Raw genomic sequence first — 72,089 nt, 5'->3', positions numbered from 1 at the left:
ACACCTACAAATATGCTGCACTTTGGAAAACATCTGGATTTTGGAACATCTGGATTTTGGAATACTGGTCCAAACCTATCTTATCTTTAGGGGGTCTCTCATAGCTGTGAAGAAAAAGACCTATGCTGTGATTTTTATCATTTCCTAATTCAGGAAAAGAGTAGAATTCATTTCCTTAGTCTGACTCAAACCTGGGAATTTGGCTCTACCATGTAGCCCAATTGGTGAACTTGACCTTTTCTAGAGTTTTCGGAAATACAGGTGAGTAGGGAAGCTTGAACTTATGAACCCCTGATTGTCAGTTGTGTCTTCTCTCTCTTTCTCATGTTTAAGAATTTCCTGTGATCAGTTGTGACATTGGCTCCATAAAACTTCTGTTGCAGCACAAATCATTTTCCACTAAGGCCACTGAACATTAAAACACCTGTCAGGGCTTTATGTTCGTAGCAGAGACCTGGTTTTCATGGAATATTGATAAACGTCTCAACATGTGAGAACTTCTGAGGAGGTAGGAAAAACTGCTTGCTGTCCAGGGTGGTCCTGGGCAACTTAGGCCCAGGCAGAGTAAGGACATCGAGCTCAGAGATAGGGGGACTGCCTCAATTCAGTTCAGTTCAGTCCCTCAGTCGTGTCCGACTCTTTGCGACCCCATGAACCGCAGCATGCCAGGCCTCCCTGTCCATTACCAACTCCCAGAGTTCACCCAAACTCATGTCCATTGAGTTGGTGATGCCATCCAACCATCTCATCTTCTGTCGTCCCCTTCTCCTCCGGTCAATCTTTCCCAGCATCAGGGTCTTTTCAGGAGTCAACTCTTCACATCAGGTGGCCAAAGTATTGGAGTTTCAGCTTCAACATCAGTCCTTCCAATGAACACCCAGGACTGATCTCCTTTAGGATGGACTGGTTGGATCTCCTTGCAGTCCAAGGGACTCTCAAGAATCTTCAAAAGCATCAATTCTTCTGTGTTCAGCTTTCTTTATAGTCCAGCTCTCACATCCATACATGACTGCTGGAAAAACCATAGCCTTGACTAGACAGGCGTTTGTTGACGAAGTGATGTCTCTGCTTTTTAATATGCTGTCTAGGTTGGTCATAACTTTCTTGCCAAGGAGTAAGTGTCTTTTAATTTCATGGCTGCAGTCACCATCTGCAGTGATTTTGGAGCCGCCCAAAATAAAGTCTGACACTGTTTCCTTTGTTTCCCCATCTATTTGCCATGAAGTGATGGGACTGGATGCCATGATCTTAGTTTTTGAATGTTGAGTTTTAAGCCAATTTTTTCACTGTCCTTTTTCACTTTTGTCAAGAGGCTCTTTAGTCTTTACTTTCTGCCGTAAGGGTGGTGTCATCCGCATATCTGAAGTTATTGATATTTATCCCAGCAATCTTGATTCCAGCTTGTGCTTCTTCCAGCCCAGCGTTTCTCATGATGTACTCTGCATGTAAGTTAAATAAGCAGGGTGACAATATACAGCATTGATGTACTCCTTTTTCTATTTGGAACCAGTCTGTTGTTCCATGTCCAGTTCTAACTGTTGCTTCCTGGCCTGCATACAGGTTTCTAAAGAGGCAGATTAGGTGGTCTGGTATTCCCATCTCTTTCAGAATTTTCCACAGTTTATTGTGATGAACACAGTCAAAGACTTTGGCATAGTCTCAGATACTGCTTATTTTAGGTTTTCTTAAGGCTGCCCACATGAAGTTTTCTGGCAGTGACTCATCAAATTTCATTTTCCTGAGTTGATGCTACTTTTTCTAACTTAAGAAGTTCAAAAAGCATTTTCTGCCAGAGAATATATTTGTGGTCAGCAGAAGTTCTTAAGCATCTTTGTTCCTTCTTAGGGCACATGGTAAAGCTTTCAGACCTCTTTTTTGAATAATGTCCTTAAAGTTAAAAATAAAATGCCTGAAGTTAAAGAAAGCCTATTATGTTTAAATATAATTCTCAAAAGAGAATAAAAACTAATCTGTGACATAGTAACACATAGGCTTCTTTAGCACACTTAATAGTGAAATTAATTATTATATAAACATTACCATAGTGGCTCCCCTAGTGACTCAGATCGTAAAGCATCTGCCTGCAATGCAGGAGACCTGGGTTCAGTCCCTGGGTCAGGAAGATCCCCTGGAGAAGGAAATGGCAACCCACTCCAGTACTCTTGCCTGGAAAACCCCACGGACAGAGGAGCCTGGTTGGCTACGGTCCATGGGGTCACAAAGAGTCAGATGTGACTGAGCAACTTCCCTTAATCATTACCATAGTTTTGAAGTAGTAGTGAGCATTAATGATATTTTGAACTACTTCAAGCAACTGTGATGTAATATAAAAATATCTTGATTCCTCCTTATGGGGCCATAGATTCTGCTAACAGACCTGTAATTTGTTGCCTGCATTCATAATTGAAGGAAAAGCTAAATCAGATACACATTAATGGGGAACAAAGGATATAATTTTATTCATCGTGGACCTCCTCTAAATTTTACCTGTGGTCTCCTTGATGGCCTGTGTTCTCCAGGTTAGACATTCTTGCTATGTAAATTAAGAAAAGATAAATCAGATGTCCCCTTACATATCAAATAGTTTTGATGCATTTCTCATGAGATGAGTTATAACACTGAAAAATTATTCTTGAAATGATATTTAATAGGGAAATTGGAAGCAGACTTTATTCTTTTTTCTTTTTCATTACTATGAAACAAAGTGCCGCCTTGGCATGCCCATCTCAGTTAAATACATTTAATGAAGTCCCTATGGTATTTGTATATTCTGACATTGTTGGGAAAGGGTGCCTGTTTGTAAAAAATAATGTTGTTAGGGTAAAAGCCTAAATAACAGTATCTGATGAGTCAGAAATAAATTTCTATGAGAATAGAAATAGAATTTTTAAAAAGTAGATTTTGATCAATAGCATTTTACCCTAAGATGTTATTAATCTCTCTCAGTCAGGACCAAAACAGCAAGCCATTTCAAATTGATCACAGGACAAAAATTGGCACCAAGCTACTTGGATTCTGCTTGAGCATGCTACATGGCTCATTTCATGAGTAATGAAAATAATGATGATAATGACAACTGTGAGACTACCATCCAAAATGTAGTAGAGAAACCAAAGGTGGAAAACCATACTTGTTTTTAATACCGTGTTTAAAGTTTTTAGAATTTGAATTTCTATACTTCAATAAAGCAATGTTTAATAGCAAACAAGTTACAACATCCCTAATCTGAGTTGTGTTTTGTTTCTGTTTTCTGAAAATTTACATTTCCAGGGAACACAATGGGAAGAAACCAAAGGAAGTCATAATTCCAGATCAGGGTTATGACTCAGATGTTTACTGAGTTTGGGCAGGAAGCATACAAGCCTATAACAGGCTAGGTGCAAAACAAAGGAAGGGCTAATAGGGTGACCAGAGGTCACAAGGAGTGGGGTGAAGTGGAAAGGAAATTGTGTAGCCAGTGAGAATTTCTCATCTAACTGTGAGAAAGATGGTCATGCCTGTATTCATAAATTTCTGGGTCTTCCATAGGGGCAAACAGAGGCCCTTGGTTCTTTGCTTTCTCAGTGTATGGATTCTTAGAAAGAAGTTTCTAGAGCTAGGTACGCTGGCCACCGTTTGACAGAATGGATGGAGAAAGGAGAATATGCTTTCTCAGAAAAAGCAAAATTCAATTTTTCTATCCCACTGCTTTCTATTTTCTGTTCACTGTCCTCTGGCAACATTTCATTAATTGATCTCTTGTTTTGGTACCCTCTTACCAAATGATAATTCTTACCACTCATAATTCTACCTTGATTTATTATGTAGAATTAGACTGCCACACAATAATTTATCCTTTGGTTTATTAAAAAATATTGTGTATCATATATGTATGACTGTAAGGGGTTTTCCTGATGGCTCACTGGGTAAAAAATCTGCCTGCAATTCAGGAGATGCAGGTTCAGTCCCTGGGTTGGAAAGATCCCCTGGAGAAGGACATGGCAACCCACTCCAGTATTCTTGCCTGGGAAATCCTATGGACAGAGGAACCTGGTGGGCTACAGTCCATGGAGTCACAAAGTCAGATGAGACTAAGCACAGCCCACAGAATGTGATTGCAAAATAAAGCAAAAATAATGATTTGCTAAGCCTCAAGTTTATGAAATTTCTCTGATTTGAACTGGGCTGGGCTGACTTGGCCCTGCTTGATTGATCTCAGCTGGGCTCACTGCATCTCTGTATTCTGAGCAGGTTAGCTAGGGAGCTCTGCTGATCAGGGCTGGGCTCAGTTACATGTTCAGGGACCAACTGTTTATTACCTAATCTAGGATGGCCTTGTCTGGGATGACTGCAGCACCTGAGCTTTGTTCTTCATGTTCCCTCCTCCCAACAGGCAAGCCCGAATGTGTTCTTCTCATGTTCTTGGCGGAGGGCTAGGAGTAAACACCTTGTAAGCCTGTTATCAAGTTGCTGTGCTGATATTTCATTGACCAAAGTTGGTCCCAAATTTAGTAAGATTCAAGAGTAAGGGAATAAATTAAAAGCCACAGTGAAATACCATTTCACACTCATTAGTTTCACTTTAATCAAAAAGACAAAGATAACAAATATTGGCAAGGATGTGCATAGCTGGAAGAGAGGTAAAATGGTGTATCCGCTGGGGAACAGGGTATGGTCATTCCTCAAAAGATTAAATGTAAAATTACACATCTGTGTCTGTATCCAAAAGAATTGATGAAAGGACCTCAAAAATATATTTTTATACCCATGTTCATAAGTGTTATTCACAATGGCTCAAAAGCAGAAGCAAGCCAAGTGTTCACTGATACATGAGTGGATAAACAAAATGTGGAAAACACACACACATAATGAAACATTATTCTATCTTGAAGGAATTCATTTTGACACATGCTATAAAATGGTTGACCTTTGACTATATGAAGCTAAGTGAAATAAGTCATAAAAGGATGAATATTGTAAGATTTCACTTATATGAGTTTCCTAGAATCGTCAAATTTGTTTAAACAGAAAATAGAATGGGTAGTTGCCAGGTGCTGGAGATAGAAAAAAAATGGGGAATTAGTGTTTAATGGGTATAGAATTTCAGTTCGAGAAGATGAAAAAGCTCTAGAGATAGATGATGATGATAATTCCACAACAATGTGATTGTATTTAATGTCTTTGAACTGGGTACTTAAAAATGGCTGTGATGGTAGGTTTTATGCTATGTATATTTTACCACAATAAAAAATGCATAAAAAGAATAAGGGAATAGATTCAATCTCATTAGTTATTATTGCTGCAAAGTCTTGTAGCAAAGTAGGCACAGATGCACAGAAAAACAAATAATGGGACATTCAACCAATTAGTGTATCAACAGAGGGGATTTTAGAGACAGTGACATTTTTTTAAAGCACTATGAATCATTGCAAAATTTAATTTTCTTCAAATGGCTTTGACATTTATAACAGATTTTAAAAATTGTAATGAGGTATTATATCTGTCTTAGCAGAAGACTGTGTATGGAACAGGGACTTGGATTTTGGAGCTGAGTTCAAGAATGTCTGTGACAGGACACCCAGTCAGTCCCTTTATCACACAAAATACTAGCGACACTGATGAGCTTCAGTTGTAGGAAAGGAGTCAAACCCCGTTTATTATATTTTACAACATTGCATATAAGGACTTTCCTTATATGGCTGGCTTATATGGTGGCTCAGGTGTTAAAGAATCTGCCTGCAATGCAGGAGACCTGGGTTCAATCCCTGGGTTGGGAAGAGCCCCTGGAGAAGGAAATGGCAACCCACTCCAGTGTTCTTGCCTGGAGAATCCCATGGACAGTGGTGGGCTACTATCCATGTGGTCACAAAAAGTCAGACACAACTGAGAGACTAACACTTCCACTTTTCACTTTCTTTCATACTGCACATAATAGGGCTTCCCTGCTGACTCAGTGGTAAAGACCTGCCTGCCAATGCAGGAGATGTGGGTTTGATTCCTGGGTCAGGAAGATCCCCTGGAGAAGGAAATGGCAACACACTTCATTATTCTTGCTTGGATAATCCCATGGACAGAGGAGCTTGGTGGGCTCCAGTCCATGAGGTCGCAGAGAGTCAGACATGACTTAGTGACTAAATAACAACAGTGCTGCATATATTTTATATATATATATATATACACACTTATTTATATATATATAAAATAGCTAAGCAATTAAAGTCTTTTGTGTCAAGTGAGTGACATTAAGATTTTTAAAAAGTTAAGTGCCAAACACTATTCAACTTCATATGCCTTTCAGCAGTTGTATAAAGATAGAAATCTAAAGTTGCTGATGGAACATTATTTGCTATGTGTCATTTTTTTATTTGAACTTACAGTACTCCAGTGTTAATTAGAACTCTATGCTGTTTATAATTTCTTTCATAATGTATACTATTTCCAATTTTCCGATAATGAAATGTTACAGTACCCAGCACTAAGACATCTGCCCAGTATTTGCCCATAAGCATCACTGAATATTTCCAATTTATTGAAATTCCTGTGCATGATCTTTTTGAAATATTGGATAATGACTCTATTCATAGGGGACATTTATGTGAGTTCTGATTTCACTCTGAGAAAATTAAACATCACATATTGTATATTTTAAAAACTGTTACAGTATAAATAATAGAGATAATAGTATTAGCTATGGTAACAGTAATCTCTTTGAATGCTTTGTCATTATTATTGATTATTGATTTAGGAAGGATAAAAATCATGAAAGTGAAGTATGATCAAAGTCATTCCTTATAATGTGAAATATATATTGAATTACTTTAAAAGTTATTATTTTATTTTTATAACTTCTCAAGGCAGTTACAGTGGATACTAGGTTCATCTCACAGATGACAAAATGAGAGTTTAAGTGACATTTTCCATGTTACCTAGTTGTGTAGTGATGGAGTCAGAACAAGATTCTAAAACTACTTCCTCCTATAACTGTGATGTACAATACACCAGCTGCCTGCCGTGAGTGACTGTTGAACAGGGCATGTAAAAGCTGAATTTAGATGTGCTATGACAGTAAAATACACACTAGATTTCAGAGACAGTACTAGAGAAGAAATGTAAAATAGTTCATTACTTTTATATTGACAATGTTGGAATGATAAGACTTGGGATATGTTGGGTTAAATAAAACACATTAAAGTAGTTTCACTTTTAAAAAATCCTTTTAATGGGGCCAATATAAAATGTAAAAATTTTATTTGTTACCCTCATTCTATTTCTCATGTCTTAGAACTTTACTTTTTCCACCAATTTGGGCTAAATATCTGAATATGGGATATGAATTACAGGTCTAAGCTCATATAGTGTGATTCACAATTTAAAAGTCAGTTAGGTTTGAGTATTCCTGTGTTGGTGTAAACATCATTACTAGGTATTGTTCAGTGAGTTCCTAATTGTTGTAATGAGAAATGTATTGCCTAGACCTACAAATTCTAATGAATAGGGTTCTTTGGTTTTTATCACAGATTTGTTAAGTTCCTTGAGATTATGCATTTTAACATCTTCATTTTTGGTTGGTCATCATCTTTAATATGCAATCCCTTGTTGTTTAATAGTATTCAGAATTTTTAAAAAATAATTTTTGTGTTTATTTTTGGCTGTGCTGCATCTTCCTTGCTGCACAGACTTTTCTCTAGTTGCGGGAGCAGGGGCTAGTCTCTAGTTGCGGTGCGTGGGCTTCTCTTGGTGGTGGTTTCTCTTGCGGAGCACGGGCTCTGGGGTGCACAGGCTTCGGTAGCTGCATTGCATGGGCTCAGGGGCTGTGGTTCTCAGAGTCTAGAGAGTGGGGTCAGTATTTGTGGCACACAGGCTTAGTTGCTCTGCAGCGTGTGAGATCTTCTGTGCCGGGGATCGAACCTGTGTCTCCTGCATTGGCGGGCAGATTCTTTACCACTGAGTCACCAGGGAAGCCCAGTATACAGAATTTTTTAAAAAACTTAACAGATAAATAAAAAGCATTCTGATTTCTCACCTGTTGGTTTTTCTCCAATGCTTAGCTCAAAACAGTTAGAGCTAAGCTTTGCAGTTCTAGAATAGCACTGTCATGGGAAATATGACAGCCCCATATAAATTTTTAAATCTTCTAGTAGACACATTAAAATAGTAAAATAAAGTAAAATTAATGTTATAATATATTTTATTTGATGCAATATATCCAAAGCAATCAGAGCAGCAATCTTTTAAGCAAACCTACCCATGTCTCCTCACTTCTTATAACCAACTTATGCCTTCCTAAATGTTCTTAGGTTCATTAAAATTCTTACCATGGAAAGGCATTACCAAGATTTATCCAGTCTTATGTGCTCACTCTCTCTGTCTCTTGCTTCATTTTCTTCCCATGACCAGGCCTAAGCTGTTTTCTTTCATGACTTCCAACCCTCCAGCATCCTCTTACTTAGCCCAGGGACCTGTGAGCTGCCTCCAACCTCTGGAACGCTGTTCTCTTTTTACAAGTTAAGTCCTATTAATACTGCAGATCTCAGCACAAGGCTATCATTGCCTTGGGGACCATTTCCTTGACTCCCAAAGGGAGGTCAGTCATTTGTCATTATATGTGCTTTTAACAGTCTGTTTTTTTTAATTCGGATAAATTATTTGAATTTAGAATGATGTAACTATAAACATGATTATTTCATTTATAACTTTGTTCCCTAGTGGACTCTAAGATCCATGAGGACAGGCTCCATGTCTTTTTTTTTTCAGTATTTTATCCTCAGTGCATAGTCCTTGATGCATAGTAGGTACTCAATAAATATTAGTTAAATGAAAGAGCAGTTCAAGTCACTCAGCCATGTCCAACTCTTTGCTGCCCCATGGACTGCAGCACATCAGGCTTCCTTGTTCATTACCAACTCTCAAAGCTTGCTCAAACTCATGTCCATTGAGTCGGTGATGCCTTCCAACCATCTCATCCTCTGTCATCCCCTTCTGTTCTTTCAACTTTCCCAGCATCAGGGTCTTTTCTAATGAGTCAGTTCTTCCCATCAGGTGGCCAAAGTATTCGAGTTTCAGCTTCAGCATCAGTCCTTCCAATGAACATTCAGGACTGATCTGCTTTAGGATGGACTGGTTGGATCTCCTTGCAGTCCAAGGGACTCTCAAGAATCTTCACCAGCACCACAGTTCAAAAGCATCAATTCTTCGGCGCTCAGCTTTCTTTATAGTCCAACACTCACATCCATACATGACTACTGGAAAAACCATAGCTTTGACTAGATGGACCTTTGTTGGCAAAGTATTGTCTCTGCTTTTCAATATGCTATCTAGGTTGGTCATAGCATTTTCTTCTAAGGAGCAAGCATCTTTTAATTTCGTGGCTGCAGTCCATGAAATTCAATCTGCAGTGATTTTGGAGCCCCAAAATAATAAAGTCTGTCACTGTTTCCATTGTTTCCCCGTCTATTTGCCATGAAGTGATGGGACCAGATGCCATGATCTTAGTTTTCTGAATGTTGAGTTTTAAGAAAACTTCTTCACTGTCCTCTTTCACTTTCATCAAGAAGCTCTTTAATTCTTCTTTGTTTTCTGCCATAAGGATAGTGTCATATGTGTTTCTGAGGTTATTGGTATTTCTCCTGGCAATCTTGATTTCAGCTTGTGCTCATCCACCTGGCATATCTCATAATGTATTCTGCATATAAGTTAAATAAGCAGGGTGACAATATACAGCCTTGATATATTCCTTTCCCGATTTGGAACCAATCTATTGTTCCGTGTCCAGTTCTAACTGTTGCTTCTTGACCTGCATACAGGTTTCTCCAGAGGCAGGTAAAGTGGTCTGGTATTCTCATCTCTGTAAGAATTTTCCACAGTTTGTTGTGATCCACACAGTCAAAGGCTTTCGTGTAGTCAATAAAGCAGAAGTAGATGTTTTTCTGGAACTCTCTTGCTTTTTCAACGATCCAGCGGATGTTGGCAATTTGATCTCTGGTTCCTCTGCCTTTTCTAAATCCAGCTTGAACATCTGGAAGTTCATGGTTTACGTACTGTTGAAGTCTGGTTGGAGAATTTTGAGATTAGCTTTGCTACCGTGTGAGAGGAATGCAATTGTGTGGTGGTTTGAACATCTTTGGCATTGCCTTTCTTTGGGATTGGAATGAAAACTCACCTTTTCTCATCCTGTGGCCACTGTTGAGTTTTCCAGATTTGCTGGCATATTGAGTGTAGCACTTTTACAGCATCATCTTTTAGCATTTGAAATAGCTCAACTGGAATTCTTTCACCTCCACTAGCTTTATTCATTGTGATGCTTCCTAAGGCTCACTTGACTTGGCATTCCAGGATGTCTGCCTCTAGGTGAGTGATCACACCATCATGATTATCTGTGTCATGAAGATCTTTTTGTGCAGATCTTCTGTGTATTCTTGCCACCTCTTCTAAATATCTTCTGCTTCTGTTAGGTCCATACCATTTCTGTCTTTTATTGTGCCCATCTTGGCATGAAGTGTTCCCTTGGTATTTCTGACTTTCTTGAAGAGATTTCTAGTCTTTCCCATACAATTGTTTTCCTGTATTTCTTTGCATTGATCACTGAGGAAGGCTTTCTTTGCTCTCCTTGCTATTCTTTGGAACTCTGCATTCAAATGGCTATATCTTTCCTTTTTTCCTTTCCCTTCAGGTTCTCTTCTGTTCTGAGCTATTTGTGAGGCCTTCTCAGACAACCATTTTGCCTTTTTGCATTTCTTTTACTTGGGGATGGTCTTGATCACTGCCTTCTGGCAATGTCACTAACCTTCATCCATAGTTCTTCAGGCACTCTGTCTATCAGATATAATCCCTTGAATCTATTTCTCACTTCCACTGTATAATTAAAAGGGATTTGATCTAGGTCATACCTGGATGGTCTAGTGATTTTCCCTACTTTCTTTAATTTAATTCTGAATTTGGCAATAAGGAGTTCATGATCTGAGCCACAGTCAGCTCCCGGTCTTATTTTTGCTGACTGTGTAGAGCTTCTCCATCTTTTGCTGCAAAGAATATAATCAATCTGATTTCAGTGTTGACCATCTGGTGATGACAGACTGAAAACCACAGTCACAGGAAACTAACCAATCTGATCACATGGACCAACATGTTGTCTTAACTCGGTGAAAGTATGAGCCTTGCCATGTAGGGCCACCCAAGATGGATGGGTCATGATGGAGATTTTTTGACAAAATGTGGTCCACTGGATAAGGGAATGGCAAACCCCTTCAGTATTCTTGCCTTGAGAACCCCATGAAGTATGCAAAGGTAAACAGATAGTACACTGAAAGATGAACTCTCCAGGTTCGTAGGTGCCCAATATGCTACTGGAGAAGAATGGAGAAATAACTGCAGAAAGAATAAAGACATGGAGCCAAAGGAAAAACAGTGCCCAGTTTTGGATGTGATTGGTGATGGAAGTCAAGTCTGATGCTGTAAAGAACAATATTGCGTAGGAACCTGGAATGTCAGGTCCATGAATCAAGGTAAATTGGATGTGATCAAACAGGAGATGGCAAGAGCGAACATCAACATTTTAGAAATCAGTGAACTAAAGTAGACTGGAATGGGCGAATTTAACTCAGATGACCATTATATCTACTGCTGTCAGCAAGAATCCCTTTGAAGAAATGGTGTAGCCCTCATAGTCAACAGAGGAGTCTGAAATGCAGTTCTTGGGTGCAGTCTCAAAAATGACAGAATGATCTGTTTCCAAAGGAAACCATTCAATATCACAGTAATCCAAGTCTGTGCCTCAACCAGTAATGCTGAAGAAGCTAAAGTTGAGTGGTTCTATGAAGATGTACAAGACCTTCTAGAACTAACACCCAAAAATGATGTCCTTTTCATCATAGAGGACTGGAATGCAAAAGTAGGAAGTCAAGAGATAACCTGGAGTTAGAGGCAAGTCTGACCTTGGAGAACAAAGTGTAGCAGGGCAAAGGCTAAAACAGAGTTTTGCAAAGAGAACGCACTGGTCATAGCAAACACCCTCTTCCAACAACACGAGAAGACTCCACACATGGACATCACCAGATGGTCGACACTGAAATCAGATTGATTATATTCTTTGCAGCTGAAGATGGAGAAGCTCTATACAGTCAGCAAAAACAAGACCAGGAGCTGACTGTGGCTCAGATCATGAAATCCTTATTGCAAAATTCAGTGAAGGAATAAGAAAATACATATACCGGTAAATGAATTAATAGATACTCTTTGGTGTATTATGGCTTCCCTGATAGGTCATTTGGTAAAGAATCCGCCTGCAATGCAGGAGACCCCGGTTTGATTCCTGGGTCAGGATGATCCCCTGGAGAAGGGATAGGCCTCCCACTCCAGTATTCTTGGGCTTCCCTTGTGGCTCAGCTGGTAAAGAATCTGCCTGCAATGTGGGAGACCTGGGTTTGATCCCTGGGTTGGGAAGATGCCCTGGAGAAGGGAATGGCTGCCCACTGCAGTATCCTGGCCTGGAGAATTTCATGGACTGTATAGTCCATGGGGTCGCAAAAAGTTGGACATGACTGAGCAACTTTCACTTTCACTTTTGATGTATTCATAATGTTTCATTTAAAATATGATTCTTGATTTAAGAGTTTCTTGACATTTTTTAGCTATTTTATCTTTCTTGTTTTTCAAAGTATTTCATTTCCAACTGAAAATAAGATTCACTTTTATAGTATGTCTTTGGATATTTGAACATTGTCAGTAATATTGCTTGACATTAACCATCTTTAGTTCCTTGGTTCATGAAACATCCTTAAGAAAGAAATACTGATATTTGTACTTTTAGAAGAAAGCTAATTTATAGGAAAGCTAGATGACTGTTCCAACTTAAGGTGACTTTACTTTATATGGAAATAGATTTGGTAATGGTGTTTAGTGTGTGTGTGTGTTTTAGAGAAAGAGACTTTGAGTGATTGACCAAGACTAGATTTTGAAATACTGCCTTTTTTATGTTAACTTTACATGTGTGGGATTTTTATGTTTTTTAAATGCTACTGTTGCCTTTAAAATATAGACAGTATAATCTTTAACTTTCAATTATAGCAGAATGTTTTTACCCCTAAGGAAAAAAGAAAATCACAGGAAAACAGTCTGAAGATAATTTTAACAACAGATTGCTAAGGAAAACTCCCAGAGACACAATATCCCAGGGACACAGTAGCATATATGCTTATCATCTATCTATTTTATCTAAAATTCTGAAGAATGGGAACTGAGGTACAAATGATGACTTAATAACCCTGAGAGATCCTTTTTTTTTTTCTTCCCCATTTATTTTTATTAGTTGGAGGCTAATTACTTTACATCATTACAGTAGTTTTTGTCATACATTGAAATGAATTAGCCATGGATTTACATGTATTCCCCATCCCAGTCCCCCCTCCCACCTCCCTCTCCACCCAATCCCTCTGGGTCTTCCCAGTGCACCAGGCCCGAGCACCTGTATCATGTACCCAACCTGGGCTGGTGATCTGTTTCACCCTAGATAATATACATGTTTCAATGCTATTCTCTTGAAACATCCCACCCTCGCCTTCTCCCAGAGTCCACAAGTCTGTTCTATACATCTGAGTCTCTTTTTCTGTTTTGCATATAGGGTTATCGTTACCATCTTTCTAAAGTCCATATATATGTGTTAGTATACTGTAATGGTCTTTATCTTTCTGGCTTACTTCACTCTGTACAATGGGCTCCAGTTTCATCCATCTCATTAGAACTGATTCAAATGAATTCTTTTTAATGGCTGAGTAATATTCCATGGTGTATATGTACCACAGCTTCCTCATCCATTCGTCTGCTGATGGGCATCTGGGTTGCTTCCATGACCTGGCTATTATAAACAGTGCTGTAATGAACATTGGGGTGCACGTGTCTCTTTCAGATCTGGTTTCCTTGGTGTGTATGCCCAGAAGTGGGATTGCTGGGTCATATGGCAGTTCTATTTCCAGCTTTTTAAGAAATCTCCACACTGTTTTCCATAGTGGCTGTACTAATTATTAAATATTAAATTATGTCTGCTAAGCATTATGAATTAAGAATAAAACCTCTCTCTTTTAGAAAACTTTTCATCAGAAAGTTAAAATGTTTAAAGTTATGGTAATTTTTCTAGTTAGTAACAAAATCTGCTAATAGTTTTCACAATGTTAGGGTTTGTCATTGTTTAGTCATTAAGTTGTGTCTGACTCATTTGTGACCCCGTGGACTGTAACCCCTCCCAAACTCTGTTCATGGGATTTCCGAGGCAAGAATACTGGAGTTGCAGCCATTTCCTTCTGCAGGGAATCTTCTCAACCCAGAGATTGACCTCATGTCTCATGCATTGACAGGCAGCTTCTTTACCACTGAGCCATGATTCAAATAGTTTTACTGACCAGGAAACTGGCATCATTCTGGAACTTGTTAGAAATGTTAATTCTTAAGCTCCAACTCAAATCCACAGAGTCATAAATTTTCAGAGTAATTCTCAAACCAGGAATTTGTGTTTTAATAATTTCTCTGTATGATTTTGATGTGCTTCAGTATTTGAGAACAACTGAACCTAGACCATTATATTTAAGGAAAATACTTGAGTGGAAAAAATGTTACAGATAAATGCCATATAAGGGGAAAATTATAAATATTAGTAAACTTCTGTTCTTTAAGAAAACAAAGTTATACCAAATTTTTCATTTCAAAAATCTCTAAAATTTCTCTTTCAAGTGCCAAGTCCTGAAATATCTTAATAAAAGTAGGGGTTTTTAACTATAGGAAAGAATTGGAACATATATAATTAGGGTTAACAAATTGGCAAATTTGTTGACAAATAAATTCTCTGAAAAAAGATGCCTGCATTTGTAGTATTTTCTGATTTCCATGGTATATATTTCCCCAGAATAGTCAATTTCCAGCCTCTTAACATAATGGTAATATGTTAGAAAATAGATTTTTCTAACTCTACTGAAAATAGAGTTGAGGAGAAAATCTCAGAATAGGTGTTCTACTTCTTTGGACAGCGAGGCAGAATCTTTAGAAAGGTCTATCTTTTCTAGTCCTGTAACTTTTACAATCAGTATATTCTTTTTTGCCTTGTTAAAAAGAAGCAGATTTTTGACATTGGGTTCTTATGTAAGAATGTATTTTTTTAAGAACCTCTTGATGGAAGTGAAAGAGGAGAGTGAAAAAGTTGGCTTAAAGCTCAACATTTAGAAAACTAAGATCATGGCATCTGGTTCCATCATTTCATGGCAAATAGATGGGGAAACAGTGGAAACAGTGGCTGACTTTATTTTTCTGGGCTCCAGAATCACTGCAGGTGGGGATTGCAGCCATGAAATTAAGAGATGCTTACTCCTTGGAAGGAAAGTTATGACCAACCTAGACAGCATGTTAAAAAGCAGAGACATTACTTTGCCAACAAAGGTCCATCTACTCAAGGCTATGGTTTTTCCAGTAGTCATGTATGGATGTGAGAGTTGGACTGTGAAGAAAGCTGAGTGCCGAAGAATTGATGCTTTAGAACTTTGGTGCTGGAGAAGACTCTTGAGAGTCCCTTGGACTGCAAGGAGATCCAACCAGTCCATCCTAAAGGAGATCAGGCCTGGGTGTTCATTGGAAGGACTGATGCCAAAGCTGAAACTACAGTACTTTGGCCACCTGATGCGAAGAGCTGACTCATTGGAAAAGACCCTGATGCTGGGAAAGATTGAGGGCAGGAGGAGAACGGGACGACAGAGGATGAGATGGTTGGATGGCATCACCGACTCAATGGACATGGGTTTGGGTGGACTCCAGGAACTGGTGATGGACAGGGAGGCCTGGCGTTCTGTGGTTCATGGGGTCGCAAAGAGTCAGACACGACTGAGCAACTGAACTGAGCTGAACTGAACCAAGCACTTGATTACAATATCCTTTATCATAAGCAGTGTGCTGAATTCTCAACAACTTATGCATTATGTCCTTTATAATGGAAAACATTTGGAATATTTTAAATTTTAGATACTCCAACTATTCTATTTTTCTTAGGGACTCTTTGGTGACCAGAGTCAGTCCTCAGTAATTTCAGACTATAACAAAGACCAAACCTTTTGAGTAAATGAGAATCAACATTTCAATTTTTCAAAATATTATTGAATATATTTATAACTGAAAATGGTGCCAGTGAGTAAAAACAAACATTGGGAGTGAGGGCATTTTTTTCAGAGCTGGTAAGAAACAAATCTGGTGTGTTATTATTGGTGGTGAAGACTCCTTAAACAATCTGGCTGGTTATTATTTCTAGTGTAGGCTGCTGTTCTGGATTTCAAATATTTCAATTCCTTTTTGGATCTTTCTGCTCTTTTTCTCTTTTTAAATTCCATATTCCTGCCAGATTAATGTTAGTAAGAGTCTGTTTTGTATCTACTACTCCTGTACCCAGACTGTTGTATTATGTCCCACTGCCTACAATAGAAAGCCCAGCACTTTACCTTGGTTTCGATCCCTTCCTAATGTTCCATCTTAATTTTCTAACACTGCTTTACATAGACTCATGCATGCTGCTGTCACTGCAATATGTTTTTCCTGATGCCTACAATATGTTCACTCTTTGTCCGTGATATTCCTTCTCTTTCTAATAACTGGAAATACTTGCACTCTTTATGCCCTAGTGCACCTCTCATATTCTCACCAAAATTTTGTTATCCTTCCCATACTGGGGTACAATAGTTGGAGTCATTGCGTAAGTTTGAACACTTTGCAGCTTTATTATCTTGTGCACATCACTCAAAACTATTGGCATGTTTGCATCTGTAAAGTAGACTTAGTAGTAACTATTTTATAGAGTTCCATTTTAGGATTAAATGAGGGAAGACTGGTAAATCATTTAAGAAAGCACCTGAAGAGAAATACTAACTCTGACTTGTTTTCTGCTTTGAACTAAAAATCTATATCTGACCACTTGTTTGGTTCTTATATGCTCTCTTGTATTATAATTTTTGTGTACATACTATTGTATTGTCAGTACAGTTTAAGAATTTTGACCATGGGGACTGACCTTCTGCCATCTCTATAGGACCCAACAGATGCATTGCACATCATAGATGCTGAAAAAATAGTTGATGAATTAATAAATGGAAGAGGGCAAGAAAGACTCATGAGGGTACTCAGAAAATAGGGTCCTGGTCTTAATTCTGCTTACATCTTATTGTGTTCTATTAACTAACTAATTTTTTTTTTATTTTGTTTTAGTTTCTGTCATCTTCATTTCAAACAGCAGTAGACCTACTAGGTAATCTCCAGGCTCTTTCCAACACCAGTGTGTGATGATCTGAGATATGGTTTAAGCCTACTAATGCAAATATAGACCACGTTTATAGTCATTTATTAATTCCTCTGTTGAAAACATTGTTTTGTTGTATTTGCTTTTAAACCCCAGATGCTCAATATTGAGATCATCATACTCCTCAGTTTATGACACATAGCTATCCTTCATCTGTGGGAAATTTTTTTAGCAATTGTATCACCTGAGTCTCTCCCTTTAGCTTATAAACTCTATGCGAATTAAAGACTTAAATATAAAAATAAAATTGAAAAACCAACAAAAGAAAACATAAGGAACCCTTGTAACCTTGGGTGGAACGTATTTTTTATGCACAAAGGGAAAATTCTATAGGGAAAAAAGATGGGTTTAACTATATCACTACTTTATGTATTACTTTTCTTCTCAGGCTATGTGTAAGTATTTAGAGTTAACATGTCCCAAACTGGAGAATGAAATGGTAACCCACTCCAGTATTCTTGCCTGGAAAACCCACGGACAGAGGAGCCTGGCAGACTACAGTCCATGGGGTCACAGAGTCAGACATGACTAACACACACACAAACTACCCTGAATTCTTCTATCCAGTTATTCATACAAACAAAACAACAAAAGAAAAGCAAGCTTTTCTTGGTATTTCTTTCTCACCTTCAATATGCAATAATTCAAAAGGTTCTGTTGTTTCTGCCATCAGAAATGCTAGTGCCTTTCCATTTCAAACCGTCTCTGCTGACAACAGTTGTCAAGGTTACCATCATTTCTCTCTTTTTTTTTTTCCATTTATTTTTATTAGTTGGAGGCTAATTACTTTACAGCATTGCAGTGGTTTTTGTCATACATTGAATTAGCCATGGATTTACATGTATTCCCCATCCCGGTCCCCCCTCCCACCTCCCTTTCCACCTTGTAATATAATCTCTTAATAATTTTTCTCTCTCAGTTGTTTTTGAGTTTTGAGTTAGATTCACCCCTTATAAGCTTATTTATTTGTTTAGCTTAAGCTAGTCTGAAATCTTTTGCTACTTGCCATCAAAATGTTTGTTATAATAAAAGAATCAAACTTGGAAAAGTAGCATCATTTTTAAGAGCTGAAATGAGTTTCAGAATGTATTTCTTATCCAACCCACTCATTTCATAGAAAATTTCTTATTAGCTCTGATTTCTTTGTAAGTGGCTAAAAAGTAGTCTCATAACATGTAAATTTCTTCAACTAAGTGCTTTATTTTCCTCTCAGCAACAACCTCTTTTTATTTTTTTCCTTTCTCAGCCAGGACCAGCATTATTCAGTGTACTACTTTCTATAGTATCAGTCCAGTTTTTATAATTCTTAAAAGTTTTAGTGGACTGTGTGCCAAAAGTAGGAAAGTCCTTACCACATGCTGTATAGTAAATGAGATAATGATTTAATTTCCTCATTATATTAAATTAAGTAGATTATCAAGTGGGTAATAGCAACTTCCCTTGGGTCTGTTTTCCAGAAAGCCACCTTACTGTATTATTACGCAGGTTAAATGAAATGTAGCGAAGCACCCTTTGTAGAGATGTAAGGTGTGTTTTTGGTGCTTTTGTAACTGCCTCAATGCAGTGTAGAAAATAGAAGAAGAGATCAGATATTTATTAAAGGATTTTTTGAAGGATTTTTTTGAAGATTGATGAAAATTAGAGTTGACTATGTTCTAAAGAATTCATTGAGTTCCTAAAGTACTCAGACATTATTTAAAGTAATTCATTTCCTTTATCAAGTGGTCACAGAGCATGGACAAGAACAGAATGTGGTTAAGTTTGGGGGTGTTAACTTACCTTCAGAGAATTCCAGCCTCTGTTCCCAAACTCTGTCTAGGTTGTTGTGAGAACCTCATTGAAATGTTGAGTAGTTCTCGCTTCTTTCCCTTCATTCAGGAGTGTGATTTTAATGTGACACCTCTGTGGTCTAAATTGAGCTGTAACACAGTATAAACAACAGCCCAAGTTTTATACTAAAAATAAATGGTCTATCTGTTTTGTGAAAGGGAATTACTTAAAAGACAATAGTTTTCCCAGGATATTTACTCAAAGGCACAAGTCATATTCATTTAAATACTTATTTTATCTTCCTGATTTTAGGAACTTAACCAAAATAATTTCCACACAGAACTCAAAAGGACATTTGTTAACTGAATTTAGTACTCTATAATAAGAAAGTAGCTAAGTAACAGCTAAACAAAAAAGAAGCTAACATTATTTTTCTTTTATGGTGAATAATAGTCATGTTAACCATTGGAAGTAATTTAGAAGCCAGCTCTTCTTAAAACCTAGATAGGGCACATGGAAATAATATACTTAGCAAATTTGGCTTCCTATATCTTTCCCATAATACATGTGTAATGTTTGCATCCCATTTGTCAGGTAATGCTGTGATTTTCTTTGAGACTTTATATAGACTAAACCATCTTATCCAAGGGAGACATGCGAAAAGAAATCATCATGTTAATTTTATGTAGAACCAAATTGTTTTAAAAAAAGCACACAGTATGAGTATAGCATATATTTTCTAATACAAAGATGAAATATTTTCTTCTTTAAATCTAAACATATTCAGATTATATAAAACAATCAAAATTGCTTATTAATGTTATATTATGGAAAATCTAAATAGTACAGGTAAAATATAAGCTTCCTTAAAGTATGATTCACTATTGCTTGAGAGATTAGTCAGTCAGAACAGAATTTGATTCTATGCTGGTTTGCGCTCAATGTGATTTCAGAACCTGAAAGTAAATAATTAGAATGTGCCTTATCTCACTAAGCCAGTGGGACAGGTTCATTATGAATCCAGTAACAAACTTATGGTCCTGTGGTCACGCATCAAAAAAGAAGAGCTGGGATTGTGTTTAGACCTTCAGAAAGTTTACTCATCCATCTTTGGAGTTTCAGCACCATGAAGAGTATACTTTTCTATAGTGGTGAGGGGGAAGATGCTGAAAATTCAGTTTGATCTATAATAACCTTAAAGGAACTCCTTTTCTATATTATCAGACTAATATACTGGAGGGCAAGTGAAAATGTATGCATATCTATCAGACTAGTAATTAGATATTCAAGCTTGGTTTAGGATCTTGATGCTAGCGTAGATTTAGTTTGTAAGCAACTTTTCTATACTTAGTAATCAAAGGATTTGTCCTATGCATTGTCCAACTTTTTTCCATTCTTTCAATTTCCAGTAATTTCTGCTAGTTTTCTGCTTGTTAGAATGTATAATGTTGGACAAAAGAAAGGTAAAGCCGTTAACTGACAGTCGTGGGAAAAAAATCTTCTTGTAGATGTTTAAGTTATTAATATAAATGAGTATTCTTCCATGTATTCATCATTTTCTCTATTTATCACATGCCCAGAGATAACATGTCTATTGAAACCATATTTCTGAGATCAATAAAGGTTAGTGTCAGTTCTTACTCAGTTGGTCATTCATTCATTCAACAAATATTTATTGGGCCTAACTTCTGAACTAAGTCCTTTTCTATGAACTGGAGTTTAAAGAAGTAAATAAAACTAATACAATCCTTGCAACTAATGGGGAAGTCTAGTGAAAGACAGGCATTAAAAACTATAGCAGACAAATTGTATATTTAAATTATGGTAAATATGATGAAAAAAAGATGTCATTAAAAAACATAGTAGCTGGGAATAGTCTTTTTCCAGTTTAATATTGGTCAAGGAAGACTCAAATGAGAAGATGCTTTGATTTCTTGTCTAAATCTTAAAAATAACTCCTAAAATGGTTTTCACACACTCATTCTATGCTCCGTCCAAACTATGGCCCACACTGTAGTCAAGTTATCTTGCCATATGTTAATGTGACCATGCTTGTCTCCTAATTGATTCTTGTCAGTTTCTTCATGACTTCCCATTAATCATAAGACTAAAATCCTTCCTAAAATTATCAGAAACTGTAATGACTACATCTCTTTATGTTTGGAATCCTATTTCTTCTATACCCTCTGCATTTCTCAGCTAGTTTATCCATATGGGACAAAGGTCCCCATGAAGTTCATATTTATACTATCCTAATGGTTCTCAATCTCAGTTCCCTAAATTACATGGACTAAGAGAAATCTTCCAAAAGAATGAAATGAACAATGGATAAAATAACACATATCTGTCCAGGCATATAATTAGAATAAAATTATTCTGCATATACTATAATTTTCCAACTGTCAACTAGTGTTTCCTTTATTTAAACTTATATTTAAAGAAGTATGTAAAGTAATTTGCTATAGGAAATTCCCACCTAATGAAATAATTTAAAAGTCTCTTGGAGATATTTGTGTAGACTGAAAGTTTGCGAGGTAAATTATGCTTTTTGTATTCTGGTTATAGAAAGTGAGTGGATTTAAATGTTGATATTTTGAATTCATTTAGTAATATTAAACATAGCTAATATTGTTTATATTCTACTATATCCCAGGCACTTTGTTAGTTGGGATTCTCCCTCATAACTTTCTTATTCCTATTGTTTCTGTTCCTTTACTTTTGATGGGAGCCTCTGGGGAATTTTGTGCTTTTTTTAAATTAAAAATCACTGATTTTTTAAAGTTTTATTTTGTATTGGAATGTGGCTGATTAACAATTTTGTGATAGTTTCAGGGGAACAGCAAACTTTTTAAAGCATATGAGTTTTGGTTTATTCACAATGGAATATTGCAGCATAAAGGTGTATTGAGCAAACTCTATCACAAAGCTGCCTTCTTGTATAGCTTCTAATTCTTTAATTAGTGTACAGGAGGGCCAAAATTCTAGGCTAAAGTCATATGTCTGATACCAAGACTGTGACATGTGTAACAGATTGAGTATAGGAAAGTGTAAATCATTTGAAGGCTGTGGGTTTAGCTACCCACTTGGAACAATAAGCAATAGATTATATATATGTATTGGGTCCCTAGTGCATAACTGGACAAAGTATGAAGTTGGTTTTGATTTGAAAGGGTTATGAATCAAATGCTGTTAATGGTGTAACGTGGATAGGTACCCTGGGGTAGATATTTTGGGATCACTGAGAGACAGTATGTTCTCCACTAGACTAAGTCAGTATGTCCCTAAGAAATTCTCATTGAGAAGCTGAGAATTCAGTTAGTTATTCATCTCTGAATCATATACAGTTAATGTTAAATTGACAGTTATATTAATTTTTGTTTTGTTTTATTATGTTTTAAATGCATAAATTTATAATTTCCAACAAAACTATGTCACTTTTCATATCTTTATTGTCTTTTATATTTATACTTATTTCTTTGGGTGAGATTTTGAATATTTAAGTTGGTCATTCAGCAGTTGAAGTTCTATTATGGTAAAACTATGGAAATCCTTACTGTAATCCATCTATTACTCTATGTGATAAAATTTCCCTTTATGTCAACATTAACAAAATACCCTGACTTAGAATCAGCATGAAGTAATATGTAAGCTTCCCCTTGTCTTTTATTACCTTAGTTGTTTGAATTGATATTTTACTGAAAGTCATAATTTCTAGAAGAAGAGATACTATCCATATAGAAAATCCCCCCAAATTCCCTTCTTTCAATTAAGTATCATTCTGTGATACTCACCTAGGTTAGCTTGGAAAATGTTACTGTTGTCTGTATTTGTTGAGTGTCAAACTGATAATGTCCTAAATATTTTGTTGAGCACTATAGAGTTTTAACTTTCCTCATTACCACCTCAGATAAATACAATCATCATTTTTAGGTGAGGTATGTGGATCTCACGTTCACTGTGGCGCAGTTTGTTAAATTGGAGTTGGGACTCAAAATTTGTTCTGTTTGACCAGACTTAATACTAAATTACAAATCAGAGAGCAACTCATCTTAGGTGGCTCCAAGCTGCATAATACTTTATAACACTGGCTTTTTTTTGAAATTTTGTTTGATGTTTCAGTTTCTTTTGCTAAATTGCCAAGTACACAAAATGCCCCATAATGTACATAGTAAGATTGCTTGTCCATTTATGTATAGATAAGCTATGGTTTTTCCTGCAGTCACATAGAGATGTGAGAGTTGGATTATAAAGAGGCTGAGCACCAAAGAATTGATGCTTTTGAATTGTAGTGCTGGAGAAGACTCTTGAAAGTCCTTGGACAGCAAGGAGACCAAATCAATCAATCTTAAAGGAAAGTGAAAGTCACTCAGTTGTGTCCGTCTCTTTGTGACCCCAAGACTGTACAGCCCATGGAATTCTCCAGGCCAGAAAACTGGAGTGGGTAGCCTTTCCCTTCTCCAGGGTATCTTCCCAACCCAGGGATCAATCTCAGGTCTCCCACATTACAGGTGGATTCTTTACCAGCTGACCCACAAGGGAAGCCTCCTAAAAGAAATCAACCCTGAATATTCATTGGAAGGACTAATGCTGAAGCTGAAGCTCCAATACTTTGGCCACCTGATAAGAAGAGTCAACTCATAAGAAAGGACCCTGATGCTGGCAAAGATTGAGGGTAGGAAGAGAAGGGGGCAACAGAAGATGGGATGGTTGGATGGCATCACAGACTCAATGGACATGAGTTTCAGCAAACTCTGGGAACTAGTGAAGGACAGGGAAACCTGGCGTGCTGCAGTCTGTGGGGTCACAGAGAGTCAGACACAACTCAGCAACTGAACAGCAACAAAATTCTCAAAGTTAGTCTTCAATACTTCCAGAATGTGAGTGTAGATTTAGAATTATACTGGAAAGAATGACTGAAGAGCTTTTCTTCAATATACCCTATGAATATATTATAGGATGAAGAACTTAATCAGGCATCTGAAAATGGAAGGATTTCGAAGTTTTTGTCTCTTGTCAAATTTATTGACTTTTTTTGGGAGTTCGTAGAGAGATCTGAGTGTGTGTGTGTGTGTGTGTGTGTTTTTTTTTCTGTGTGTGACTTTAAGATGATTCTTTCTGATTTATATCAGGTTTTCCCAACCTCAGTTCTACTGATAGGTTGGATAGACAACTCTTTGTAGTGGGAGGCTTTCTCTGCATTGTAGGATGTTTCAACACATCCCTGACCTCTATCCATTAGATACCAGTGTCCGTTGTGAAAAACAGAAATGTCTCTAGGCATTACCAAATGTTCCATGAGAGAGGGTACTATCACCCCTATTTGATAGCCACTAATCTATTTGTATCCACTTTCTTTTAAGGGAAAAGACCCTGATGCTGGGAAAGATTAAAGTCAGGAGAAGGGGGCACAGAGGATGAGATGGCTGAATGGCATCATCGACTCAATGGACACAAGTTTGAGTAAACTAAGGGAGATAGTGAAGGACAGGGAAGCCGGGTGTGCTGCAGTCTAGGTTACTACTCCTTGTAGTAACCACAAGGAGTCAGACACAACTTAGCAACTGAACAACATACACTTCCCAGAGATGCAGAATTTACCATTGTATGGAATGTAAACAAATGCCAGTCTTTCTTACAGTAATGAGTATCCTGATTTCATTGTTGTCAAAGTGGAACACTTACTTGATCACTATTCTCTGCTTTTTACTTACTGTTAGATACATTAATTACATTACTCTCTCAAGCCAATTATCACTTAAAATCCTCAGAAGGGTCTTCTTGCTGTGTGAGTGTCCAAAGATCCCATATGAATGAGATGGTAGATTTTTTTAATCTGAGAACACAATAAAGGAAGTATTTTGGAGGGTTAGTAGCAGCTATGTAAGCTATTTTTTCCCATTAAATCTACCCTTGCTTACAATCTCAGGCCCTTGTGTTGAGATAGTGTTGCTAGTTTGTAGTAACCTCATTTTATTTTATTTCCTTGTCTTATGATTGGGCCTTGGTTGAAGCTATTCTGGATCATTTCTCTAATTTCCTAACTTCAGATCTCCAAGATAAGGATTTCAGGTATGACTTCTTTCCTTCCTTCAGGTTCTAGCCTCCTTAGGCATGCTAGTCTATTTGATCTGAGAAATCAAGATGGAATATGAGGGTATTAAGATTTGCTAAGACACTCAAGCATGTTAGCAACTGGCTCCCAGTTCTTTATGTTGGCATAACCAAGTCATTCAAATGGCCTTTTGCAGAAACAAAATTATCTTCAAGGTGACTTTTCCATCCGTTTCCATATTTTAAAATAGATGGCAACTTCTCTCTCCAAAAGGCAAGTGATCTCTTAAGCTAAATGGTAAGGAGTTTTGGATAGCAGTTTTTATACCGCACAGTGATGCAACGTCCTTGCAAAAAGCAATCTGCTTTTTTGATCAATTGCAAAAGTTCAGTGGCCACAAATGGGGAAAAGGGTAGGAGAGAAAACCCCACAGGCATAGTCCCTCAAACACAGTCCTTGTTTGAGGACGTCACTAAGAAGCCTATTCTGATTCATGGCCAGATACTTCCTGGCTGCCTTTGTGGAGGCCAATCCCCTTGTTTAAGTTTGGTGATGCAAAGAGCTATTTTTGTTGTTGAGTGCAATTACCTCCGTTTAGGAGTACTTAAAATGAGCACACACTCTTTCTACAAAGTTATTCCATTTTCATTTTATTAAATGATTTATTGGATGGCTCCCAAAATGATTACCTAGAAATGTCAGGTAAAGGTTAATTCAATATCATGGGCCAGCGTGGTATAAGACTGGTGTGGCATGAGGTTGATAATACCATTTGCTTTAGGAAAGAAAAGGGAATAATTTAGTGTAACACCACAGGTACCTGACATTATTTTTCAATTTATCTGCAATAAATAAATACATTTTGAATGTATTTCCCATTTCATAAAAAGTAGAATGTTTTTGAAAGAATGACCTCACATTGCTATTTGAAAACAAGTGCTAGAAATAACTTAGGGATATTTTCATTTTTGCTGAAACTCTGTCTCCAAAAGAGGTTATGCTATTGAAGAAAAGTTAAATACAGGAAATCGGGCAAAGTACCCTTTGCAGATATGTTATTACATAGCATTTTTGAGCATATAGCAGCCCTGGATCAGAAAATGGGGGCTTGATTCCTGTATCCAGCATCAATTTATTAAATAAATGATGTTGGAAAAATCACTCAACTTCTTAAACTTTAGTTTTCTCATTTAGAACGTTAACTATGCAGAACACAATTCTTTGCACACAAGGAATTTTTCCTTTATTCTGTCTTTCCTCTTATTTAAGACATATTTATGAGCACCAGATGTGTGCTAGAATATTTGTTCCCCCAACTTTATTGAGATATGATTGACATATAACATTGTCTAAGTTTAAGATGTACAATGTGATGATTTGATACACTTACATATTATAAAAGATATATATTACAAAGGCCAACCAACAGTAGGGTTTGTTAACATCTTCATCATTTACATTAAGTAACATTTCAGTTTTGTGGTGAGAATATTGAGACCTACTTTCTTAGCAAATTTCAAGTATATAATACAGTATTACTAATTATAATCACCATACTGCATATTTAAATTCGAGAATGTATTCATTATGGAACTGGAAATTTGTACTAACATCTTTCATTTCTCCCACCCTTCCTCCATTCCCTGGCAACTATCATTATATTCTATTTTTTTGAGCTTAACTTTTTAAGATTCCACATACAAATGATGTTATACAGAATTTGTCTTTCTCTGTCTGACTTATTTCACTTAGCACAATGCCCTCAAGTTGTATCCAAGTTTTCACAAATAACATGGTCTGTTTCTTTCTTAAGACAGAATTGTATCCCATCAACACACAGCCATATATCTTGGCTATGTAGCAATACTGCAATAAATGTAGGAGTTCAGATATGTCTTTGAGAGAGTGATTTCAAATTCTTTTGGATATATACCCAGAAGTGAAATGGATGGATCATATGGTTTAAATTTTGAAGAACCTTCATAATTTTTTTCTTAGTGGCTGTGCCAATTTACATTTCTACTAGTAGTACATGGGTGTTCCCTTTATCCACATCCAACACTTATTATTACTTGTCTTTTTGATAATAGCCATTCTTACAAAATGTAATACCTTCGCTTAAATTTACATCTAAATATTTTATTATTTTTGATGCTATTATGAATAGAATTGTTTCCTTTATTACTTTTTCAGGTATCTTGCTGTTAATGCATAGTGAAACACAACTCATTTCTGTATATTGAATTTCTATCATCCAACTACACTCAATTACGTATTTAATCTAACAGGTTTTTGGTGGAGTCTTTAGGGCTTCCCTGGGGGCTCAGATGATAAAGAATATGCCTGTATTGTAGGAGACTCAGTTTGACCCCTGGGTCGGGAAGATCCTCTGGAGAAGGGAATGGCAACCCACTCCAGTATTCTTGCCTGGAAAATCCCATGGACAGAGGAACCTGGCAGGCTACAGTCCATAGGGTAGCAAAGAGTTGGACACGACTGAGTGACTAACACTTTCTTAAGAAGATTTTATATGCTATGTCATCAACAACCAGACATTTTTCTTCCTCCTTTCTGATTTGGGTGCCTTTGATTTCTTTATCTTTCTTGATTACTCTGGTGAAGACTTTAGTACTGTGTTGAATAAGAATGGTGAGAGTGGGCATCCTTGTCTTTTTCCTAATCTGAGTAGAAATTTTCAACTAAAATTTTGAGTGTGATATCAGCTGTAAGTTTGTCATGTATACCCTTTATGATGTTGAGGCATAGTTCTTTTCTAAAATTTTTGCTGATTTATTTTTGGCTATGCTTTTTCTTCGTTGCTGTGCATGGGCTTTCTCTAGTTGTGGTGAGCAGGGGCTACTCTAGTTGTGGCGCGCGGGCTTCTCATGGTGGTAGCTTCTCTCCTTGTGGGGCCTGGGCTCTATGTGGGACATAGATGGGTGGGCTTCAGTAGCTGTGGCACATGGGCCCAGTAGCTGCAGTTCTTAGGCTCCAGAGTGCAGGCTCAGTAGCTGTGGCACATAGGCTTAATTGCCCTGTGGCTTGCGGGATCTTCCTGGACCAAGGATCGGAACCTGTGTCTCCTGCATTGGCAGGCAGAATCTTTGCCACTGGACCACCAGAGAAGTCTTTTGAGGTATAGTTCTCTTATACCCACTTTCTTGAGAGTTTTTTTTAACAAGAAAGGATGTTGAATTTTTTCAGATGCTTTTTCATCATCTATTGGGATGACCACATGATTTTTGTTTTTGTTTCTATTAACGTGGTATATCACATTTATTAATCTGCATGTCTTGCATCCCTGGAATCAGTCCCACTTGATCATGGTGTATGATCTCTTTAATGTGGTGTTGAATTCAGTTTGCTGGTATTTTGCTGAGAATGCTTGCTTCTATATTAATCAGGGATATTGACCTGTAGTTTTTTTTTTTTTTCTTCTAGCACTGGCTTGGTATTGAGTAAATGCTAGCTTAATAAGATGACATTGGAAATGTTGCCCTCTCTTTAATGTTTTGGAAGAGCTTGAGAAGAATTGGCTGGCATTATTTCTTATTTAAATGTTGGGTAGAATTTGTTGGGGAAACCATCCTTTGGTTTATTGGGGAAACCATCAGTTTGTTGGGAGATTTTTGATTACCAATTTAATACTTACTAATTATTTACTGTTCATATTTTCTATTTCTTTATGATTCAGTTATGGTAGATTGTACGATTATAGGAATTTACTCATTTTTTCTAGGTTTCCAAATATGTTGGTGTATAATTGTTCACAGTATAGTCTCTTATGATTCTTTGTATCTCTGCGGTATCAGTTGTAATGGACCCTCTTTTATTTCTGATTTTATTTGGTTCTTTTCATTTTTCTTTATTGGTGAATCTAGCTAAAGGTTTTGTTTTTTCAAAAAACCAGCTATTAGTTTCACTGATCTTTTCTGTTGTCATTTTAGTCTATACTTCATTTCTTTCTGCTCTGATCTTTGTTCTTTCTTTCTTCTACTAACTATGGGTTTCATTTGTTCTTTTAGTTCTTTGAGGTATTAAGTTAGTTTATTTGAAATCTATCTTGCTTCTTCTGTACTAAAACCTCTCTCAGCACTGCTTTCGCAGAATTCCATATATTTTGGTATGTTTTGTTTTTATTTTCATTTGTTTCATTATTTTTTTGATTTCCCTTTTGATCTTATTCTTTTATTCATTGGTTCTTAAGTGTGTTAATTTTCACATGGTTGTGAATTTTCCAACTTTCCTCTTTTTATTGATTCTTAACTTTGTATTATTATGGTTGGAAAACATACTTAGTATGATTTCAGTCTTCTTTTTTTTTTTTCCATTTATTTTTATTAGTTGGAGGCTAATTACTGTACATCATTGCAGTGGTTTTTGTCTTACATTGAAATGAATTAGCCATGGATTTACATGTATTCCCCATCCCGGTCCCTCCTCCCACCTCCCTCTCCACCCGATCCCTCTGGGTCTTCCCAGTGCACCAGGCCCGAGCACTTGTCTCATGCACCCAACCTGGGCTGGTGATCTGTTTCACCCTAGATAATATACATGTTTCGATGCTGTTCTCTTGAAACATCCCACCCTCGCCTTCTCCCAGAGTCCACAAGTCTGTTCTATATATTTCAGTCTTCTTAAATATGCTCAGACTTGTTTTGTTACCTATCATATAATGTATCCTGAAGAATGGTCCATGTAAGCTTGGAAAGAATGCACTCTGCTGCTGTTGGGTGCCATGTTTCATATATGCCTGTTAGGTCCACTTGGTCTAAAGTGTAGTTCAAGTTCCCTTTTGATTTTCTGTTCCTATTCATTTTTGGTAGTGGAGTACTGAAGTCCTCTCTTATTATTGTCTGTGTCTCCCTTCAGATATATTAGTATTTGCTAAATATATTTAAGTGTTTGGATGTCAGATACATATATTATTTATGATTGTTACATCTTCTTGATGAATTGACTTTTTTATCATTATATAATGACATTCTTTGTCTCATTATACTTTTTGATTTAAAATATACTTTGCCTGATACATGTATACTGGCTCTTTTGACTTCCACTTTCATGGAATATGTTTTTCTATTCCTTCACTTTGGGCTTAAGTGTGTCCTTAAATCTGAAGTGAACCTTTTTTAGGCAGTATATAGTTGGGTCTTGTTTTTTAAATCAATCAGCCACTCTATGCATTTTGCTTGGTGAATTTAATCTTTTTACATTGATTAATTATTGATAGATAAGCTTCCATGGTGGCTCAGACAGTAAAGAGTCTGGCTACAATGCCCGAGATCCAGGTTCGATCCCTGGGTTTGGTAGATAAAGAGTTACTAATGTCATCTTATTCATTGTTTTCTGGCTTTTTTATTGTTCCATTCTTCCTTTCTCCCTGTAGCTGCTTTGTTTTTGAATTGATTTATAATAGATTTTGAAGATAACAAGTTAACTTTTTGCATCAAAACTCAGCCTTTTTGATTCTTTTCGTTAATGTCTTTGATGCCATCATTCTCCTCTTTTTATATTGTATGTTCAGTAACAAATTATTGTAGCTGTAGTTATTTTGCATATTATTGTCCTTTAAGCTTTGTGCTAGAATTAAGTGGTTAACACCACAATATCACAGTGCTGTAGTATTCTGAATTTGACTCTCTACTTACCTTTACTGGTGTGTTATATATTTTCATATGCTTTCTCTTTAGCTTGAAGAATTGTTTTCAGTATTTCTTATAAGGCAGGTATAATGGTGATGAAAGAGGACAGTGAAAAAGTTGCTTAAAACTCAACATTCAGAAAATTAGGATCATGGCATCTGGTCCCATCACTTCATGGCAAATAGATGGGGAAACAGTGGAAACAGTGACAGACTTATTTTTTTGGGCTCAAAGTCACTGTAGATGGTGACCATAATCATGAAATTAAAAGATGCTTGCTCCTTGGAAGAAAAGTTATGACCAACCTAGACAGCATTTTAAAAAGCAGACATTACTTTTCCAGCAAAGGTCCATCTAGTCAAAACTATGGTTTTTCCAGTAGTCATGTATGGATGTGAGAGTTGGACTGTAAAGAAAACTGAGCACCATAGAATCGATGCTTTTGAACTGTGGTATTGGAGAAGACTCTTGAGAGCCTCTTGGACTGCAAGGAGATCCAACTAGTCCATCTTAAGAAAATTGGTCCTGAATATTCATTGGAAGACTGATGCTGAAGCTAAAACTCCAATACTTTGGCCACCTGATGCGACAAACTGATTCATTAGAAAAGACCCTGATGCTGGGAAAGAGATGGTAGGAGGAGAAGGAGACGACAGAGGATGAAATGGTTGGATGGCATCACTGACTCAATGGACATGAGTTTGAGTAAACTCCAGGAGCTGGTGATGGACAGGGAGTCCTGGCATGCTGCAGTCCATGGGGCCGCAAAGAGTCGGACCTGACTGAGCGACTGAACTGGACTGAATGGTGATGAACTCCCTTTAGTTTTTGTTTTTCTGGAAAATCTTTATTTCTTCTTCATTTCAGAAGGACAGCTTTTCTGGGAAAAGTATTCTTGTTTGGCAGATTTTTTTCTTTTAGCACTTTGGATATATTATCTCACTCTCTCCTGGCCTAAATAGTTTTTGCTGGATTCACTGACTGCCTAATGGGAGGTTCCCTTGTAAATCACAATTTCTTTTAGTACTTTTAAGAAACTCTCTTTTGTCTTTGATATTTGATGGTTATTTTAACATGGTTTAAATAATATCTTGTTCTCTCTTGTAATTCATAAATCACCTTTTCAGCTTGATCTAGTCTGTTGTTGACTCTATGTATTGCATTTTTTTAAAAAATTTCCTTCATTGTATTCTTCTGCTCCAGAATTATTGTTCGGTTCGTTTTATGATTTCAGTCTCTTAAATTTTTCATTTTGTTCATGTATTGATTTCCTAATTTTGTCAAGATGTCTTTCTGTGTTTCTTATAGCTTATTGATCTTCCTTCAAACAACTCTTTTCAATCTTTTATCTCTGTCTTTTAGAATAGTTACTGGATGATTATTGTGATATTTTGGTGGTATGTTATCTTTTTTTTTTTCATGTTGCTTGTAGTCTTCTGTTACTGTCTCTTTTTTATAACTTTTTTAAAATTGGAGGATAATTGCTTTACAGTGTTATGTTGGTTTCTGTCATACAACATGACTCAACCATAGGTATACATATATCTTTCCCCTCTTGAACCTCCCTGCCATCCCTGGCCCCATCCCACCCCTCTAGATTGTCATAGAGCACCAAGTTGAGGTCCCTGCCTCATACAGCAAATTCCCACTGGCTACCTGTTTTACACATGGAAGTGTTTATGTTTTAGTGTTACTTTCCCATTCTGTTGTTGTTTTTTTTATTTACATTTTAGTCATGTCCTCCACCTGTCTTTCCTAACAGCCTCTGGGAAATGAATACCTTCCATTAGCCCTACTAAGGAATTGTGAAGCTTTCTCAGACCTTCTATGGATATTTCTGCTCCACACTTATTTCCTCTTGTGGCAGAATTCTTAAGCATGTATGGTTTCTGTCCATCCTGAAAGACACCAGGCCAAACGCTGACAGCCTTCCTATTGCTTTCCCAAGGGCCAAACTAAGCTCAGATTTATGGTCTCTCTCTGACTCCCAGATCCAGGGCAGTTTTCTCTGTTTGCTCACTAACCATGTTTCCGATCTGGCTCTGCCACCATCTCAGTAGTCACAGAATCAGCCTCAGGGCAGGGATGTGTGTTAGTGAGGCACCCAGGACACCAAGGATACCCATGGCTTAATGGTGGGGTTTTCTGGATGAGACATCTCCAGTGTCTCATTGGCAAGCTTCCTGATATAGTTTGTGATGTGGTTGGGTAGATGTACACCCATTTAATGCCCTCTGAGAGTTTTATCTGCAGCTCTCTCAGCTTTTTCCCTCCCCTAGTCATGCAGCTCATGACTTTGTATTCAGGATGGAGTGAGAGAGAAACGGGCTTTTATGGCAGCATCGGGTGTAACTGGGGAAGCTGGATACTCATCTCCATGCTCTCAGTTTTCCTTGTGGGAGAAATCACGGACCTAGCAGGTTTCACTTGGCCGACTGAGCTGTGTCCCTTTTGGGGGCGCCGTGACGTGGGTAAAGGGGGACTTTTCTCCCAATCTTCTTCAGTGTTTCTGAACTCGTTTTTTGTTTTTTGTTTTTTTTCCCCTCAAACAGTGTGCTGGAATTCCGATTTTGGAAACTTCGACTTCTGCAAGGCCTCTGTTGTCTGTTCATGTTTGTGCAAGGCAGTGCTCTCCAAGGCCTTGTGTTAGAGAGAAAGGTAGGCAGAGAGGGCAGGAAGTTCATGGCTTTGCAAAGCTAAACTCCATTTACCTTAGCCATGATGATTGTCGTCCTATTGCTATGGTTCTTTTACCATATGATCAGACTATTGACATTATTCCTTTGGAATTGGAGCCAACAGCTTTTCTTTGGTTAGAAGAACTTGATGATGATGGGAAGCTCTGATTTCTATATACTTATTCTTTGATGAGCGTCAAACTTAAGGGAAAGTGCTCACCCAGACCAAAGGTCCATCTGGTAATCTCTAAGGAGCCCAACAGCAGATCTCAGGTTGTTTCCAGGACCTCAGGATTCTGGGTTTTCCAAAAGAACCGTCTACCCTTGCCAGGGAGAACTATGGGTCAGTCTGTTGGCCTTCGTAACCATCTGTTCTCCTAACTTTGACATGATTAAGGTCCTGATCCCCTTTCATTTTTGCTGAAGAAGTGTGAATCTTAAATTTCTCATGTTATTCTGTATTGCTTGAGGGGTGAAGCATCTTATATTCTCAGCTGTGAAGCTAAAACTGCTCTTAAAAATAAAGTCTAGTATTAAAAAAATGTATTCCACATAATTGCAATCTGATGGGTGGCTATGCTGAGTCCCCACTCTTGAATAACTGGCTCCTTTTAATCCTCACTTTTAGTCCTGACAGTATATAAACTTGGACTCTCTTTTTTCCCCCACTTCTACTCAGTCTTTGGCATTAAAAGATAGAAATACAAGCATCTAGACACTCATAAAGATATTTTGAAGTTAAAACATGATATGCATTTTCATAAATATTCAAGTGCCAATTTATTGGCCATTTTCAAGTGCTAATTTATTCAACGAATATTTATTAAGCACACACTAACTGCTTAGAGATGTTTAGTGATGAAAACACAAAATAGAGCTGTTTTCGTAGTACTTGCATTCTGATGATACATACATAGGGTAGGGGTGAGGTCTAGACTGTAATACTTCTCTAAAGTTCATGTAAGCAGGTCCCTGTCCTGAGCCTCATGTGTAAGAGGATCACATTTAGCCCAATCCAGCACATCCCTCCATCCTGGCCATGGTGTCCGAATGGCCCAGGGAGGCTGCTGACATGCCCCTCTTTTGAAATCATAAACCAGATAACTAGCGCCCTAAATTCCCTGCCCGCGCCATGCCCAGGCCGCTACTAGAGAGTGCACAAGCCTGTTTCGTGACTCCCTCCTCACAGACCAGAGCACGACACCGCTGTGCTCCCTGCTCTAAGTGTGAGGGGCGCCCAGGGCGTGGCTGTTTGCCTGGGAGGAGGGCCTGGAGGTGAGGCCTGGCTGAATGGGCTGGTGTGCTCTGCCTGTCGGGTGAGGCCTTTTTCTGGGTGGCGCGGTGTCGAGGGCTGGGAGGGGAAGGGGCTGGGCCGTGAGCCCCCGTTTGCTCCCCTCTCACTGCTGTCCTGTTCTGGCACAGCCATTAAGCAGTCTGAGCATTCTGGATTTGTACTTGGCCTTTCATTACTAGACCCTTTTTATGAAAGGCAGGAAGATAGAATATATTTTATCTAGCAGGTTTTTTTCAGCTTGGTTTATAACTTTTAAATATTTCAGCATGCCCATATTCATGCGCATTGCAAATCTTAGGGGTGGACTTGTTGAACAGGTGGCCAATCAATAGGTAAGCAGATACTTGAAGGCAGTCATTTTAGACAGTGATAAACGTGTGACTGAAGTAAGACGGGGGGTTGAGAGTGAATTTGGGAGTAGCTGCTCCTTTCGCTGGATGTTGATAGTAAACTTTGAACACGTGCCAAAGAACTGAGCTGAATAAGAAGGTGCTCATTAGAAAAGCTCTGGGCAGGCCATTCTCTTAGAAAAAGCAGAATCAAAGACTCTAAAGAAGAGAGGCACTTGGTTCACCCAAGGAATAGAAAGATCAGTGTGGTTCACATATAGTGGACCTAGGTGCAAAGCATGAGTTGGCATTTGAGAGGTCTGCAAGAATCAGAACCCTATATAAGGCCTGAGGATCATAGTTTGGAATGTGGATTAATTCTCAGTGCAGTAAAAGCATTGGAACAATTTATACAAGGGAACAGAACAAATCTGATTTAAATTTTGCAGCGATAACTCTGGCCATTCTGTGATGAATGAGCTTGTAGAAACAGAGATGGAAGCAGTAAAACCATATAAAAGGTTATTGCAGTTGCCCAACTTAATCTTGATAGTGGCTTAGATAATGTTTCAGACCATGGTAGACATTCAGTGTGAAAATAATTCGGTAGAACATGTACTTAGAACTATTATTTAAAGTTCTATGAAACTTCTAGCAGCTAATCACTTGTTCAGTTCCTTTTGTGACATCACTCAGCAAACTCATTATTGTTTCAAGAGCTCTCCTCTTTCATATGGAACCACCTGTGATCCTAAGAGCATTGGAAAATCAAAACAAATTATTTTAAACACCTTTTGACAGTGGAACATAGGGAACTGCAGGAGAGGCTGGGTTCAGTGATGGCGGAAGGGTTAACAGCTAACAGTGGGAAATGATTAGGAAAGAACAGGAAAGAGTATGAGAAAATGGCACGGTTAAATTTATTCTAACTTCCTGTCAGATGGCATGAAAGCTGAAATACTAGACTCATTATTGAAACTGTGGTGTAACATGCAAGGCCTTTGCATAAGGAATGGCTAAGCAATGTTTTCAGCTTATGCTGTTGAATTATTAAAAACAGAGAGTGAAGTTTACAAGGCCAGAAAAGTTGATTTACCCAACGAGTAATTCCTGAAAGCTTGCTGTGTGCAGGCACTGGACCAGGGAATCCAGAGGAAACTTTGGATTTAGACTTTAGACTTCCAGAAGGCTAGAGTTTAGCGAAGGCTTTGCATTTTAAACTTCCCTAGCCTACTTTTCCAATTTTTAAGAAAACTTTACAGTTTAAAAAAATTACCCACTCTATCTTATTTAATATTTTTTTCCGATTGCAAGCATTGAGAAAGGGGAGCCTGTGAATTTTACTATAATTTTCTTTAACACAGTGCCATTCCATGGATGCCTTTCATAGTTGGTGAAAATGTTCTTAGCATGGGTTCTTTGTCTTTATTTTATTTATTTATTTATTTTGTACCTTTTCTTCTTTTTTTTTTTCATTTATTTTTATTAGTTGGAGGCTAATTACTTCACAACATTTCAGTGGGTTTTGTCATACATTGACATGAATCAGCCATGGAGTTACATGTATTCCCCATCCCGATCCCCCCTCCCACCTCCCTCTCCACCCGAATAAATTGTTCCCTAGGTTATTTTAATGTTCTGGTCCCCATGAAATGCAATTAACCTGCCTCTTGCTTTTCTTTGTGCAAAGTAGCCAGTTACCATTAAACTAGATCTTGATTCTATGATTGGATGGCGAAGCACTTAGATAAAAGAATAATGTCTGCCACAAGTAGGTGTCATTTTAAAATAACAGAGTACTTTTTTTTTTTTGGCACAGTGTCAGTTTCATTGTGCTTATGGTATCTTTTTAGAAACTGAGAGTCTGCTTTCTTTGAAATCATTCTTGACTTTTTTAGACTTTCACAAAAGTGACATTTGCAAATTACTTTTACAAAAGCAAATTCCTGAAGCCCACAGGGTTGCTAATAATATTAATGATAAATAAGACTTATTCATTGTTTATTACTAGGCTGGGAAAGGGATTTATATATGTTATTTTGTATAACTTTTATGATAACCTATAACATAAGTATAACAAAGATCTTATAAACATATCTGCATTTTACAAAACTGCATTGTTCACTCCTGTTTTGAAAAATCACCACATGAATGTAAACCCTAGGAAGCCAGAGTTTACATCTGCCTGTTTCTCTGTTATACTCCAGTAGCTTCCCAGGTAGCTGAGCTGGTAAAGAATCTGCCTGCAATGCAGAAGACCCCAGTTCGATTTCTGGGTCGGGAAGTTCCCCTGGAGAAGGGATGGACTATCCACTCCAGTGTTGTTAGGCTTCCCTGGTAGCTCACATGGTAAAGAGTCTGCCTGCGATGTGGGAGACCTGGGTGACATCCCTGGGTTGGTAAGATCCCCTGGGGGAAGGGCATGGCCACCCACTCCAGGATTCTTACCTGAAAATCCCCGTGGACAGAGGATCCTGGCGGGCTAGTCACTGGGGTTGCAAAGAGACGGACACGACTGAGTGACTAAGCTCAGCACAGCTTGCATGATGACTGATCCACAGTCAGTTATTAATAAACATTTAACTGCCTTCTAAATAAAAGGCAACCAGAGGTTAAATAGCTTGCCCAAGGTCATAAATCTAGCGTAGTCCTGTTTTACTCAAAAAGAGTATGTTCTTAGAGATCTTGATGAAGTTTCAAGGAGGAATTCATTGGCCTGCTGGGTTGGATATTAGGAATTTCTTATATAATTTAGATTTATCTGATATAATTGTACAGCTAGAGATTGCTGCACTTAGTATTAGCTCATTTGGGAAAATTTTATTCTCAGATTAACAGCCTCGGGAGCCTATTAAAACACTAAATGGCGCACTTTGAAGCTTTTCTTTTTCTTATCATAGTAACATTTTCTCATCATGTTCTAATTTAGTTCTAAAGGAAGTTAACTGAATGAGTGTGAAGTTCCTCTTTTTCAGATTACCCATATAAACTTATTTTTTCTTAGGCTCTCTAATTTGTCTCTTCTCCCACCCTCAGTGAGTTTAGAAATAGTAAATTCTCGGCAAATTATTAATCCTGATATCATTGTTCAAACAGCAGGCTTTGGGTTGATTTCACATGTCCTGCTGAATTGACTCCCAGCTTCTCTGCTGGGCACTTAAAGTGCTTCCTTTCCTCATACACCTTTCCAAACCTTGAAATCCAATGATATCTTCTGGTATGACTCACAGAAAATTCTCCTGATGCTCTCTAATGCAGGGAGACTGAAGGCTGGCTTTGTCTTTACCATAGTCTGGCATCCTTTAGATCTGTACCTTTGTGTGAGCTCCTGTCACATCACCATGCCTTTCTTCCTGCATCTCTATGTATATGAAGCTTGCCCTCTCCTTTGGGCAGAACAAAGGCAAACTCTCCTTCTGCAACTTGTGTCTTCCTTGTGGCTCTCTCCTATGGATCAGAACCATAGTGTACAGTATTCTGCCTCAAGGTGTGGGCCTTTTCTGACAGGGACCAAGGCCCTATCTCTCTGAGGGCCCAAAGCAATGCCCACTTCATAGACTGAACAGAAGGGTATACAGCAGAGTTCCATTTCCTCCCTCGTCTCCCACACCCCTTTGTTCTTTCTCTGAATCCACTTTCTATCCTAAAAGGTCAGGATCCTGAGTATCAACTGAGGAGGATTTACGTTGTTTTGGATTGATGCATCAACATAAAAATGAAATTTCTCTTCCTAATATAAAATATCCTTTTACTCTACCCTAGCAAAGACTTTCCTCCAAGGAAGGGGTGAGGAGGAAGAAGAACGAGTTCTTCAAACATGAACTCTGGTTACGGTTATAATATGTGAAAGGGTGTTGATATGAGTGTTAGTCACTTAGTCGTATCTGACTCTTTGTGACCCCATGGACTGTGGCCTGCCAGGCTCCTCTGTCCATGGGATTCTCCAGGCAAGAATACTGGGGCAATTCTCTTCTCCAGGGGATCTTTCTGACCCAGAGATCGAAAGAACCTGGGTCTCCTGTGTTGTGCGCAGATTCTTTATATTTGAATACCAGGGAAGCCCCATTTATATATTCATTATCCAAAAGAAATGGGTACATGGCAATCCTTGATTTCTCCATTAAATAATTTGTCAGTCCATCTTGAATAGGAGCCATGGATTTCCCTTCTTTGTCTGATATCTCCCTCCCTTTCTTCAATTCATTTGTCATTTTGTTTTCTTCCACCTCACTGGTATTTTAGTTCCATATTGGGGAGGTTCTTCCAGGCCTTCCCCCCATCCTCCCCCGTGCATTGTGGGGCTGGGTTCTTAATAGTCTTTAGGGTAAAACACAAAAAAGAAGCACACCTTTCTTCGGGTAATAAAGAATTTTTCACAAAATAATTTTGCTAAAAGATCCAGAATGTAAGATCCATAAAAATATGTGTGCTATGTGGGCAGGACCTTATTAACTCATTATGGCATTATCAGTACTTAGTAAGTGCTCAGGAACTAATTGCTAAATGTGTGAATAAAAGAATGTTATTGTTCTAAGAAATCTTTACCCCTTTACTGTTTACCAATACTTAATGAGGGATGGGGCTTCCTTGATGACTTAGTGGTAAAGAACCTGCCTGCCAATGCAGGAGACACATGTTCGATCCCTGGGTTGGGAAGATCTCCTGGAGAAGGGAATGGCAACTCACTCCAGTATTCGCACCTGGAGAATCCCATGGCCAGAGGAACCTGGCAAGCTATAGTCCATGAGAAACCTGGCAGGCTATAGTCCATGCAGTTGAAATTTAACCTGTCACAATGCCATCTTGAAAGGCTTTGCTTTTTGAGGACAAGGAGCTCAAAGCTTGTCCCTTGTCTGTTTTGTTTAGGATGAATTTAATAGCATGATGGGGCTTCCTTGGTGGCTCAGACAGTGAAGAATCTATCTGCAATGAGGGAGACCTGGGTTCTGTCCCTGGGTTGGGAAGATCCCCTGGAGAAGGGAATGGCTACCCACTCCAGTGTCTGGCCTGGAGAATTCCATGAACAGAGGAACATTGCAGGCTGCAGTCCATGGGGTCTCAAAGAGTCAGACACAACTGAGCAACTTTCACTTTCACTTTAATAGCATGATATAAGAAGCACCATAGATACTTGCCTACCTGCAATTTGAACCTTCTGATGACCATTCCTGGTTAATCTTTTATTCAGAGAACTCTCAGTATAAATTTTCCTTTCATGTGATAAGATCCATGAAACTTTCTTTGGGCTTCTTGAAATCATAGCTGAATGTTTAGCAGATGTTAAAACATCTCTGTCACTTTGGCATTATCTGATTTGAATATTTCAGTACCATTGCAGTTTTCCCACCTGACTTTGCATTGAAGCCAGAGCTCACATGTTTTACTGACAAAGTATGTTGTATTGTACATATGTCTCAGGACAGAAAAGGAAGCTGTCAAACTATTCTCAGAACTTGTGAAAGGAAACAGAAATTTGGCCTTCACCAGTAGAAGCTGCTGCTGCTGCTAAGGTCGCTTCAGTCGTGTCCGACTCTATGTGACCCCATAGATGGCAGCCCACCAGGCTCCGCCGTCCCTGGGATTCTCCAGGCAAGAGCACTGGAGTGGGTTGCCATTTCCTTCTCCAATGCATGAAAGTGAAAAGTGAAAGTGAAGTCGCTCAGTCGTGTCCGACTCTTCGCGACCCCATGGACTGCAGCCCACCAGGCTCTGTCTGTGGGATTTTCCAGGCAAGAGTACTGGAGTGGGGTGCCATTGCCTTCTCCACCAGTAGAAGCTAAGATAAACCAATTCATCTAGCTTCCCATGTATATCTCTGAAGAGCTTTAGCAGATTTTCCTAGTACATTTACCTTTTATTTGTTTTTGGTTGTTGTTGTTAAAGCTATTATATAGTTGGATTGCAGCTAAAATATTCCTTTCAAGAAATAATATCTGACCTCATTCTATTTTACCTCCTCGAGATCTTATGTTCTTCATCCTTCTGTGATTTCTGGCTTGAACCTGAGAAAATTTGTCCGTCTTATCTTCCCTCCTGTGTTCCAGGCTACTTAAGAACAGGGAATGCTTCTTTTCCAGTTTTAAAATTTCTGCAACACATAGATACTCTGTTCTGTACCCGCATTTCAAACGAAAGGCATGCTCTGATGATAGGCAAGAAGGACTTCATTCAGCCCTGTTTTTCACTTCACCTGTTCCTTATACCAGTTTCCGTTCTATATATAACACCCCAGAAGTACTGCCTTTATTTGTGTTCTACACCACATCAAGTTATTTCCCACTCAGAGTCTTCCCACGGGCCTGTGATCTTTTCTGGTACTGCTGTTCGTTCCCTGTTCCCCATCCTGTTTGCACTTTACCTGGCTCACTCTTCTGTCTTTTCTGTCTCAGTTCAAATGTGATTCCTTAGAGAGGATGCCTTTGCCACTCACATGTAAATCACATAAATTTGACTCAACCCATTATTCCCATTTATAGTTTTCCCTTTATGTTACACTCTCACAATGTAAAACTATGTCAATTCATTTTAGATAAAATTCCTTATTAAGGTCAAAACTGAGGTTAGCTGCTATATTGACAAAGCCCTGCATTATGCTTAGTACATAGTAAATGTTACTAAATATTTTTTTTGAAGTGTGTGAGCTACCAAAGAAGACTAAGGATAGATTGGAGCCTAAACTGTACAAGGCATAGGAAGGGTCTGTTTGTTCTTGGCATAAAATTTAAATGATACAGCTGAAAGAAATTTATTCAGAGAGTTTTCTCTTCTCTGTGAACATTGATGTATGTTCTTTATAGAGATCAGATGGAGTAGTTTAAAAATGATAAATGTGTCCCCATATTTTTCCCATGCTACTTATTCACTCTGGTCTGCTCTCCCTGTATTTCCAGCAGCTTGAATAGTGCCTGGCACATGCTATTTGCTGCTGTTTAGTTGCTAAGTCATATCTGATTCTTTGTGACCCTGTGGATTATAGCCTGCCAGGCTCCTCTTTCCATAGGATTTTCCAGGCAAGAATACTGGAGCAGGTAGCTATTCCCATTTTCAGGGGATCTTCCTAACCCAGGGACCAAACCTGCATCTTCTGCTTGGCAGGCTGATTCTTTGCTGCTGACACCTGAAGAGAAACTGCTTGCCAGTACAGGAGACCAGGAGACATGGGTTCAGTCCCTGGCTTGGAAGATCCCCTGGAGGAGGAAATGGCAACCCACCCCAGTATTCTTGATGGGAAAATCCCATGGATATAGGAGACTGGAGGGCTACCAACTATAGGATCGCAAGAGTCAGACATGACTTAGCAACTAAACAACAACCAAAACAATGTTATCCCTACAGCTGTCACTTACTTTTTCACCTCCTTTTTCATATTCCCCATTTTTTGAGTTGGTCCCTTCCATTTATCTTCTAGATCACAGTTTAAACTTGCCTTCTCAGGGAGACGTTTTCTATCCCTAAATAAGGCCAAATCCCTTGCTATATATTCTTAAAGCACTCTGCCCCACTCTTTTAATAAAATTGCTCATATTTTTTTTAATTGCTCATATTTTATTCACTGAGTATTTAGCAGATATTTATGTGCAATAAAGGATTAACTCATTACAGTTGGGTTGTTCAAGCCCTGCACATTTCAAAGAGAGGACTGGCCCTTGACTGGCTCCTGAGAGATAACATCTAAGCCATTGGAATATACTGTATCTTTATACACCTGGGGCCTTGGGCCACAGCAGACAGTTTATGCTAAGAATGTGATTCATGGTGCATCCTTTAGCAGTGCTGTGTCAGCTTGATCTCTGAATGGGCAGGAGACTGAATAACCAGTGTCAGTGTTTCCTGCCTATGCAATTGACCTCCAGGGATACACCCTGGACAGCAGGCTCAGGCGAGCGCCTTGGTTGGCACTATGCAATGCCTGTTGTCGTACATCGTTGTGAGGAGAACTAAGGTTTGTGTGGCTCTACTGGGAGAGGAAAGCTAGAAGCCTGTGCTTAGTCCGTCCTGAACTCTGCTACATACACCTTTTCCTTTGCTGATGTCAGTGTGTATCCTTTTGCTGTAATAAACAATGCCATGATCATAACATTTCCATATTCTGTGAGTCCTTCTAGTGAATCTCTGAGACTGAGGATGGTTTGGGGACCCCAGACATAGTTTATTACTTATCTAATATGCCAGACATCTGTTAGACAAAAGATTTACCGTGAAGAATGAAGTAGACAAGTCCTTTCTTCTTGGGTGTTTCAGCTGATGTTGGAGAAGCCAGATGACAAACAAGTAAGCAGACGACTAGACAAATAAAAATAAAAAGTAAGTCCCATGAACAAATGCGCAAAATAAAAGTGTTATAGAAGAGTCTGTGTTTTTTGCCACAACCAAATTCTATAAAAGGGACTATGTATATGCATTTAATTTACCATTTATCTTCAAAATGTAACAGGCTCCTGGCAGAAAATACACACTCAGTAAATGCTTGTAAACTTAAGTTGAATGCCAACTCTCTTTCCCACAGCTGTCCTTTTCCTTGTGGAAATATTCCCAAGCAAAGTGAAATAAATTTAGGATGTTAAAATGTATGGAGCATAGCTAGATTATATAGTAAATATGAGGTGTGTATGTGTGTTTTCTCTAATAGACAGAAGACTAAACTGACTTTTGAGAATGAAAATCTTCCCTAGTTTGCTGATTTGGGTTTTGAAAAGTTTGTTGTTACTTCTGACTAATCATAAGTAACTTTATATGAGAAAATCCATTTACTTGATTTAAGAATAAATTCAATAGGAAGATGTCTGCAAGTGTTTTATTGCATGAGTGTTGTGTAATGTTAAATATACAAAATAGTTATTGTGCTTTGAAGACTACATAAGGCCCCAACAGATTTTCCTTTGGATTCTAATATCTAACATATGCTATATGTTGAGTAATTTCTATCTTAAGCTCTGTATTAAGAGATTTTATGAAATAATTAACAGGTTGAAACATCAGTTCAGTGGCTCAGTCGTGTCCAGCTCTTTGCAACCTCATGATCTGCAGCACGCCAGGCCTCCCTAGCGCCAACTTCCAGAGTTTACTGACTCATGTCCGTTGAGTTGGTGATGCCATCCAGCCATGTCATCCTGTGTCATCCCCTTCTCTTCCTGCCTTCAATGTTTCCCAACATCAGGGTCTTTTCAAATGAGTCAGTTCTTTGCATCAGGTGGACAAAGTATTGGAGTTCAACATCAGTCCTTCCAATAAGTATTCAGGACTGATTTCCTTTAGGATGGACTGGTTGGATCTCCTTTCAGTCTAAGGGACTCTCAAGAGTCTTCTCCAACACCACAGTTCAAAAGCATCAATTCGTTGGTGCTCAGCTTTCTTTATAGTCCAACTCTCACATCCATACATGACTACTGGAAAAACCATAGCCATTACTAGATGGACCTTTGTTGGCAAAGTAATGTCTCTGTTTTTCAATATACTATCTAGGTTGGTCATAGCTTTTCTTCCAAGGAGCAAATGTCTTTTAATTTCATGGCTGCAGTCATCATTTGCACTGATTTTGGAGCCCTCCAAAATAAAGTCTGTCACTGTTTCCACTGTTTCCCCATCTATTTGCCATGAAGTGATGGAACCAGATGCCATGATCTTAGTTTTTGAATGTTGAGCTTTAAGCCAACTTTTTCACTCTCGTCTTTCACTGTCATCAAGAGGCTCTTTAGTTCTTCTTCCCTTTCTGCCATAAGGGTGGTGTCATCTGCCTATCTGAGGTTATTGATATTTCTCCCGGAAATCTTGATTCCAGCTTGTGCTTCCTCTAGCCCAGTGTTTCTCATGATGTAGTCTGCATATAAGTTAAATAAGCAGGGTGACAATATACAGCTTTGACATACTCCTTTCCCTATTTGGAACCAGTCTGTTGTTCCATGTCCAGTTCTCATTGTTGCTTCCTGACCTGCAAACAGATTTCTCAAGAGGCAGGTCAGGTGATCTGGTATTCCCATCTGTAAGAATTTTCCAGTTTGTTGTGATCCACACAGTCAAAGGCTTTGGCATAGTCAATAAAGCAGAAGTAGATGTTTTTCTGAAAGTCCCTTGCTTTTTTGATCATCCAGCGGATGTTGGCAATTTGATCTCTGGTTCCTCTGCCTTTTCTAAATCCAGCTTGAACATCCTGAAGTTCATGGTTCACATACTGTTGAAGCCTGGCTTGGAGAAAATTGAGCATTACTTTGCTAGCGTGTGAGATGAGTTCAAATTGTGCAGTAATTTGAGCATTCTTTGGTACTGCCTTTCTTTGGGATTAGAATGAAACTGATGTTTTCCAGTCCTGTGGCCACTGCTGTATTTTCCAAATTTGCTGGCATATTGAGTGCAGCACTTTCACAGCATCATTTTTTAGGATTTGAAATAGCTCAACTGGAATTCTATAACCTCCACTGGTTTTGCTCATAGTGATGCTTCCTAAGGCCCACTTGAATTCACTTTCCAGGATGTCTGGCACTAGGTTGGTGATCACACCATCATGATTATTTGGTTCATGAAGATCTTTTTTATATAGTTCTGTATATCCTTGCTACCTCTTCTTAATATCTTTTCCTTTTTAGGTCCATACCATTTCTGTCATTCATTGAGCCCATCTTTGCATGCAATGTTCCCTTGGTATCTCTGACTTTCTGGAAGACATCTCTAGACTTTCTCATTCTATTATTTTCCTCTATTTTTTTGCATTGATCGCAGAGTAAGACTTTCTTATCTCTCCTTGCTAGTCTTTGGAACTCTGCATTCAAATTGGAAGCATATCACTTCTTTATTCCTTTAAGACGTTTTTTTCAGCACTGCATTCTGGATATTCCTATATGTGTTTATTGTGCATATTTCAGAGCTGATGCAAGTGTAAGTGCTGATTATGTTTGTTTATTGACCCTTTCTCAAGGAACTAAGATATACTGCACTTCTTCAAATACTGTTCAGTGCTAGTGGGTCATGTTAGAAATTACCAAGAAAGTGGTGCCATGTAGAAATTTAAATATTGTAACAGTAGTGATATAATGAATTGTTTTACAGTTGAAACATTATGATGGAACATTCTCCATGGTTGTGTCGCTTGACCACACATAAATCTCTCCCTCCTAAAAGTGCTAACACTAAAGGCAAGGACGTGCAGTAGAAGTGGCAGTGGTTGTCAAGTGTATCTATGTGTACGTGTGTGTCAAAGGATGTTAGTGATAGATTAACCAGAGATAGCTGAGAACTTTTTTATGAGATGTTTGCCTAAAATTGTGGGTGGATTTCTTGGGTGTAATATAATCATTTTTAAGAAAATCGCTTATTTGATATTTATATTTTTCTTAAAATGGAGCTATATTAATTATTTTCTTTGTATATACTTCCCATTTGAAGGGGGACAAATGTTGGAATATGACATAATAGGAAAAATGAGCTTTGGATTCAGACAACCAAAAGTTTTAAATCTAATGATAAAATTTAGTAATTACATGAACTTGCGAAAAGCAACTTTATTTCTGTTGTCTTAAGTTTTCTGCATCAGTGAAATGACATAGGGCAATTTGGCAGTAGAAAATAAGGTTTAGCTTAATTTAAAGGCTTGATTTTATATTTTTAAAACAATACCTTTCACAGCATTTTCACATTTTTTTTTTCACATGCTGTGTTAATCATCTCCTTGTTCATGATGGAGAGATTGTACTATGGGACTGTGAGGATGGCTGAACATACAACATACAACATTGGACAGATGAGATTGACAGTAGTGAGTTAGTCACATATATTGTTATTTACAGGCTTCCCAGGTGGTGCTAATGGTAAAGAACCTGCCTACCAATGCAGGAGACATAAACGATACTGATTGGATCCCCGGGTCAGGAAGAGCCTCTGGAGGAGGGCATGGCAACCCACTCCAGTATTCTTGCCTGGAGAATCCCGTGGACAGAGGGGCCTGGCAGGCTACAGTCCATGGGGTTGCAAACAGTCAGACACGACTGAAGGGGCTTAGTGTGCACACATTGTTATTTACAGCCTGCGAGGGCAGGGAGCTGAAATCTGTTACCTAGGGATAAGCAGAGACTGTGTCTGGTTCTCTTGATAAAAGAAGGATAGTTAGCTAGGGGACCTTACCCTCAGGAGAAAAATCAGGACGGAAACTTGCAGTTAGGCCAGATGAAGCCCTCCTGATTTCTCTCAGATGTCAGAGTAGCACGTAACTTTGTACTTTAGTTTTTTAAATTTAATTTGTATAGGGGTACAGTTCCAGTCTTCCACTTTATCCCTCCCCTCACTCCCTGATACCCGTAAGTTTCCTTTCTACGTTTGTAATTCTGTTTCTGTTTTGTAAATAAGTTTATTTGTACATGAACTTTAATTAATTTTAGACCTTAAACCATACACGCTTTCTTTTGTCTGTCATAAGACTGTGAAATAGGAAATGTTGATGCAAAATTTTGAAATGGTGACCATAGACGTGGTTCCATGTTATCATATTGTAAAAAATGGGCTAAAACACGAGAGGTGAGAATACACGTGTGTGAAATATCATGGGTGAGTACTTGTAAGTTTAGATATCTGTGTGCATGTAAATGCATTGATATTTCAGAAGGAACTGTTCCTTTGTTCATTCAGTAAAATAAGAAAACCTTTCTCTTTGCAGTTACCTGGGTTTAACTCTTGATAAAGTGAAGTCTTGGTATAATGAAAATAGACTTTGACCAACAAAATGTCTTAACCTCTACAACCCTACATCTTTTCACACCAAACTTTGCTTAAAAACCTTTCGTTGTTTTTCTCTGTTCTCAGGATAAAGATGAAAACTTTAACAATGTCTGTAGAACCTCATATAATGAAGGCTTTCCTCACTTTCTTCATTCCATTCACAGTGATCTTCCTTCAGCCATGTCAGCTTCCCATGCTCACTCCAGTCACAGAGCTCTGTCCATATTTTTCCACATGCCTATGATGCTTTCTCTCTTCTATTGTTGTTCAGTTGCCAAGTTGTGTCTGACTCTTTGTGACCCCATGGACTGCAGCATGCTTGGCTTCCCTGTCCCTTACCATCTTCCAGAGTTTGCCCAAGTTCATGTCCATTGAATCATTGATGCCATCCAACCATCTCATCCTCTGTCATACTCGTATCTTTCTACCTTCAACCTTTCCCAGCAGCAGGGTCTTTTCCAGTGAGTCGTGTTTTCTCATCAGGTGGCCAAAGTATTGGAGCTTCAGCTTCAGCATCAGTCCTTCTAAAGAGTATTCAGGATTGATTTTCCTTTAAGTTGACTGGTTTGATCTCCTTGCTTTCCAAGGGATTCTCAAGAGTCTTCTCCAGCACTCACAGTTCAAAAACATAAATTCTTTCATGCTTTACCTTCTTTATTATCCAGCTCTCATATCTGTATATCTATACAGGGGCTTCCTTGGTAGCTCAGCTAATAAAGAATCTGCCTACAATGCAGGAGACCCTGGTTTGATTCCTGCTCAGGAAGATTCCCTGGAGAAGGGATAGACTAGCCACCACTCCAGTATTCTTGAGCTTCCTGGTGGTTCAGATGGTAAAGAATCTGCCCGCAATGCGGGAGACCTGGGTTCCATCCCTAGGTTGGGAAGATCCCCTGGAGGAGGACATGACAACCCACTCCATATTCTTGCCTGGAGAATCCCCACGGACAGTGGAGCCTCATGGGCTACAGTCCGTGGGGTCGCAAAGAGTAGTCAGGCATGACTGAGTGACTAATCACAGCACATATCTGTACAAGACTACTGGAAAGACCACAGCCTTGAGCACACAGACTTTTGTTGGCAACGATGTCTTAACTTTCCCGCTATGTTAGCTTAATCTCGTACTTTTGAATGATGTTTCTTCTGGGAATCTTTTCCTGGTATCTAGGTTAAACTGTGTCTTCCTGTCTTAAGCTCCTAAAGAACTCTCTGTTTTTCCTTCAAAAGACTTATCACAATATTACAATTCTTTGTTTATATGATATTTTAATAATTACTGATTTCATTACAAGTCAATCTTTTTAGGAAGAGAAATGCAAAGTAAAATTAAAGCATCAGGGTCTAATTTGAGCCACTGGGTAATCGGTTATTTCTAGAGGATCACAGTAGTCCGCCAATTCAAGAAAAGGAAAAAAAATCCATTAACAATGTGTAGAAATGGTCAGGGGCTTTTAAAAAGTGATTGTTTGCTTCCAGTAGATATTTAGAAGGCCATACCATTAGCCTTCTATCAGCTCAGCATGGTTAGGCATGGTGAGTGTAATAGTTAAGAGATTATTATCAAATATACTGAATTAGCAATATCAGGAGTTAATTCCTCTGCACTTTCTAATTATGTTTCTGAAACAAGGAGCAGGTTCTGCAGGCACCCCAACCTAGGATGTTAGAGAAGCTAGGGCAGGGAGTGAGAGGGTCCCAGTCCAGTTTGGAGGCCGAGAGCCATGACTCTAATGATGACTGGATTAAAAGATGAAGCAGAGAATATTTGAAACAATGCCCAACATGTCCATTTCTGGTTTATAGTAATTTCTGATCTTATAGTAATTTTATAGAAAAGAGCAGTTAGTTTTCCTTTCTCTGTGTCTTGGTGTCAGTTTACCATGAGTAGAGTATCTGCTAATCTTTGACACCTCGGTAGGGCTTTGTATACAAAATGATATACGCCTTTGTTTCTAGAATTTATTCACTAAGCTTTTAAATACTATGAAAAAGACATTATGTGTTGCTGGGAGGGAGATAAAAAGTAAATGACTGAAAACATTTTCTCATAGATTTAAGTCAGTAAATACAGAGAATACCAGAGTATAGAATTTATTGTAGGTGATTGGGAAAGCTTTAAAATAGGATTAAAAAAAAACCCACATATAAATGGATAATTCTGCACTTCATACATCAGAATTCTTTTCATTGCAGGACCCAGAAACCTAACAATGACTACTTTAAATAAGAAAGAGAGATATACTCTGTCATTTATCTGGGATTGGTTTACTCACATTTTAGTCCAAACACTTAAATAATATCATTAGCATTTTTTGTTTCCCTCTTCTATCTCTCAATTTTGATACCTTCTATATGGCCACCTTTTGCGCTTTCCAAATGGACTTTCTATATGTAGCCAGGAAAAATGGTGGCCAGCAACTCTAGTTTCACTTTGGTCTTAATGCACTTATTTCATATAACATTCATTTTATTTCTTAATAGAACATAATGTTTATTAATAAAGGTGGATGGATAAGCCCAGCTACAACTTAGTATCTACCAATGAAAATATAGTTCTTAAGGACTCTTCTTCCATGCTATACACCTATGATGTTGAGCATAGTGATTGACAGACTTATGTCACATGAGCACACTGACTTTACAGTTTCATGAAAATCGCATGCACTAAAGGAGGGATGTTGAGGTAATATATATGCATGACAAGGGCTGAGCTTTAAGAAGTTTAGAGGGTATTAGAAGGAAAAAAATGTATGCCTAGTGACTGTGCTTTGTTTGATTAATGAAAAATTAAGTTCATCTAAATGGAAATGGACTTATATATTGAACTAACCAAGGCTTTGAAGGCTATATTAGAGATGTTTCCTAGAATGTCATAAAAATATTAAATGTTAAGATATAAAAAGAAGCTACTCTAATACATTTATTTTACATTGAAGAATGATTGAGATTCAGAGAAAGAAGTAACTTTTTCAAAAGTATATATAAAATATTATTGGCATGCATGTTGGGGAGGGGTGGGAAAGCATAAACATAGGCACCAAAAAACAAATTTGTGCAAGTGAGTGAGATTAACTTTATATTTCATAAGGCTCCTAAAATGGAGGACTAATTAATAAAACACATACTTGAAGCTTAAAAGTTACAAAATTTAAGAATCAAGTTTTTGAACTTAAAAAAATTTGGTTCAAGTAATGTTTTTCTTATTGTGGAAACAGTAAAGACATATTACAGAAAGTTACAAAATTATATAAATATAAAAAATATAAGCATCTCATACTTATTCGTTATTATCACAGTTACAATTAATGAACTGTATCAATAGTATATAGTATGTATTCATTGTTGTTGTTCAGTTGCTCAGTTGTGTCCGATTTTTTGTGACCCCATGGACTGCAGCATGCCAGGCTTCCTTGTCCTTCCCCATCTCCTGGGGCTTGCTCAAACTCATGTCCATTGAGTTGGTGATGCCATCCAACCATCTCATCCTCAGTCATCCCCTTCTCCTCCTTCCTTCAGTCTTTTCAAGCATCAGGGTCTTTTCAAAGGAGTCAGTTCTTCACATCAGGTGGCAAAGTATTGGAGCCTCAGCATCAGTCCTGAATATTCAGGACTGATTTCCATTAGAATTGACTGCTTTGATCTTTTTGCAGTCCAAGAGACTCTCAAGAGTCTTCTCCAACACCACAGTTCAAAAGCATCAATTCTTCAGTGCTCAGTTTTCTTTATGGTGCAACTCTCACATCCCCACATGACTACTAGAGAAACCATAGCTTTGACAAGACAGACCTTTGTTGGCAAAGTAATGTTTCTGCTTTTTAATATACTGTCTAGGTTTGTCACAGCTTTTCTTCCAAGGAGCAAGCGTCTTTGAATTTTGTGGCTGCAGTCACCATCTACAGTGATTTTGGAGCCCAAGAAAATAGTCTGTCACCATTTCCATCGTTTCCCCATCTATTTGCCATGAAGTGATGGGACTGGATGCCATAATCTTCGTTTTTTGAGTGTTGAGTTTTAAACCAGCTTTTTAAAGCCAGCCACTCTCCTCTTTTCCCTTCATCAAGAAGCTCTTTAGTTCCTCTTCACTTTCTCCCATAAGGGTGGGATCATCTCCATATCTGATATTATTGATATTTCTCCTGACAGTCTTGATTCCAGCTTGTGCTTCATCCAGCCTGACATTTTGCATGATGTACTCTGTATATAAGTTAAATAAGCAGCACTCAGTCATATCTGACTCTTTGCAACCTCATGGACTGTAACCCACCAGACTCCTCTATCCATGGGATTTCCCAGGAAAGAATACTGGAGTGGGTTGCCATTTCCTTCTCCAGGGGATCTCCCCAACCAAGGGATTGAACCCACATCTCCTGTGGTTCCTGCATTGTAGGGGAATATTTTACCCGCTGAGCCACTGGGGAAGCCCATAATATGTATTAATGTTATATTAATGTATTATATATGTGTTAATTGTATATATTAAATATAATATATACAGAGACTCACATATATGTGCTATATTTAAATATATTTTCTGAATGAATGGTTTTTTCTAGTTGTTTTACTATTATAAACAATGTTTCTAGTACACTTCTATATGACTATGTACAAGTTCTTAATTATTGCTTAAGAAAAATTTATGAAGAAACTTCTAAGACAGAGTCTAATTATTTAAGAATCTTGTTTTTATTTTTAAGTAAAATTGGAAGTAAAGTATCCTTATAGCTTTTTTCTTTTTTTTGCAGAGAAACAAAGAAAAAGAAAAGTGAGATCATTCCAGCCCTCATTATTTTCAAAGTAAGATATCTCTTTAGCAGCAGTGGTCCTGTAACTTTTATGTCTTGCTCAAGGGTAATCAGCTGAAATGGATGTCTTTGAAATTAATATCCCATTGAGAGCACATTTCATAGCAAGTCTTAAGAATTTCAGTGCAGTTAATGACCTTTTACATTTGTCAAAATTTATTTATGATTTTGAAAAGTAAAAACATTTAGTGATACATTCAACCAGTAAAACAGTAAATCCAGTATTTAATAGATATTGAGTAAGATACTGAAGTCGTCTATAAACATGGATTTTTCAGATAGTTGTGCAGTAATCGAAATACTGTTCATAGTTACTTCAGTTGATATTTCAAATAATTATATTTAAACAATTTCTGGGTCTTGGAATGCTTTAAAAATTCACTGCCTGACACATTGCTTTGTACATCATAGGTTTTTAATACTTGCTTGAATGAATGAATGAGTGAATGAATGTAGTCTTTCCTACTTGTATGTGAATGAGTTGCATAAATTATACATAACTCTTATTAAAAATTCATAAGTTGAGAGACTAAATTAAAATATAAATTATGAATATTATTCTGATAGCAGATAATCAGAGACAATTGACCTGTGGTGTATCCAAATTTGCTGCTTCTTAGCTGCAAATGTATATGTGTACATATATATGTATATAAACACTAAACACAGAAAATAGCCAAATGAGAAGTGCAGGATCATTCCTACTGACTGAAATAATTGGTAACTCGTTTTACATTGTCTTTTTGAGTCCCTGTTTGAGATAGTTTAAGATATTGGATACAATCTTAGCAGAGCCTCTTGCTTGGGAAAACAAGAAGTAAAATAATTTTCTTAGGAACATGGAACTGTCAACCACGTAGATTCTGGCGTAAGAGCCCGAGTAAGGCCATATGGAAAGTAACCTGACTTGTGAGCGTACTCCAACATCGTTTCTTACTGTTTGGAAAACAGGAGCAGTTACTTTAAGGATAATGAAAGATTTCTTGAGACATTCTTTGAATTTATTTATTTATTTCATTTGTGTCTGTTTTCGGGTCTAATAACTTGTGTTTAGAGCTGTTTTAAAATGCCACTTAGCTTTGTTAAATTGGCACATGGCTTCTGGGAGTCTGAAATGTGAAACAGTGCCAGTGAACTTTATTTACTCAGAGCTCTAGTTTCAGGACCATGGACAGCGCATTCCCCACCCCACTCCTCCCGCCCCGCCCAAGCAGCCTGCTCCTGTTTTCTCTTTTTGGCGAAAGAAAGCAAGTAAGATTGTGTTGTTGGAGTGGTATCAGTGCTCTAAGTGAAAAGAAATGTTTCATGGATTATGCTTTGTTCGTGAGTGTTGGATTGACACAGGGTCTGCATATCCTTTGGATAGAACATATTTGAATATTTCGAGATTTTTTAATACATTTATATTCCACAATGAAACACATCGTTTATTCAACAAGTGTGTCTTAAATACCCATTGAATGAAAGGCATTGCAATAAGCAGAGATGAATGAAGTAGATGTGGCTTCTTTTGTCATTACTTGACTGCGGAGTTCTCTGTTACTCATATGTTGTTTCTTCTCTTTTTCTTTCTCAAGATAAATATAATGTTTTTTAAAGGCAGAGAGTTTGCTCTATATTAGTCCTTTATAATATTTGCAATGTTAGAATGCACTGTGTTTTAAAATAGGCTATAAGTATTTGAAAGTGATACTGTAGAGTCAAAAGTTCAAGGTTTAGAGCCAGACTTGAGTGCAAATTAGTTAATGCTACATGGTAGCTATACAGCTTCAGGAATAAATCTTAGCCTCTCTGGACCTCAATTTCCTCACCTGTAAATTGAGGGTTATGATGCTTATCTTGCAGTGTTATTGTAAGAAATAGAGAGCATATCTGTGTCTTCTCAATATATGATAATTCCTTGAACTAACTTTATTAATTTGCATGAATGATGTCATGTAAGTATTTTTACTTTCATGGGAGGTCTTTTTCTGGGACTTTTGAAATTTTAACTTTTTGAGAGATAACATGTCTTTACTGATGTTATAAAAATTAAAAAGTAAAATACATGCTTTATAATAAAAAATTTCCTATGCCTTTGCAGTCTAGTTTAAGGTTGACAGTTTAATAAATACTTTTTCATACTTTTCTAGTATTAAAAAGAATACTATAAATTTATTATAGAGTGATTTTGTTCATCTTTTAAAATAGGATTATTTTCTAATTTCTTTTTCACTTAGCAGTGTAACTTGGAAAGTTTTCATACTTATATACATATTTTTTTCCATAACTATATTATGTTCTACAATTTTGGAACTTGTCATATATTCCTCTCTTGGAGAATAAAGGGTTTTCCTTTTCTATTTCAAGTGCTTCTGCTATACATCATACAAAGGTCATCTTAAATACTTTTCCATTTTGTCAAAACAAAATCAAGTCACTTAAGCTGGGTGGAGGGGGAGAAAAGTGTCTTTAACATGCTAATGCTGATGGCCATGATATGAACAATACTCTCATTTTCAGCAATGACCATCAGAGTTAATAATGTTTCTGAATTACAATGAGTTTTTTAGACAAAATATACAAGTAGATAGCATGATCAGTAACTAGAGTTTATTAATCAAATTCACTGACACGGCTTTAAAAATTAATGACAAGATTTAGGTTTTTAATTCTTAAGGATATCATTAAACGTGGTTGTTTGGAATGAGTATTGATGAATGCTATTTATTAATTGAGTTTATTTAAAGATACATATGCACAAGTATGTTATAATTACTGTCATTAAGTGATATGTGCCAGTTAATTCACATTTTTAGGTATTATATATGCTCTAATATTTTTATTTCTCATTTCATAATGTATCACTGAAATTTTGTCAACTGTGGCAGACATCTATGTGACAGTCCCATGGATATAAAGATGAGACTAGATTCAGATGGACACCCTCACTTGAGAATACAAAACTCTGAGTCTTAGTTTCTACAAGTTACTCATCCTTTATAACTTTCCAGACCACCAGAAACTTTAAGAATTTTTAAACTGCTTTGTTGAGGTGAAATTGACAGACATATGATAAGCTATACTTATTTATAGAGCACAGTTTGAGAATGTTACACACACACACACACACACTCACTCACACTCACACACATATATCTCCTCTTGTTTCTGGTAATCATTGAAGCAAGAGGTTTCCAAGAGGTTACCTCCTGATCCTCTTAATTCAGGTAACCACTAATCCTCTTTCCTTATGTATAGATTAGTTTTTTCTATGATTTTATATAAGTGGAAAGTGAAAGTGAAAGTTGCTCAGTTGTGTCCAACTCTTTTCGACCCCATGGACTGTATAGTCTATGGAATTCTCCAGGCCAGAATACTGGAGTGCATAGCCTTTCCCTTCTCCAGGGGATCTTCCCAACCCAGGGATCAAAACCCAGGTCTCCTGCACTGCAGGGGGATTCTTTACCAGCTGAGCCACAAGGGAAGCCCATATAAGTGGAATAATACATTATTTATCATTTCATCTGTTTTATAAATCTATGTAATTATTTTCAGTTTCTTCATGCTTTTGCATGTATAAGAATTAATTCCTTTATTTTGCTAAGTACTATTCCATTGTATGCCTCTATTATAATTTGTTTTACTTTCATCTTGTGATGGACAGTTGTTTGTTTCTACTTTTGACTATACAGTTAAAACTGCTGTGATCATTTGCATACCTATCTTTGCATGGAGAAGGGGACTGCAGAGGATGAGATGGTTGGATGGCATCACTGGCTCAATGGACATGAGTTTGAATAAACTCTGGGAGTTGGTGATAGACAGGGAGGCCTGGCATGCTGTAGTCCATGGGGTCGCAAAGAGTCAGACACGACTGAGCGACTGAACTGAACTGAACTTTGCACGAATATGTTTTCAGTTCTCTTGGATTAGATTGGAATATCTGGACTGTAGGGTAGACATAAGTTTCACTTTTCAAAAACTATCAAATTATTCTGACTCAATTGTTTCATTTTATATGTCCTCCAGTGGTATATGAGTTCCAGTTTCTCCACATCCTTGCCAATATTTGATGCTGTCAGTCTTTTAAACCAGTCAATTTAGTAAGTGTGTAGTGATATTTACTGTTGTTCAGTCACTAAGTTGTGTTTGACTGTTTGCAGCCCCATGGACTGTAGCATGCCAGACTTCCCTGTCCTTCACTATCTCTCAGAGCCTGCTCAAACTCATGTCCATTGGTTCGGTAATGCAATCCAATCATCTCATCCTCTGCCGTCCCTTTTCCCTCCTGCCTTCAATATTTCCCAGCATCAGGGTCTTTTCCAGTGAGTCATCTCTTTGCATCAGCCAAATTATTGGAGTTTCAGCTCCAGCATCAGTCCTTCCAATGAATGTTCAAGGTTAATTTCCTTTAGGATTGATTGGTTTCATCTCCTTGCAGTCCAAGGGACTCTTAAGAGTCTTCTCCAGCACCACAGTTGAAAAACATCAATTCTTTGGTGCTCAGCCTTCTTTATAGTCCAACTCTCACATCCATACATGACTACTGCAAAAACCATAGCTTTGACTAGATGGACCTTTGTTGGCAAAGTAACGTCTCTGCTTTTTAATATGCTGTCTAGGTTTGTTATAGCTTTCCTTCCAAGGAGTAAGCATCTTTTAACTTCATGGCTGCAGTCACCATCTACAGTGATTTTGGAGCCCAAGAAAATAAAGTCTGTCATTGTTTCCATTGTTTCCCCATTTATTTGCCATAAAGTGATAGGACTGGATGCCATGATCTTCGTTTTTTGAATGTTGAGTTTTAAGTCAGCTTTTTCACTCTCATCTTTCACTTTCATCAAGAGGCTCTTTTGTTCCTCTTTGCTTTCTGCTGTAAGGTTTGTGTCATCTGCATATCTAAGGTTATTGATATTTCTCCTAGCAATCTTGAATCCAGCTTGTGCTTCATCCATCCCTGAATTTCACGTGATGTACTCTGCATTTAAGTTAAATAAACAGAGTGACACTATACATCCTTGATGTACTCCTTTTCCAATTTTGAACCTGTCTGCTGTTCCATGTCCAGTTCTAACTGTTGCTTCTTGAACTGCGTACAGATTTCTCAGGAGGCAGGTAAGGTGGTCCGGTATTCCCATCTCTTTAAAAATTTTCCACGGTTTGTTGAGATCCACAAAGTCAGAGGCTTTAGCGTAGTCAATGAAGCAGAAGTAGATGTTTTTCTGTAAATCCCTTGCTTTTTCTATGATCAAGAGTATGTTGGCAATTTCATCACTGGTTCCTCTGTCTTTTATGAATCCAGCTTGAACATCTGAAAGTTATCCATTCATGTACTGTTTAAGTCTAGCTTCTATATGGGTTAAAACTTTAAACAATAGAACGAAAAATTTTTTACAAGAATTATAGGAGATTATATCTGTATCTACAGTCTCAGAGTATAAAAACTTACTGAATCAAGGGCAAAAATGTGAATGAAAAGAAAAACAGGAAAAAAGGTAAAAGTATTTAAATGTATAAAATAGAAATATTTTGTATTGTAAACACATATAAATATATTATTATAAATAATAATAAAACTTAAAAAATAAGAAAAAACAAGAACAACTTCCTAAAATCTTAGTAGTGTAATGGATATGGAAAAAGGATACACTCTTGCTTTTGAAATGTAAAGAGCTATAGCTTTTGTTCTTGGTAATATTTATTTAAATTAAAAATGTATAATTTTTGACCCCATTATCCTAATTTTTGGAGTCAATCTCATAGAAATATAAATATATCTTTAGGTACAGACATATACATTATACAATAATATAGCATCATTACTCAAATTGGCAAAAAGTGAAAAAAATTCCATTAATAAGAGTATGACTGAAAATATATTTGAGTTGTTTAAAGCAATATCATACACAATTGACAAAAAGAAAATAAAGCTTCATCATTTTTTTAACATTTATCATTTGAATAGAAAGAATCCCTCACATCATTGTTGCATGAGAAAAAAAGGTACATAAATATGTTTTATATGATCTTATTTAAATAGCACAATGATGACCAGTGCTTCTCCCTCCCCCAGATTGCATGCGTACATTTGTATTTATATTTGGGAAACCTGAGTCATTCTTTTTAGAAACATGTATTCAGAATCTGCTGTACCACACATTATTTTAAGGGATGCGTTGAAGATACACTGGGCAGGAAAGTCTTCTCTTTTGGAGTTTGTATTCAAAGGAAAGAATGACAAAAAAAAAAAAAAAAAAGGGATTCAGAGAATAAGGCAGGGATTAGATGGTAAGTGTCATATAGGTGGAGTTTGGTCTTTAGCCTCAGTACAATGTGAAGTCGCTGTAGGGTTTTGTTCAGCATAGTGGCATGAATTGATACCCTGTTTCAAAAAGATTACTCTGGCAAGTACTTGGAAAATGGTTTGGAGAAGGGGCAAGAATAAAAGCAGTGATCTACTTCAGAGACTGCTGCAGTGTGCTGGACAAGAGACGGTGGTTTGGACTAGCATGGAAGCAGTGTGGGTGGAGAGGAGTATGAACTTTGGAATTATGTTTTATAGGTAAGACGTACAAGGATTGCATGGAGAGAATGAGGGAAGGCAACAGGTCTGGGACAATTTGTGAATTCTTACATGTATGCTGTATAGTAGATGGTAGCCCTTTTTCACTCCATTGAGGGGGAAAGTTATTAGAGAAGTTTAGTTGACTTTTGGAGGTATTAGTTGACTTTTGGAAATATGAAGTTTAAAATGTTCATTAGATATCTATCCAAGTGGAAAGAAGAAATGAGCAGTTGAATGAGTGGATAATGGAGTACAGTGGAGGGCACCAACCTTGAGAAATCAACTTTAGAGACAACAGCAGCACACAATTGGTACTCAGAGATTTAGGACTGGATTAGCCAACCCAGAAGGAGAGTGTAAAATAGAAAAGGACATGGGCCTGAGCTCTCACGGTTGATATCATGTTTAAGTTTATTAAAAACTTTAAACTTTCATGGTTTTGAATGTGGATGATTCACTATAAAAAAGGAAGTTCAGTTAAAGTGCATTAAGGTAGGCATAATTATTGACAAATTCAGTGTAGATGATTACTTGGTCTTCAGAATAATTAAGGACATGCTTCAGGGCATGTAATTCCTTTAATGCTAAGACTAATCCTATAGTCCTATGGTATTGTTCTTGGTGTTTCTCTGTCATCAATGTAATAATTACCTTGTGGTGATAAAATACCTGCATAACATACTGATACTTTCTAGCATGGAGAAGTTTGAGAGGTTGCATTTTTTCAGGCCATATGACAATTTAGAGAAATCTGGGGAATTAGAAAAATATTTGAAATTTTAGAGAGAAGATTCTCAAAGGTAGAAGACCTGTTATTTTCAATGGGGAATTGCTCAGAATGAAAAATGAAACATTGATACCCCACCACACTCCAGAATAGCTGGAGTGACTTTCTTTTTTTTTTTTTTTTGGAGTGACTTTCTTTTAGTTCAGTTCAGTTGCTCAGTCCTGTCTGATGCTTTGTGACTCTTTGCTACATGAACCACAGCATGCCAGGCTTCCCTGTCCTTTACCAACTCCCGGAGTTTGCTCAAACTCATGTCCATCAAGTCAGTGATGCCATCCAACCATTTCATCCTCTGTCATCCCCTTCTTCTCCTGCCTTAAATCTTTCCCAGCATCAGGGACTTTTCCAGTGAGTCATTTCTTCACATCAGGTGGCCAAAGTATTGGAGCTTCAGCTTCAGCATCAGTCCTTCCAATGTGTATTCGGGACTGATTTCCTTTAGGATTGACTAGTTTAATCCCCTTGCAGTCCAAGGGACTCTGCTCCAACATCACAGTTGAAAAGCATCAATTCTTTGGCTCTTAGCTTTCTTTATGGTCCAACTTTCACATCCATACCTGACTACTGGAAAAACCATAGCTTTGACTAGACAGACCTTTGTCGGCAAAAAAACATCTCTGCTTTTTAATATGCTGTCTAGGTTGGTCATAGCTTTTCTTCCAAGGAGCAAGTGTCTTTTAATTTCATGACTGTAGTCACCATTCACAGTGATTTTGGAGCCCAAGAAATAAAGTCTGTCACTGTTTCTGTTGTTTTCCCATCGATTTGCCATGAAGTGATGAGACCAGATACCATTATCTTTGTTTTTTGAATGTTGAGTTTTTTATTTTTATTTTTTTGCAAGGGGGGGGGTGTTTAAAAATTGTTTTATTTCAGAAAAGTGCATCTTAAAAAAGGGCAGCTGCAAAATACAGAGACCTCTGCAACAATTACTGGTTTTTTTTGTTTTTTTTTCTGAAAGTGAGTGATATCTGAGGCATCACAGCAGTAGGTGGACACACCCAGGGCACCTCCAAGTTATTTTTGGGAAATAGAGCAACAAAACACAACACCAAAATTTCCAATCGAAGAATTCTTCTAACAATTTAACATTAGCTCTTAGCTTATCTTCTGGATTACCACCTTCTGTTTCCCCTTTTAGTGGAAAAGCCTGACTTACTATACTGCCAAAAAATGACTCCACTACAGGAAACACCTTAGAACATAGTTTTGAACGGCACTGTCTGACTGCAAACTTGGGGGTGGAATAAGGCAAATACCCACAAAAAAGGGAGCAAAAACCTGGCAAGAAATGCCTCAAATGAGGACAAAGATTTGTCAAAAAGTGCCTGGACTCAGAAGTCCAGGAGATCAAACAGCGTTAAACACAGCTGTGGACCCAAGTGCTAGGTTGTGTTAATCCATGGGTTAACCAGATAGTTTGCACTTCTATGGCTAAGCCCGTTTCTCTGTTTATACAGACAGAGCAAGCACTGCTCTGTTAACAGATACCAATAAACTGCTTTGTCCTTTAAGATCTCTTTGCCACATGAGGCTGAAACCACTAAACTGAGTTTTTGCACTAAGGCTACAAACACTGCATTTATGCAGGGATGGGAAGCTTGTCACACACTCACACTCACACATCCCAAGTCCATCAGCCTTGGGGAGTCAGCTTCCAACTCTGCATTATTTTCTTCCACTCACATCTTTTCATATGTGTTTTTTCACAATTTTCCTATCACACTAAAGATGGTAAAAATCTCAAATACATTCACACCTGGTTCTGGTTACCCAGTAGTATTACTTGTGTGCAATGGAACGAGAGACCAAAGCTACAGCATGAGTAAACAGGGCGGGGATGAGAGGACAGGGACCAGACGGAACATACAGTTGTAAAGCAGATTTTACTGGAAAGCAGGTACCCACTGCCCAAGTCTAGAGCAGAAGGAGGCTACTTGTTACAGTTCAGATCCTTCACCCATCACCCCACTTCCTCGACCCCCAAAGCAGGGCCAGTGCTTTAACTTCTGAACCCGGGGTCCTCAAAAATGAACCCTGGAAATCCAGATACACTCCCCTCGAACTGGTGGAAAACATGACGCAACAAACCTACACTAACTATCTGATAGTTAAATTCATGTTACAGAAAAACTTTCAGATTTATTTTTTTTTAACTTTTTAAACAGAGAAAACAGCATACTCCTTGGGGAAAGGTGAGGGGTTGAGAAGACAGGCCCTAGGTAAAAATGATTATGACAGCACCTGTAGCTGAGAGGCCTGCCTAGGAGAGTGGCGGGGTACAACTGCAGTCCCCGAGGCCTGCTGCCCTCTGTTTGGCAGACCAGTTCATGTGCCCCGCCGAGTTGCTCTAGATCCAAGTCATAAATATCTTCCAACTCATCGTGAAACAAGTCCCACTCATCTTCAGAATCTGTCAGGTTGTCGTCCCGACCTGCAGCCAAAAGCATAAGCAACATCTCGCCCAGCTCAAAGGTGACAACCTCCTCTTCGTCGTCAAAAGGGTTGCTGTTCTCTGGTTCCTCGATGAGCTCCCAGAAGTGGTTCCTTTATTGGGCTTGGTATCTGCTTGATATTCCCACTTTCTGTTCTGTGGCTCCTCTCTGCAGCCATCAGGGTATGCATGCTTATAAAAACAGTTCCCTCCAAATGGGCAGCTCGCACGGCCTTCATCAAAATACCTCCATGCCTTGTTGCTCATTGCCTTCTTGTATTTCTGAATGAGTTTCTGCTTCTCTTCTTTCTCCTCCACCCAGTACTCACTTGGAATGACAAAGTTAGATGTGATCAGGCATTCTGGACAGGACTTTATGATCTTGCTCTCACGTTGCTTAGCACTCCTCCACTTGCGAATACACTTGAGACAGCAGTTGGAGAGGATCCCGAAGCGGAGCTCGCTGGGGTTGGCTTTCTCGTTCGTAGACCGCTTCCATGCAGTTGCTGCACACCATGTCCTTGCTGCGGTGCACCCCGAACGAGAGCTCCATGTCCTCGTGGGCCTCGATGCAGGATTTTATATGCTCTGACCTCTGAGCGGCATCCGGGGGATGGAGGACTTGCAGCCCGCACGTGTCACAAGCGTCTCCGTGCAGGCATGCGCAGTTCTCCCCGTAGCGGCACTCCCCCCACCTTGGCATGGAGGCAGAGCTGCTGCTTAGTCTCCACCACACTCTGCTCCTCCTCTGCGTCCTCCTGGGTCACTGAGCCCTGAAGAAGGCCTTCAGTGGAGGAAAGGGCAGTCCGACCACAGTAGGGCTGCCCCGGAACACTCGATGGCATTCACCCAGTCTTCTGAACCGGCTCCGACAGTTGCAAAGTTTGAATTTCTTGACTCAGCCTCGCCCATGTTCATTTCAGCAGTCGGTCCAACTGATGAGAGACTCATGGAAGCAGCAAGGGCTGACTTTACAGTTAGATCTGTAGCAGTTGCTTCTTCCTGTTTCAGTGGCTTGCTACGTTCATATCTGCAGCGGTCTCTGTAAATACAGTGCCCTCATTGAAAATACTTGCACACTACACCATATGGACTGTCAGAGAGACCGTGTGAATAGTGACAGTTATCTCCTTCCTTACAAAGCCCATGCATGAAATACCTCTTAGTGTCCTTCCTCTCCACAGAGTCCAAACTCTATCTGCTTGCTGATGACAGGCCAATAAACTGAGAGGTGAGGTTTAGAGGCCATGAAGAGAAAAGTATCACTAGTAGATCTAGGTAATAGCAGGCTAGGTCTCTGGAACACCGTTCTCTAATGTTGAGTTTTAAGTCAGCTTTTTCACTCTCGTCTTTCACTTTCATCAAGAGGCTCTTTAGTTCCTCTTTACTTTCTGCCATGAGGATGTTGTCATCTGCAAATCTGAGGTTATTGACAGTTCTCCTGGCAATCTTGATTCCAGCTTGTGCTTCATCCAGCCCTGTCTTTCGCATGATGTACTCTGCATTTATGTTATGTAAGCAGGGTGACAGTATACAGCCTGACAAAATGTGGTCCACTGGAGAAGGGAATGGCAAACCACTTTAGTATTCTTGCCTTGAGAACCCCATGAACAATATGATTTTCTTTAGGAGACATGAAAAATAAATGGATGTCTTTGTCTCTGAATTATAATTCTCTTAACCTAACTGTTGTGTCAGAGTTATTAATGTTGTGTAATCTACACAGACATTTTTCCCATAGAATCCAAAGAAACCTTTATTTAAAGATTTAGGGATTTTCAAATATGGCTATAGTTGGAAAAGCTATCGCCCTGGCTCTTGGGAGAAAAACAAATCTAGGACACAGGTTTTGAATATCAGGTAAAAATTTAATTGAGATCTGAAATGTTCGTCTGAGCAAGATTTGTGAGGAAAGTTTTTTAAGAATCTGGATTTCCAGTGTGGTTGTCTCTTTCCCCCCAAATTGTTGCATTTCTTTTAAATGTATTTGTCAGTAATAAGACCTTGAGCAGTAGGATGACTGCATGATAATTTATTCTTTACTAATTCAGAAATTCAGAGCCAGTGGTAATTTGAATTTACTTCAATTTAGAAAATGCTATCTTATGAAGATTACTGTGGAGACAGTGTTTCATCTTAGGGAATGATTTTGTTCAGGATCTTAAAACTAAATTAGCACACATTTATCTACTGAAAATTAATAGAACAAATTTAATATTTTTAATATTTCTTCACCTAGAAGTGATAAGATCTCTATTAGGTTGTTCTTTTCTATCCTACTTTGGAGTAAGCACAAATAATAAAACTGTAATTATTTTAAAATATTCTACATATGTGTATTTAAAAATCAGAACTTTAAAAAAGTACTTGAGAAATAGAATTTCATCATACTATTCATAGAAATATATTTTTTATGAAGCAAATTTAGCAACTTTATTCAAAAATGTTTTTCTAGAATTCCTAGTGTTTGGAAGAATTATCTTTTCTTGTTTATTTCTTGAATAAGTATTTAGCTGTGAGTCCCTGTTAAAACTGCTGGGCAATCAGTCTCTGTCCTTTAAGTATTTCAAGATTTTACTTTCATGTAAAATTCTGTTATTTCTGAAACATTCAATTTTTGTTGTTTGATGGTGAAATTCGATTCTATGTTCCATGTGCCTGAATAAAAGACCTGATGAGAATCTAAAATCTGACAGGCTTAGTATATGCTTCATGGGGTTTCCCAGGTAACTCAATTCTAAAGAATCTGCCTGCCAAATAGGAGACTTAGATTTCATCCTTGGGTTGGGCAGATTCCCTGGATAAGGAAATGACAACCCACTCCAGTATTTTTGCTTGGAGAATCCCATGGACTGGTGGCCTACCGTCCCATGAGGTTGCAAAAGAAATATACTTTGTACCAGTCCTCTCTTTGATATTTAGCTAAGTTGTGAAGAGTAAGATAAGCTATGTTCCTGATTTGTAAAAAAAAAAAAAAAAAAAACTAAGAATATAGGTGAGATATGCAGAATTAATTTTAATTTCCGTTCAACATATACTTTATATATTTTGCCAATGAATTTCCAAGATTTTGAAATAAAACTTAAAGTAATGATATTTTTGATAATGTATTTTGTAATTTGAGAAAAAGTGCCACCTTCTGTCGTCCCCACTCTCTAAAAAAAATAGAAGGGAGGTTGATACTTTGGCTAAAAATTTTTATTTAAGTTCTGCAAGACATATATATATATAAGTAGCCATGCATCTTGGATGTTTAATATAAGGTTCAGGAGATTTTGAAATCTTAGGATTCAGAATACTTCTAAACCTAATTCTGATAAAAAGTAGAAATCATTCTCCCTCACCTATGCAGACATTGCTAATCAATTATGATGCTGTGTACCACCTCTAGATCTCCCATAATCTTTTTGAACACAGTACTCTAGGAAGCTACTCCAGTATTAGACCTTATACATAAGATGAAATCTGTTAGCCTATTCCTAAAGCACACACATAGAAAGAATCTTTTTTTTTTAACGTGTAAAAGTACAAAAATAAAGGTAACCATTGAAAAGGAAAATTACCTCAGTGAAAAGTATTATTAAAAAAGATTTAAAGATAAATGATAGGCTTGATACAGTATGACTAACTTCCTTAGTTGCCACACAGAGAGGCTGTGAAATAGTTTGCCTACTTCTAGATTTTTCAGAGTAGAAGAGATTTTAGACATTATCTAATCTAATTCTCTTCAGTTCAAAGGAGGAAAAAGCTGGCACAGAGATGTTAAATGAGTCAGACAAGTGTCATAAAGCCAGTTAAAAGCAATGACTCCGGTACCCAAGTGTACATGGTTGCTTGCAGTGTTCCTGTTTTGCACACCTTCCGGCAGCCTCTTCTTTCCTGCCCCCTCCCCCTTGAGCACACAACCTGGAAGGACTCGAGAAGGAAGTAGGCATCAAGATAGAACCAGAGTGGGAATGTTGCCCACACCTGACCAAGACACATACACCTACGTGGTTTCATTTTACCTATGCTCTGTTCTTCCTCAGACTTACACCAGGCTCAAGACTTTTACATAGTTCACAGAGGCATTCTGTTTGTGTTAGTAATAGAAGTGTTAGTCACTCAGTTGTGTCCGACTCTTTGCAGCCCCATGGACTGTAGCCCACCAGGCTCCTTTTCCATGGAATTCTCCAGACAAGAATACTGGAGTGGATTGCCATTCCCTTCACCAGAGGATTTTCCCAACCCAGGGATCCAACCTGGGTCTCCTGCATTGCAGGAGGATTTCTTTACCATCTGAGCTACAGGGTAATGTGACATTTTAGAAACAATTTCAAAAAATATAAAAAAATCAAAATATTGAGCAGCTCTAGACCTAAATTCTCAAAGGCAATGGTAAGATAGGACTGGGAACACCTTTGGTGAGATATGGGGTCTTCATTTTGCCTAAGTCCAAATGCTTTCCTCTCGCTTCTGACACTAGTACTGAACATTTGCTATTCATGATCGTACTTATATAGTATATACATTTTTATCTTCTCTCTATCAAAAGATTGATGACAAAACATAGACCAAGATTTCCATGTCATTGTTCTCCAGCTGGGTTCCCTTTACTTATTGACTATACCTGTCTAGTCCCTGAAAGTCATTTGTGTTGACAGTCCTTGGTCAGATTCTGTTATACCTATGTGACTGCAGTATGTATTAGAAATTATATTTGAAGGCATCAGACTACAAATCTTTCTTAAATTACCCATATTGAAGTAAATAAATAACAAAACTGGTTAGCCATTTCCTTTACTCCTATTACTGCTGTTAGGTACATAATTATTTTCTGTATAACATTTGTGCACCTAAGAAATGACTTAAAATAAATCTTCTTTTGAAATTCAGTATATATTGTAAATTTGGCAATCTTCATAATATTGCTAAATGTCAAAAGATTGAGAAACACATGGCAAAGTCGTTTCTCAGCAGTAGATGAATTCTACAGCCCAAATATAAGAATTGCTATTAAACCTGTGATGATTGGAGATACATTTTTTTTCCAGCAGTATAGGAAATCCTTGCCTCAGTCATTTTGCCCTTTGCAGAATCACCTGGCAGGGTATACTGTGGACATCAGATACTTCTTCTTTCCACAGGTGATTCCATTATTATGAACATTTTCACATGAATTCTAGACTACCTTGGCAAGTCATGGATTGATATTCTAGCTGTGGCCTAATAAAACCATAGAGAACCACTCTGGCCTTTTTATTTCCTGACTTTCATGTAACTCTGGTATTGATTTATGCAGCATGTCATTTATTTCCAAAGAAATAGTGTGATTAATTGATTTTTATATTTTAAGATCCAAAGATTATACCTTTACTTCTAAATATGAAGAAATATAATTACAAAAATGGTCAGCATCTCTCTTCATCCCTTTTTCATAAATGATAGTGTAGCTTATTTCCTTATCTAATCATCCAGCCTTCACTGTGGCACACGGCTTTTTGTCTAAATTTTTCTCTGGCAGATTTCTGATATGAATCTCATTAAAAAATAACAATGCTATAATTCCTTCAAAAAAAGAGAATCCCATAACTGTTTTGTAAGCATGAGGACGTAACCAATGGACATATGAATGTTCCCTCCCTCCCCTCCCCACCCCCCACCCCCCGTTTTGCAGCAAAGATGAAAAGATGGCACACACATTCTCATTTTCTTCCTGCTGCATTTTTTCCCTACTCAGTAAGTGGCGGGGGGGCGGGGAACAAAACAGGAGCAATCAGGCGTTTTTCAGTATCTCTAGATTCTATTGTCAGCTGTCCTTGGTGGGTTAGAGCTCATTCTTAAGAAGAGGCACCCTCTGAAAGTTCTCCTGTTTCCTGTGCAGGGTGAAATGCTAAGTGGCATTCTGTAAAAGCAGACTAGCTGTGGGATTTTATATCTATTATTGCCCACTGCCTCCCTTTCTATATGCTACTTTCCCTGTTTTTTTTCCTCTTGTGTCATTTACTCCACACTTTTTTTGTTTGTTTGCAATCTAGCTGTCTTCTTTGGTCCTTACAGAATATAATATCACATAATTATAAAATCACAGAATATGTTATCACATAATATCACATAATTATGGGTTTGAATCTCAGCCCCTCTGGTTATAGCTACAGTGTGACCTATTGTAAATTTTTGAGTTCCTGATTTCGAAATTGAAAATAGGATGGATAATAGTTCTTTTCTCATGTGATTATTCACTTTAGCCTAATGCCTGGCATATAATAATTACTCAATTACATAATTATAAAAGAGCCTTTGATGGATTTCTTGTAGTTAAATGATTGGGGAGTTGCTAAATACTGAGGAAATACTTTCACTCCTCTGAGAATTGTAGGTAAAAGGAAAGTGTAATTTCTTTAGTTTCATTTCTGAAAAGGATTTTGGTCAGTTGATATATAGTTCTCTAACTTTCTGCTCAGCCCAAATCCACTTTTAATCAAAAATCCAGTCAGCATGGTGTTTTGAGAACTAGAAGAAAATAAAATGGGATGACCCAAGGACAGGAAATAAATTCCCTAGGGGCATGCAGTACTCTTCCCTGACTTCCTTTATTTCTGAATCTCTTGTACTTCAGAGGCTTCTTTTTTTTTTTTTCCCCCAAAATGAAAGAAACAAAGACATGAATTTTGCAGGAAACGTTGAAAGAGATTAAAAATGAGACTAGATGAAAGATTGGATATCAAGAACTAAGTTGTCAAAAAATGAAAATAAAGAACTAAACTGTCACAGTGATCAAGCATGAACCCTAATTAACCTGTTATTTTGTTGATTTGTATTGTCTCAGTATTTTTGTACCAACACTTAAGAATATTTTATACGAATATTTGAATTTTTGGTTCATCTTTAAAAATCAGTTTTACCTTTGAAGACTGATGTGTTGATTTCCAAATTTTAAGGTAAATGGTGGCACTGTCATGGGTGCTCAATAGATAGTTAAACACATTAAGGAATGATTATCCTAAACAAAGGATGCAGAGTGATTGCCATTGCCTGAATCATGCCCATGGGGTTTTAGGTTGCCAGGAGAGGATATGAGAGAGAAAGCCAATGGAATGACCTGTTTCTTTCTGTACTGAAGTAGCTTTGCAAAGTGACTCACATATACTGAGTCTTTAAGAAATGCCTATTGGACATCCTGGATGATTTTTTTCCCCCAAATGTTACTGGGGCACAAAATAAGCTCCTGCAGTCTGTCACCTTTAACTTCCTTGCTCTTCTCTAGTTGCATTCTTGTAATTTCAAGTGGCAATCAGTTAGCTAGTCAAATCCAATGATATTCTCTCAACTCTTAGGCCCTTTGACTTTTTGTGTTATATTATTTGATAGTTTTTTTCCTCCTATTCTTTGGATTCTTGCCACTGGAATTTTACAAATGTTTATAGAGAATTCACTTTTTGCTGGGCACTAGTATTACCTTGAATACTTATTTACTCTTTGTGAAAACCTCATGAAAGTGTTTATTCTTCCCCTTTGCAAGATGGGGAAATTTGCCCATGGCCTCTCAACTAGAACATGGGAGGAAAAGAATCTAACGAGTCCAGAGCACACCTTCTCATCACTGTTAAAATGGTGACAACATAATGACCAGGGTCTTCTCAGACCACTTCTCTGTGCCCTTTTGTCAGCTTGGCTTACTGGTTCTGCTTGACCATCTGCCCCAGCTTCCCTGGTGATTCAGATGGTAAAGAATCTGCCTGCAGTGTGAGAGACCTGCGTTCAATCCCTGGTTTGGGAAGATCTCCTAGAGATGGCATGGCAACCCCACTACAGTATCCTTGCCTGGAGGGCCCCCGTGGACAGAGGGGCCTGGCGGGCTACAGTCCATCGGGTCATAAGTGTCGGACTAAGCACAGAGCTCTCCTTAAGGGGCTTCCCCAGTGGCTCAGCAGGTAAAATATTTCCTTACAGTGCAGGAGCCACAGGAGATGTGGGTTCGATCCCTGGGTTGGGAAGATCCCCTGGAGAAGGAAATAGCAACCCACTCCAGTATTCTTGCCTGGGAAATCCCATGGACAGAGGAGCCTGGTGGGCTACAGTTCATGGGGTCGCAGAGTCAGATATGACTGAGCACATGAGGACCACTCCTAAATAATGATGATGATGACAACAGAACAAACAGTGGTTGCCTTCATTCTGTTTTATCAAGTTAGTGTTCTTTGATCACATCCCATACATTGCTTCCCTGATAGCTCAGTTGGTAAAGAATCCACCTGCAATGCAGAAGACCCTGGTTTGATTCCTGGGTCAGGAATATCTCCTGGAGAAGGAGATATTCTTGGGTTTCCCTTGTGGCTCTGCTGGTAAAGAATCCACCTGCAATGTGGGAGACCTGGGTTCGATTCCCCGGGTTGGGAAGATTCCCTAGAGAAGGGAAAGGCTACCCACTCCCTTATTCTGTCCTTGAGAATTCCATGAACTATATAGTCCATGGTGTTGCAAAAAGCTGGACATGACTGAGCAACTTTCATTTCACTTCATGAATTGTGGAACAAAGGATTTTTCTTAGTGATTTCTTTTCAGCAACTGAGATTTTTATTTACTTCTTGCTTCAAAAGAAGTTGAGAGTGTTTTTAATATCTGAGGGGCTAGATACAGTTTTTACCCTTGATTTCTATTGATTTTTTAAGCTGCAGTTGATTTATAATGTTTTAGTTTTCAGGTGTACAGTAAAGTGTTTCAGTTACATATATCAGGAGGTCCTTATTGTTTATGTATTTTATATATAAATATCTGTTAATCCAAAGCTCTTAATTTATGCCTCCCTCCACCTTTTCCCCTTTAGTAACCATAAATTTGTTTTCAGTATCTGAGTCTGTCTGTTTTGTAAATTAGTTTCTATTGCTTTTTAAAATCAGATTTATAGTCATTGAATGTCATTTGTATGCTTTTCATTTTAAAAAGTTAACTTTTTCCTTGTGGCTATATATATGATCCAAATTTGATTAATGTTTCAGGGATATTTGAAAAGAACATATGCTTCCTCCTATCGAGTACTGTGTTTAGTGTTGGTTCTTATTAATTTTCTTTTATTCGGTTCTCTATGTCACTCTTTTTTTCATTTATTTTTTTTAGTTGGAGGCTAATTGCTTTACAATATTGTAGTGGTTTTTGTCATACATTGATCTATGTCACTTTTGATACCCAGAGATTTTGACCCTGAGTGTTTTGTTGCTGTTGTCATCTGCCCATAGATAAACCACAGTTACATCTCCACTGTATGTTGTACTCTTCACCCTTATAAGGATATGCTCTGCTTGATGCATAATATTAAATATTATTTCAACTTCTAAAACAATATAGTAACTCCTGCATATTTAAACATATATCATGTATTATTTAATCCCAGAAGGAAGCCTCACATGCCTGACACATAGCTGGTACTAATATTTGTAATGTAAATAGGTGGATACAAATTAGTTTATTGAGTTACACATATGGTTTCTTCAGTCTATTGTTTCCCGCAAGGATAGGCACAAGAGCAAAATTATAAAACTAACTCACTGAATTTAGCTTTTAGAAAACATCTCTAAAATAGCCCACAGTTTGTCACTAAAAGATTGCCTAAACTTTCCAAAGTCCATTATTTTGGATCAATATTTCTTCTGATTTTACAAATAATTTTTGTTTGAAGTATAACTTATCTTCCCGAATGAATTCAACAATTTTAAGGTATTAAAATAATTGGTCTTGGTTTATAATGAGTGTTAAAAATGTTCATTATAACAGTATTAT

At 37.9% G+C, this 72,089-nt stretch overlaps 1 pseudogene; it reads right to left on the bottom strand.

The window, feature by feature from the left end:
* Window positions 1-34,621: 34,621 nt before the first annotated feature.
* On the bottom strand, window positions 34,622-63,488 carry LOC110122099 (E3 ubiquitin-protein ligase makorin-1 pseudogene; annotated as a pseudogene).
* Between the last annotated feature and the right edge of the window lie 8,601 nt (window positions 63,489-72,089).

Source organism: Odocoileus virginianus, chromosome 3 (genome assembly GCF_023699985.2).
Source record: "Odocoileus virginianus isolate 20LAN1187 ecotype Illinois chromosome 3, Ovbor_1.2, whole genome shotgun sequence".
In the NCBI taxonomy this organism is placed as follows: domain Eukaryota; kingdom Metazoa; phylum Chordata; class Mammalia; order Artiodactyla; family Cervidae; genus Odocoileus; species Odocoileus virginianus.
This window is presented reverse-complemented; position numbering and strand designations above follow the sequence as displayed.